General features: G+C 34.7%; 3 protein-coding genes across 6 annotated transcripts; all 3 read left to right on the top strand.

Annotated features, from left to right (window-relative positions):
• The first annotated feature begins 13,511 nt into the window (after nt 1-13,511).
• LOC112797485 (uncharacterized) lies at nt 13,512-20,401 on the top strand. 3 transcript variants are annotated; one of them, XM_025840456.3, is made up of 14 exons: nt 13,512-13,938; nt 14,518-14,576; nt 14,815-14,932; nt 15,321-15,394; nt 16,022-16,090; nt 16,222-16,812; nt 17,008-17,543; nt 17,696-17,760; nt 17,855-17,934; nt 18,227-18,331; nt 18,658-18,797; nt 18,902-19,030; nt 19,281-19,433; nt 19,684-20,401. In XM_025840456.3, the coding sequence occupies exons 1-14, from the start codon at nt 13,752-13,754 to the stop codon at nt 19,811-19,813; spliced, it is 2,436 nt and encodes an 811-aa protein (XP_025696241.1). In that variant the 5' UTR covers nt 13,512-13,751; the 3' UTR covers nt 19,814-20,401. The 3 variants fall into 3 exon arrangements, with proteins under 3 accessions (XP_025696241.1, XP_025696240.1, XP_072092203.1); XM_025840455.3 differs by having other exon boundaries at nt 17,696-17,778; XM_072236102.1 differs by lacking the exons at nt 13,512-13,938; nt 14,518-14,576; nt 14,815-14,932 and having other exon boundaries at nt 15,326-15,394; nt 16,032-16,090; nt 17,696-17,778.
• Nucleotides 20,402-23,296: 2,895 nt separating this feature from the next.
• On the top strand, nt 23,297-27,466 carry LOC112797488 (probable E3 ubiquitin-protein ligase RHB1A). Of its 2 annotated transcripts, none has more exons than XM_025840461.3 (5): nt 23,297-23,605; nt 24,427-24,609; nt 25,420-25,798; nt 25,978-26,087; nt 26,982-27,466. In XM_025840461.3, exons 2-5 carry the CDS (start codon nt 24,547-24,549, stop codon nt 26,994-26,996), a joined length of 567 nt encoding a protein of 188 aa, XP_025696246.1. In that variant the 5' UTR covers nt 23,297-23,605; nt 24,427-24,546; the 3' UTR covers nt 26,997-27,466. The 2 variants fall into 2 exon arrangements, with proteins under 2 accessions (XP_025696246.1, XP_025696245.1); XM_025840460.3 differs by having other exon boundaries at nt 23,387-23,605; nt 24,489-24,609.
• Nucleotides 27,467-29,670: 2,204 nt separating this feature from the next.
• LOC112797486 (protein DETOXIFICATION 34) lies at nt 29,671-33,254 on the top strand. The gene is made up of 7 exons (XM_025840458.3): nt 29,671-30,096; nt 30,469-31,094; nt 31,669-31,725; nt 31,824-32,062; nt 32,511-32,629; nt 32,874-32,960; nt 33,044-33,254. The coding sequence occupies exons 1-7, from the start codon at nt 29,704-29,706 to the stop codon at nt 33,110-33,112; spliced, it is 1,590 nt and encodes a 529-aa protein (XP_025696243.1). The 5' UTR covers nt 29,671-29,703; the 3' UTR covers nt 33,113-33,254.
• Nucleotides 33,255-72,089: the final 38,835 nt, after the last annotated feature.

Here is a 72,089-nt window from a genome sequence, read left to right as displayed (position 1 = left end):
CATGGAAGGATCAACAGAGACCTCAACAAGGTTTCAACAATAATAATGGTAGAAGAAACAGGTTTAGCAATAGCAAGCCTTTTCCATCATCTTCTCAGCAACAGACAGAGAGTCCTAAGCAGAATACCTCTGACTTAGCAACCATGGCCTCTGATCTAATCAAAACCACTCAAAGTTTCATGACTGAAACAAGGTCCTCCATTAGGAACTTGGAGGCACAAGTGGGACAGATGAGCAAGAAAGTTACTGAACTCCCTCCAAGTACTCTTCCAAGCAATATAGAAGAAAATCCAAAAGGAGAGTGCAAGGCCATCAACATGGCCGAATTTGGAGAGGAAAGAGAAGAAGTGAACGCCACTGAGGAACACCTCAATGGGCGTGCACTGACCTCCAATGAGTTCCCCAATGAGGAACCATGGGAATCTGAGGCTCAAAATGAGACCATAGAGATTCCATTGGACTTACTTCTGCCATTCATGAGCTCTGATGAGTATTCTTCCTCTGAAGAGGATGAGTATGTCACTGAAGAGCAAGTTGCTAAATACCTTGGAGCAATCATGAAGCTAAATGACAAGTTATTTGGAAATGAGACTTGGGAGGATGAACCCCCTTCGCTCACCAAGGAACTGGATGACTTGTCTAGGCAGAAACTGCCTCAAAAGAGACAGGATCCTGGGAAGTTTTCAATACCTTGTACCATAGGCACCATGACCTTCAAGAAGGCCTTGTGTGACTTAGGGTCAAGTGTAAACCTCATGCCCCTCTCTGTAATGGAGAAGTTAGGGATCTCTGAGGTGCAAGCTGCAAAAATCTCACTAGAGATGGCAGACAATTCACGAAAACAAGCCCATGGACTTGTAGAGGATGTTCTGGTTAAAGTTGAAGACCATTACATCTCTACTGATTTCATAGTCCTAGAGACTAGGAAGTGCATGGATGAGTCCATCATCCTTGGCAGACCCTTCCTAGCCACTGCAAAGGCTGTGATTGATGTTGATAGAGGAGAGTTGATCATTCAAGTGAATGAAGAATCCTTGGTGTTTAAGGCTCAAGGATATCCCTCTGTCACTATGGAGAGGAAGCATGAAGAGCTTCTCTCAAAACAGAGCCAAACAGAGCCCCCACAGTCAAACTCTAAGTTTGGTGTTGGGAGGCCACAACCAAACTCTAAGTTTGGTATTGAACCCCCACATTCAAACTCTAAGTTTGGTGTTGGGAGGTTCCAACATGGCTCTGAGTATCTGTGAGGCTCCATGAGAGCCCTCTGTCAAGCTACTGACATTAAAGAAGCGCTTGTTGGGAGGCAACCCAATGATTATATTTTATCTATTTTCCTTTGTTATTTTATGTTTTTGTAGGTTGATGATCATAAGAAGTCACAAAATCAATTGAAAAAGCAAAAACAGAATGAAAAACAGGAAGAAAAATAGCACACCCTGGAGGAAGAACTCACTGGCGTTTAAACGCCAGTGAGGCTAGCAGTTGGGCGTTTAACGCCCAGTCTGGCACCATTCTGGGCGTTTAACGCCAGAAAGGGGCACCAGACTGGCGTTAAACGCCAGAAAAGGGCAAGAACCTGGCGTTAAATGCCAGAAAGGGGCACCAGCCCGGCGTTTAACGCCAGAATTGGCTCAAAACGTGTTTTTGAATGCCATTTGGTGCAGGGATGACTTTTCCTTGACACCTAAGGATCTGTGGACCCCACAGGATCCCCACCAAACCCACCACCCTCTCTCTTCTTCACCCATTCACCAATCACCTCAATACCTCTTCCCCAAAAACCCCCCACCTATCAAATCCCACTATCATCTTCACTCTTTCATTTTCACACACCCTAAACACTACTTCTTCTCCTTTTGGCCGAACCACAAAGCCATCTCCCTCTCCTCTATTTCTCCTTCTTCTACTCTCTTCTTTCTTCTTTTGCTCGAGGACGAGCAAACCTTTTAAGTTTGGTGTGGTAAAAGCATTGCTTTTTGTTTTTCCATAACCATTTATGGCATCCAAGGCCGGAGAAACCTCTAGAAAGAGGAAAGGGAAGGCAAAAGCTTTCACCTCCGAGTCATGGGAGATGGAGAGATTTATCTCAAGGATGCATCAAGACCACTTCTATGAAGTTGTGGCCATGAAGAAGGGTCAACTTTAATCAAAGGTTGGACCAAATCCTCATAAACATTTGTGAAGAGGACGCTCAATGGAAGAGAAACTCAAGAGGAAAGCCGGTTCAACTGAGAAGGCATGACCTCAAGCCCATCACTAAGAAAAGGATGGAGCAAACAAGAGACCCCTCTCATCAAGAGATCCCTGAGATGCCTCGAGGATGCACTTTCCTCCACAAGACTATTGGGAGCAACTAAACACCTCCCTAGGAGAATTGAGTTCCAACATGGGACAACTAAGGGTGGAGCACCAAGAACATTCCATCCTCCTCCATGAAATTAGAGAAGATCAAAGAATCATGAGAGAGGAGCAACAAAGACAAGGAAGAGACATTGAGGAGCTCAAGCACTCCATAAGGCCTTCAAGAGGAAGAACAAGCCGCCATCACTAAGGTGGACCCGTTCTTTAATCTCCTTGTTCTTTACTTTCTTGTTTTTCGAATTTTATGCTTATGGTTATCTATGTTTGTGTCTTATGATCATTAATGTCTTAGTGTCTATGCCTTAAAGTTATGAATGTCCTATGAATCCATCACCTTTCTTAAAAGAAAACTGTTTTTAATCACAAAAGAACAAGAAGTACAGGATTTCGAATTCATCTTTAAAACTAGCTTAATTGTTTTGATGTGGTGGCAATACTTTTTGTTTTCTGAATGTATGCTTGAACAGTGCATATGTCTTTTGAATTTGTTGTTCATGAATGTTAAAATTGTTGGCTCTTGAAAGAATGATGAAAAAGGAGACATGTTACTGAGGATCTGAAAAATCATCAAAATGATTCTTGAAGCAAGAAAAAGCATTTCTATTCAAAAAAAAAGAGAAAAACGAAAAAAAAAAGAGAGAAGGAAATAAAGTTGTGATCCAAGGCAATAGGAGTGTGCTTAAGAACCCTGGACACCTCTAATTGGGGACTTTAGCAAAGCTGAGTCACAATCTGAAAAGGTTCACCCAATTATGTGTCTGTGGCATGTATGTATCCGGTGGTAATACTGGAAGACAGAGTGCTTTGGGCCACAGCCAAGACTCAATAAGTAGCTATGTTCAAGAATCATCATACTTAACTAGGAGAATCAATGACACTATCTAGATTCTGAGTTCCTAAAGAAGCCAATCATTCTGAATTTCAAAGGATAAAGTGAGATGCCAAAACTGTTCGGAGGCAAAAAGCTACTAGTCCCGCTCATCTAATTTGGAGCTAAGTTTCATTGATAATTTGGAGTCTATAGTATATTCTCTTCTTTTTATCTTGTTTGATTTTCAGTTGCTTGGGGACAAGCAACAATTTAAGTTTGGTGTTGTGATGAGCGGATAATTTGTATGCTTTTTGGCATTGTTTTTAGTATGTTTTTAGTATGATCTAGTTAGTTTTTAGTATATTTTTATTAGTTTTTAGTTAAAATTCACTTTTCTGGACTTTACTATGAGTTTGTGTGTTTTTCTGTGATTTAATGGTATTTTCTGGCTGAAATTGAGGGACCTGAGCAAAAATCTGATTCAGAGACTAAAAAGGACTGCAGATGCTGTTGGATTCTGACCTCCCTGCACTCGAAGTAGATTTTCTGGAGCTACAGAAGCCCAATTTGCGCGCTCTTAACGGCTTTGGAAAGTAGACATCCTGGGCTTTCTAGCAATATATGATAGTCCATACTTTGCCCAAGATTTGATGGCCCAAACCGGCGTTCAAAGTCACCCTCAGAAATTCCAGCGTTAAACGCCGGAACTGGCACCTAAATGGGAGTTAAACGCCCAAACTGGCATAAAAGCTGGCGTTTAACTCCAAGAAGAGTCTCTACACGAAAATGCTTCATTGCTCAGCCCAAGCACACACCAAGTGGGCCCGGAAGTGGATTTTTATGTCATTTACTCATCTCTGTACACCCTAGGCTACTAGTTCTCTATATATAGGACCTTTTACTATTGTATTTTCATCTTGGTTCTTCTGGTTCCCTCTCTGGGGCCGAAACCAATGATCACTTTTGTTCTTATGTATTTTCAACGGTGGAGTTTCTACACACCATAGATTAAGGTGTGGAGCTCTGCTGTACCTCGAGTATTAATGCAATTACTATTGTTCTTCTATTCAATTCTGCTTGTTCTTTGTCCAAGGTATCACTTGTTCTTCAACTTGATGAATGTGATGATCCGTGACACTCATCATCATTCTCACTCATGAACAGAGTGACTGACAACCACTTCTGTTCTACAAGCAAACAAGGCTCTAATGTTTATCTCTTGGATTCTTTAACCGGAATCTTCGTGGTATAGGCAAGAACTGATGGCGGCATTCAAGAGAATCCGGAAGGTCTAACCTTGTCTGTGGTATTCTGAGTAGGATTCAATGATTGAATGACTGTGACGTGCTTCAAACTCCTAGCAGGTGGGGCGTTAGTGACAGACGCAAAGGAATCGATGGATTCTATTCCGGCCTGACCGAGAACCGACAGCTGAATTCCGCGTGCTGTGACAGAGCATATGCAATCGTTTTCACTGAGAGGATGGGAGGTAGCCATTGACAACGGTGAAACCCTACACAAGCTTGCCATGGAAAGGAGTAAGAAGGATTGGATGAAGACAGTAGGAAAGCAGAGAGACGGAAGGGAAGGCATCTTCATGCGCTTATCTGAAGTTCCTACCAATGAATTACATAAGTACCTCTATCTTTATCTTTATGTTTATTTTCGTTCATCACCATATCCATTTGAGTTTGCCTGACTAAGATTTACAAGATGACCATAGCTTGCTTCAATACTAACAATCTCCGTGGGATCGACCCTTATTCGCGTAAGGTTTATTACTTAGACGACCCAGTGCACTTGCTGGTTAGTTGTGCGAAGTTGTGTAATGCCATGGTACTGAGCTACCAAGTTTTTGGGGTTCATGACCGGGGATTATGAGAGTTGTGAAAAGTATTGTTCACAATTTCGCGCACCACGGCACAAGTAGGTTTGAGCTACAACCCCCTTGCTACTACCCGTTCAACCCAGAGCCAGTGGAATAACCACTACTTCGGCTACTACCCAGGCGGGTGTTTAAAAGCTCAACCTGGAGCGAGTGGATTCACCACTACTGCCGCTACTACCCAGGCATCACAATCTCTGACTTGGAGCAAGTGGGACGAACCACAACCCTTGCTACTGCCCAGGATCTCAAAACATACATTCGCTTAGTTTGAAAGCAATCATCATTGTTATCAAATCTCAACATTAACCTGGAGCAAGTGGGACGAACCACAACCCTTACTACTATCCAGGTATCACAAATACATTCATTCAAAACTCCATAATTAAACTCATTTATCATAAACATCCTTTTCCGTCTCATACTCGGAGCAAGTGGACAACGCCACTGCCTACTACCCGGGGTTATACATCACATTTCAACATTTTCCATTATTATCCATTTAACACATTCATTCATTAATCATATATGCATTTATACTCAGCCATAATCAATAATGGCTTTGCCGTAACCCAGCAATAACTCAGCCATCCGGCTCATGGTTCAATCAAGAACCAGCCATTTATCAATAAATATAGCCCTTCGGCTCATGGCATACACGGTACTTCTACCGTCATCCTCCATATCTCACATAATCATCTTTGATCATCATTGATCACAATTTCTCCCCTTGCTTCATTCGCAAGTTACCACATCCCCTAGCTCCTTCCTCTTTGCTAGGCATATCATAATGATTTAATACATAAGGGGTGAGATCGGAGGCTTAGAAATATGAGATTTAGTTTTTAAAACTCAAAAATAACCTTTGGGATGAAAACAGGGCCACGCGCACGCGTACTCCACGCGCACGCGTGGATGGCCACAAAGCTCATAGACACGTATGCGTCACACACGCGGATGCGCGGATTGAAACACAGCCAGACGATGCATACGCGTCAGCCACGCGTACGCGTTGGTGCATTTGCACCCCAAGCACAAAACTGACACAACTCTAGCTCAACTCTCGGGAAAATGGCTGGGCATTGGGTGCAGCGCATCGACGCGCACGCGCACACCACGCGCACGCGTGGATGGTGCCTTCTTGAAAAACGACGCGTACGCGCCAAGTGCGCCTACGCGTGGAGGGTTATTCTGCTAAAATTTTTCTAAGTTAAAAGCTGCAGAATTCACAGATTCAACCCCCAATCTTTCGACGGACATAACTTTCTCATTTTAAATCGTTTTTCGCCTATTCTTCGAACGGCATGGACATCCCGGATCCAATTTCACTTCTAAACAAGTTTGGCACAAAATGGGGATCTAGAGTCCAAGTTATGTCCCATCAAAGTATGCCCAAAAACCATGTTTTCATACAAAACCACAAGGTGCCCTTTTCAAAACAAGCCATTTTCAACCCTTTTCAAAATCAACCAAAACATGCTAGTTTCAACCCTTTTTGAAATCAATCAAAATATACCAAAATCAACATCAAACCTCCTCAACTCATACATTAACACTTTACCACGATTCACAAAACCGCCATATAACCATTTTTACCCATTTCAAACAAATGGCTAAATTACAAACACATCAACATGTCATACATCCTTCCTCATCCCAATTTCCAACAATACTATTTTCAATCAACCATCATTATACATAATCAATGCCATACTCACTATCATGTGGTTTCACCCACAAATCAACCTTAATCATTCCTCAAGCATATATCACAACATACATATCTCTCATGCATTATCATACCATCAAGACATCAATAATCATAATCATATATATGACCACATAATATTTCTCAACCATAACCAAACATACCTCATCTACATAATTTCACCCAAAATTACCAAATTCCACACTTCAACTCCTCAAACCTTATTATTCAATAACCAACCCAATCATTCACATATTCATTATTTGAAATTCATCCAATCACTTGTGTCATCATACAATGCACACATCAACTTACCTTCCTTACCTCTTTCCGGCCTCCGGCCCAAAATTTACGGCCTCCGGCCCAATTTCACAATTTAAATGCATAAACCACAAATCAATACTCATTACCCAATACATCAAATTTTCAATACACCAAGCATACAAGGCCACACAATTCTCAACCCAATCATTAATTCACATTACATACCAACTATGCATATTAGCACCAACCATCTACACAATCCAAACTTAATCCTAGGGGCATCTAGTCTAGGAATTCTCATCACACCACACGGTACTTAAATAAAACTTAAATTGTACCTCTTGTAGCCAAATTAATTGAGCCTCTTCTTTAGAAGTCTCCACCAACCTTAGCCCCAAGCCTTACCAAAGCTCCTCAAGCAACACCAATCTCTCAATTGTGCATCAAGATCATCAAATACACTAACATAACCAATATCACATACATACACCAACCTAGGCTCATAAAAATGACAAATCACAAGGGTTTGAGCACTTCTTACCTCAGCCCATATGAAGTAGGGATAGAACCCACTTGGAATCCATGTTGGAGTATCCCTAAACACCCAAAATCACAATATTTTAACACTAACTACCCAAAAACATATAACAGTAGGGAATTTTGAAAACTGGGCAGAGATGAATAGAATACTCACCACAAAACTTAGATAGAATTGTAGAGGATGAGAAGAGCGACGCGTGGCTACAAACGGCTCGTCAATCGGAGCTCCGTAACTCAAGTTATGGTAGTTTGAAGATCAAAGAGAGTTAGGTTTTCTCTCTTCTCTTCTCTCTTCTCAATTTCAGCGCCCCAACCCTTCCTTTTAGGGTAAAATGAGCTGAAATACTCATAACTAATGTTTATATATGTTGGGTCTTAGGCCCACTTAGGTCCGGTTCACTTATTTTTGTCTATTGGCCCAATTTTGGACCAAAACCTTTAAGATTAGCGCTCTAAATTGCACTTCAAATATTTCTACCTCCCCTAATTATAATTCCTCATTTATTAATCCTATTTACTCATAATCAATTTTCTCCACTGCAGTACCAGACAGGTCTCAGCCGGTACTGCCGGTCAAAATTTCACTGCGCGCTTTTACGCAAAAAACTATGTCTTCCGACTCGTAAAAATTCACCGAATCCAAATATCATATTTAAATCATCAAATTCCAATTGCCAAATATTCCAACCATATTCGCTCCTACTTAACTTATTATTTAATTAATTTCGGTTAGACCGGGTATTACATCAGCTCCCTCCTCCTCTGCCCTATCATTTCCATGACCACATTGTCCATCACTCCGATCGCTTCCTTCAGCTTCTTCTCCAAACCAATGTTCAGTAATCGCTTCAGTTTCCATATGAGCGGCAACGACGACATTGCTCATTGTACTGATAGCTTGGATGCGAGGTCGAAGCTGTCTGCCAACTTGGACTCTGGAAAAGAAGGAATGAAGCACTCGGTGTCTATTTCAAATGAAAATTTACATATGATGTCGAAGGAGAATCTTCTCATGATGTCCTAATGTCCAACAATCTATATTGCTTGCCAGAGAGTGGAGAAAGGCGTGCCCTTGGAGTACTTGTGAAACTTGATCTTGAGGATGTCGTGGACGTATCGGGGTTGGAGGTGATGTAATCGAAGACGTGAAAGTGGATGTTTTTAGTGGGTGAAGTGCATAGGAGGTGGATGTACCAGTCACAAAGATTTAGGAAGTGTGTGATCCATGACATATTGAGGTAAGCGCGACACGTGTGACAATTACACCATGACTTAATCTTGGAGTTAAAGAGGAGGAAGGAAAAGATGGAAAAAAAGACTGTGAAGGTGAAGAAGGAGAGTATAAATGTAAGGGTTATGCACGATATGATAAAAATTGGGGAAGAACAGTGTCGTTTTTGAATAAAGGGATCAGGGATAATTTTGTCCCTTGTTAGAGTTGTCAGGGACCATTTTGTCCGCTGTTAGAGTTGTCAGGGACTATATATTTTGTCCTCCGTTTAGAGTTAACGAAGTAAAGGACCTAAGTGACTGACAGAATTAATTGTTAGAGACCAATCGAGTAATTAATTTTAGTTGGAGACTAAAGTATCCAACTTAAAATTCTTTGAGAACCAAAATGGATATATACTCTTTTTATTTTTTAAGAAGCTGAAACTGTTTACATAATTATTCCTTTTTGGGTGCAAATTAACGAATCAATTAAATTGACATAATTAAACAAATAAAATTAATTTTGAACTAAGACAACTAAAATATCGATTTAACTTTTAGAATTTTTTTTAAAATTTGTTTACTTCTCAAAAAGATAAGACAAACAAAATAAAGGAAGGAAGAAAAAAACACAACAAATTAAAAAGAGAAGCTAAGCTTTAATTTGATCAATTTCCTTAACAAATAAAGCATTGCCTCTGAGGAGACTTTATGAAACAGAAGAAAGTACTTAAACAAACACTTAAAAGAATTGATTCCACCCGAGCAAACAAATTGAGCTTGATATGAAAAAAAAAATGAAAATGTTGATAATTAAGTTTTGTCTATGAAGCTTATGCCACAACAGTGGTTGTGAATACTACAGTTCTTTAAAAGAAAAAAGATGGATTATGATTTTGACCAAAAAAAAAAGCTTTTTGGTTGGAAATATCAGTGTTTATACCCGAATCATTGCATCATTATTGAAGTGCTTGCTTCTAAGATTTCCAGAAAATGACCATTAACTTTATTAATATGCCTTGGTGATCCCTTACTTCACATTTAATTTTCAACACTGATACATAATCGGATTTCATTTTCAAGATTGATTTTTATATGGCAACGGTGTATAATAATAATAATTTAATTTTATTGTTGATCTTGTCACTATAGTTCAAAGACTATAAGCTATAATTTTGAGATGGATAAAGATATTAAAAATGTCTTTTTAAAAAAAAAAAGTTTACTTATGTCATATTATTATTGGACATTTTTATTAGATCGGTTAATAATTTATTTTTTAAATTAGAATAAAATCGGTTTATTATAATAACAATAATAAATCCAATTGTCTGCATTATAATTATTAGATTCGGTTTGATCCGATCGAATTACACGATCTAAATCGAATATTTTTAAATTTTTTGATAAAAAGACAAATATATCTCTGAAAAAATACAATTAGATCCCTAAAAAAATTGGGTTTATTGTTATTGTTATAAAAAGAATCGGTTTTATTCTAATTTGTTAAGAAATTAAAAAAATAACCAGTTCATTAATACGTCCATTAATGCAGCACATAAGCGTCTTTACAGAAAGACGGTTTACGCATCTTTATAGAAACATCCTCCTTTGGAGATTAGGTAAAAAAATATTTCATAATTCATAAATTACCAACACATAATTCGGTCGTTAGATTTATAACTCGACCGTTTCCGTATTACTCGATAACTGTCACTTATTACTCGACCAATAAAATTATACTTTGACCCAAAAAAGTTATAATCCGACACAATTATATCTATAAATTAGAATTCGAGTAAAATAAATAGAATGTGATCTATTTTAATTAGAGAGAATCTCGGCTATAACAGAATTATTTTTTACTAACATTATATCCATTTTTTAATAATATTATACCCATTTCTTATTTTTGTCAACGTTTTTCTTAAAGTTGACATATACCTCATTCATTCTAAATGAAGACAAACTCAATTCTGAACAAGACAAACTATACATCAAGCCAAACTTACCACAAAAGAATAATAGTAAATTTGAATTTTCTTTATATTCATCGTAACACAAAATTATATTAATATCTAAATTAAATATTACTATGTAGATAAAAAATTCATTTTCATATTTTAATCTTTAAAAGAAATTCGCTTTTATCACGTAATAGTATTTAATTAGATGTTAACAGAAAATGAATAATAATTAATCAATCTCGCCATGTTTATATATATTTCTTTGATAATCAATTCATATATTTTTTATTTCATTAATTAAAAAATAATTTAGATACATAATTAATTAATAATAACTATATTTTTATTTTGTATTAGGAGTGTTTGCTATATAAATAATTTATTTTAATTATATTCTCGTAATATAGTCAGTTTGTTAATTATTGTTAGAATTTAATTTTGATAAATTAATAATTATAAAAAAAATTTACACGAATATCTAACTAAGCATTTTTATGTCAAAAAAAGATAATTATTTTTACAATTAATGTTTAAATTATTATCCAAAAAATAAATATAATTGAACAATTTTATACTATTAATATATTAAAATTAAATTCTTATTATTATATTTTTATAAAAATTTAATTTTGGTGTACTATGTTAGGTAAATTTATTTTACACATGTATCTAATTACATAATGCTACATTAGCAAAAATAATCATATTTTACATTGATCACGTAAATGGTCATCCAAAAGAACTGTTCCGTCCGTGATGGTCTTGCCGAGTTATGACAGCTTAGCAAATTGCTCTCATCGAAAGGGCTATAAGTCAGCTTGATTCAACATCGCGGATGAAATACCTACAAAAGATACTCCGACACTCAAATAAAAAATGAATAATAATAAAGAAAAGATGAACTAATTAAGTAGATAAAGAGTGTTGATGAATAAGTTTCGTGCGATGTCTTTTGTTTCTTATATAGGATAAGAGTATGTTGTGCTAATTTCAAGTTTTACGAGATTCTCGGTTGGTCCAAGCATATCAAGCTTGGAAATGATACTGTTTTTCTGAGCACATTTAACTTGTGTGGTATGTGTCCGAGTTTTTAGTATTTGGCTGCTGAGGTATTAAATACGCATTAAGAACGGTTGTGATTATACTATTGTATAAAATATTTTATATTGTCAAGACATTAAAATTAAACTTTTTTTTATAAAGATATATTTTATTTAAATGATATTTAACAGGTTAAGTTACACGGTTGTTCTCTATATTTTTACTGAAATTGTAAATTGGTCCCTACACTTTAAAAGTTTGTAATTAAATTCCTGTACAAAATATAATTTTATAATTAGGTTCTCAATAACGTTTACCATAAAAAATACACATTTACCATAATGTCATCATCATCTTCTTCTTCTTCTTCTTTCTTCTTCTCCTTCTTCCTCCTCCTCTCTTCAGCATTTCTATTCTTCTTCCCCTCGTCCCCTCCCTTCTTCCATTTCCTCCACAAATTAACTAAAATAGTAGCTCAATTTATCACAATAATATAAAAACAGCAACCCAGTTACAACCATTGCAACCCAATTCATCGTCTTCGTTGCCCCTCTTTTGCTGTGCTCCATGACTGCTGCTTGTGAGGTGCCATATTCTTTAGGTTGCAAAGCAATTCATTAGTGGTTTCTTAGTTGGATTAAATCTCTTGAAGAATTTGACGAACGAGATGACGAAGATAGAAAAGGATAGTGGACGTTCTCTCAGAAAACAAAAATTCCTAACATCATGTGTTTTTCAAAAGAGTTCTTGTTCCATGACGAGGCCTGTGAAGCCGCAAGTATCTTCGGACGAAGTCATTTGCAGTTGTTCGAGCTCTGAGAAGGAGGAGTAGGTCAACCAGCAGATCAATGAAGAGAAGGAGGAGAAGCTTGAGGTGGTGGCTCGTCAAGCTAGATCCGACGACGACGAGGAAGCCGAAAACGATAATCGGCATGATGACGATGAAGATTCCGCCGCCACCAAAGATGCTGTGAGCAGTTGAGAGTTGTTGTGTTTAGGATTGGGGTTGGGGGTGGACGGTGGATGGTGGAGGGGTGGAAGGTTGGGTTCGGTGATAATGTAAAAGTAGAACACATAGGACGGTGGACAGTGGGGTGAGATGTTTTGGAAAGTGAAAAAGTGAGAGTGAGAGAATTGGAGAGGGTGGGATGGGTTCAGATAGTCTAGGAAGTTTTTAGTCATTTTCAAATGGTTGAATTATACAATTAGTCTCTATATTTTCACTAAAATTACAAATTAATCTTTATTATCAAACATGTGTAACTCAAACATGTGTAACTCACATGTTTAAAATAGCGAATATGCTGATGAATATTCTATTAAATTAAAAATTGTTTGAATAGTGAAGACTAAATTAAAAAATTTAATTTTATTTAAAAATTCAATTACAAATTTTTAAAGTGTAAAAATTAAAAACTAATTTATTATTTCAGTAAAAATACAAGGGCTAATTGTCTAATTTAACCTATTTCATATTTGGTAAATTAAAAAAACACTTGCATTCCACTCTCCTTGTAGCGCGTAACCATGGTCATGTCTTAGCGGTCTCTAACCAATAACCACCTTAGATTCAATCATTCAAGACTTCAAGTCAACACAAACAAGACTTAACTTAACTGAGTCTCTCACAAAAAAAAAAAAAAAAAAAGAAAAAGAAAAAGAAAAAAAAGAAACAAAAACATCGGTGTATATCAGACAACATAGATCTTCCGTTCTCTGTTTAATACTCTTTTAATTATTTTAATTTTTAAGTTTGCTAAATGACACATAATTCTCATTCTCCAACTTGTAGTTTACCACATATACTCTCACTCTCACTCTCACTAACAAAGATTTTTCGCTAATATTTTATTTATTAATCCTCTAATACCCTTTTCCATCACTCTCACTTCCCACCATCTCTAATTCCATGATCTGAGAAATAATTGCCTCAAAATTGCACAACTATATGAAGTTAAAAACATGGCTTTCAATTTGATTCTATGGTATCATCCCAATTTGGTTCTTATTGTTTTTGTGCTCTTTTCATGCTCCTTTTGTGTGTTCTCTTCAACTGATGAAGCTGGTGGCAGTGGCGAAACCTTTACTGTTTCGAGCTTCAGCTACCCTGAGACTAGGCTCAGACCCTTTGATTTGCGTTATATCAGAGGTGAGTGAGTCAATTAGCATTTACCCTTTTGTTTATATGATCATAATTTTACTTTTTTTTTCTTCTTCTTGTTCGTTTTGCAGTTTGAATTTTAGTGGGTCAGAATTGAAATGTAATATAAAGTTGAATTTGCAACTGTAGGAACCCAATTTTCCTCTATTTTCTCTTTCTGTTAGTTGATTCATCATGATCATTCTTCAGTGATCCCTTTTGTCTTCAATTTACCTATTCTGAAGAGTCTTATGCAATTCTCTGATTGAATTTAATCATATTAAGCATGCCTGTTTTTCCATATTACTGGACTAAGACAGTTAAGAATTATGGAGTTTAGCCTTTACTCATGAAAGTATTTTATCAGTTTAGCCTTAACTGTTGACCAAAATAAATTTTGAAAAATAGGATGCAATATTATTTGATTTGGAAGAATTAGTATTTCTCATTTGATCTCTAATTTGTGGTGCATTGAAATGTATGTTTCAGATAGTATTATTTGAGAGTTTAAAGATTGAGGAGTAACCTTTATTTTTTCTTCAATCCTTCTGATTTGGTGATTTAATTGGTATGTGATACATGCTGCAGTTGACTTGCCGCCATGGTTCTCTGTGCTGTCTATAGCATTGAACTCAAACGTAGACCTTGTAAGTATATTCAGTTCATACTTCTTTGTTGGTAGGAATGATGACTGTTAATTGAATTCATTTCATGTTATTCTATTTTGATGTCTTGTCTTATGATGCCTCATATTGTATCGGTTAAAAGTTAAAATGAAATAGCTCTCTGATTATCGTAGCTCTCTAAATATCATCTTACTGTGTGATCGGTGGGCTCGCGCATATTTTTTGCCGCTTTCATTTGTTCGTATGCACACTGTTTCAGGATATCTCAAGAATTGAAACGGCTCCACAGAGTATGTTGCCGATCATATGCTTTAGAGATGGAAGTCCTCCACTGCCAGATGCCTTAAACATATCAATGACGAATTCAGCAATCTCAGGTAGGCAACAAAATTGGTTACAGTTTCTTAAAACCAGACTTCTAGAATGCAAATTCCATCTTAATTTCTCTCTACTCTGAACTTGTATACTTATTTTTAATAATTTTATGAGAAACTGAGAATTTCGCCTTTAGTGTATGGCTATTTCTTTGTTATTAAGTAAGGAATGAATGATGAACTAGAAATGTATACTGTTTACTTTTTGGCCTATTGTGGCACACTTGCACATTGCTTTCAAATACTTTGACAGTAGTCCAGCACTTTTTGTATCTCAATCTGTGTTTACCTTCTTGAGCAAAAAGAAAACTAATGAACGACATCTCTTACCTGAACTTTGTGGCGTCAACGTTCCATTATGGTAACGTTTTTTTGTCCCTTTTTCCTTCAGGGATAAATGGTCTTGATGTAGAGCAGTGTTTTCCAATGCAGAAAAATATCACTATGACATTGACAAACAATCAGGTATTTTTGTAGCTCCATTTTACTTTATAGCAATATCTTTGATCATAGTCATAGATACTTATGATGATATCATATTCCAATTGCTGAGGGGTTGCACTCCTAAAAGCTTAAGTTATTAAGGCACATCATTAGTTTTAAATCAAGTTTCCTGCATGCTCCTCAAACTTGACCTTGTTTGGCTTGAGGAATGGATAATTTGACTTTCATAAGGAAGTGGAGTAGGAATACCTAGCCTCCGAATTGCAGTCATATAGACACTTTAACTGTTAGGTGAATGCGTAAGATTAATTTTATATCCGTAACACCATTTTATTAGTGGATAAGGGTTAGTTTGTAGGATTACTAGGTGTTCGTAACACTCAGCAGAAACAATAAAGTAAATCCATAATGATCTAAATGAAACTTCAATATATGTAGACCAAGTAAGCGGACAAGGTTCTTGTGGCGAAGAGAATTGATGATGGTGAGCTCGTCCAAGAAATTGTGTGCTATAGATCTTGTCCTTAGGAAGTGTTCCTTTGTAAACAGCTATGGATAAGGATTAGTTTGCAAGGGAGTTACACTTTTCTTTTCATAATATTGATATATCATATGTCATATAATCATGCATGACAAATTATATTTCAGATATCTCCAGGTGTTTGGTACATTGGCCTTTTCAATGGCATTGGACCTACAAGGACACAGTCAAAGATGGTATGATTTATTTTCTAAGTGTCCCCTTACTACAATAAATTCTTTACATATTTTAATTCGATTCATTCTATTTCCCTTAGCTGGGGTCTCGATGCATTCCTTATGTAGAATTATGATCTCTGTGTCCGTAGATTATCCGAGGTCCGGCATACTCCTTCATTGCTAATATCAGCGTGGAAGCATGCGCAAATTCAATGATGAGGGGGAATTTCTGTAACAGTACAGTATATCCACTCTCATGCACATCTTCCGGTAACTATAATGCTTTGGCGGTTATGGCGAACACGGCAGTAATGGAGAATGTTGTGACCTGCAGGAGTAGTTTTAAAATGTTTTGTGGTCATGAAGGTGTACCAAACTTCTTCTCCTTGGATATAATGAATGTGGCAGAAGAACTTACCTTTACAGTTAAAGATGTCAGATTCAACACTACCTCTTTGAATAGCAGTTCTGCTGCAAATGATGTTCATTTAATGTGTTTTATTCGACACGGTGCAATGCCTTCGGCAACTTTGTATGATTATACCAGTGATTTAAATAAAGTTCCATTGGTTATACATTCTCCACTAATTGGTCGTTGGTACATTAGTATAGTACCTGTCAATCTTACGACAACTCGGGACAGCAATGCTGGAGTTTGCTATTCAATGGTGTCGCATCTGCTTCAATGCCCTTTTGGGAAAGGTGGGCCAAATTGTACAATGAATAGCTACATGCTCCAGGTAGAGTTTGCAAGATGTCTCTCTTTGCCTCTGTTTTTGTTTTTGAGCTGTGTCACCTTGATTGTTATCTTTTGAAACGATAATAATAAACTTTTAGAACTCCTTGTGCTATACAATCAGTTCTATATCTTGATGCTTGAAGATAATTACACGCAGGAATGAGTTAATTGATGAGATGAGAATGGTTCTCTGCAGACATTTGTAAGGAGAGGTCCAACCCCGTTTGAATCGTACTACTTACCGGTCAGTGGCGGAGCATCACATGATTCGGCAAACTTTCCTCTCGAGCCACTTTTAAGCAACTCATCATACAATGGACAACCAGATAACATTTGGACTTTCTTTCTTTTGGACATACCTCGCGGTGGAGCCGGAGGAAATATTCATGTTCAGCTTTCCTCGGATGTCAAGATCAATTATGAAATATATGCTCGATTTGGTGGATTGCCGTCGCTTGTTAGCTGGGATTATTATTATGTGAACAAGACAAGGAGAAGTGATCCATCCATGTTTTTCAAGCTCTATGATTCAAGGGATGACAAGGCTGATTTTTATATTATGTATGCTAGAGAAGGAACTTGGGGATTTGGTCTAAGACATGTTAATACCAGCAATGATTCTTTAAAGGGGCCAACTATCATGTCAATTGCGCTTGAACGGTGCCCAAAACGTTGTTCCTCCCACGGCGAATGTAAATTTTCTTTCGATGCTAGCGGATTGACATCATACAGGTTTATTTAAGCCCTTCTCAATCTGTTTTTCATTAAATTGCTAAACTGAAACAATAAAATTCCTTGTAATGACTGAGACATTGTATCTTATGCATTTGTTCTCCAACTTACTAAGGAATTTACCATTCTACTTGTTTATTTTCTTGACTCAGCTTCTGCTCTTGTGATCGAAACCATGGAGGCTTTGACTGTAGCATTGAAATTGTAACTCATCAAGGTGCTTGCTTGTATCAAGGTTCAACTATTTGCATTTCCCTTTCCTTTCGTTGTAATGTTATTTTTATCTGATTCCATGGCTACCGTTTCTGTAGGACATGTTCGACAATCAATTTTTCTCATTGTATCGAATGCTGCAGCCATACTTCCTGCCTATTGGGCCCTTAGGAAGAAGGTTGTTCTTTAACTTACTGTTGTCTTCTCTTTATTTTCTCCTTCTAGTTTAGATTAACGCACAGTTCATAAAAAAAAAATATTAAAGGTTTGACGACTTTGTTCAGTTAGCAATGCTAAAGAACGTCATCAAATCTTTTTGTTCAGTTACATGTTGAGGACAAAGCACTCCTTTTATTTGTGTTAACATGGTGATTTTCTTTTAATTTGAGGATGATTTAAATAAGCAACAAAACAGGTTATTCATTATATAGACTTCTGTGTGTTATGAAATCAATAACTTGTTTATGCAGGCATTAGCAGAATGGGTTTTATTCACATCCAGTGGAATTTCAAGTGGACTATATCATGCATGTGATGTTGGTACCTGGTGTGCATTAAGCTATAATGTCCTACAGGTTAGGACTCTGCTGCCAATATTCCTTTGATTCTTTCCGAAAATATATAGAAAGAGAAGCTTTTGAAAATGATACTGGTGCACCACTCGCATTATTGGTACAAGCATCAATAAACCTCTTAATTTTCTTAGAAATTTAGTTGTTTTAAGCAATCTGTGTCTCGTTTGGTCTTGAGCCGTTGGAGTCACTTGTAGTTTCCAAATAGGTAATGAATTACCTGGCTTCTGGCCTTTACCTCAATGATGTTATCCGTAGATCAAATTTTTTTTTTCCGAATGGATTTGAACTAATCCTTGATGGACTAACTTTCGCTTTACTCGTGTCAGTTCATGGACTTTTGGCTCTCCTTCATGGCTGTGATTAGCACTTTTCTTTATCTTGCTACCATTGATGAAGTATTTAAGAGAGCAATCCACACAGTTATTGCTATCCTTACAGCCCTATTGGCAGCAACAAAAGCAACCAGGTATTTGAACTAGTGGAATAAGAACATGAGAACACGTGCACACAAAACCCGCTCCCGTTAAAGATGCTTTGTCTTTTTTGTGCTTACTATGTGGAATGATGCAGGTCTTCCAATATTCTTCTTGTTATTGTGATTGGTGCTCTTGGTCTTCTTATTGGATGGTTGATAGAGATCTCAACAAAATATAGATCCCTTTCAATTCCAGTTAGATTCCCATTGAATTTACATCTCAGGTGAGTTCTCCATACTTTGGATAGTAGATTTGTTTCGCGTGCAATTGCTTGGTGCTCAAGGCATGTTTCCCATTAACAAATAATATATCCCATTGCTTCTATTCGGCTTTGTATTCATGAGCGATCACAGATTTGCATTTAACTGTTCACCTTGTGTGTGCTTTAAGATTAACATGTGAACATCTTGTGCCGACCGCTGATGAGATTTACTTGTGACTAAAAGAGTACTAATGATGAATTTTCACTGCAGTTTTCAAACAATAAAGACATGGATCATTAGTCTTGTCAGGACACTTCTGAGACGGTACAATTTGGCGTATGCTATGGCCGGTTTTGCTGCATTGGCCATGGCAGCAGTAAGCTGGACACTCGAAACTAGTGAAAACTACTGGTTCTGGCATAGGTATATCAGACTTCAATTTTTATGTACTGTCAATGTAAAACTCTTTTATGCTAACATCCAATCAAGTACTATCACATAGATAAAATTTTCTTTTTTAGATAGTTGGCGTAGAAACAATTAATCAGATGTCAGTGTAAAAGAGTTTTATACTAACAGTGCATAGTAACTACAACAATAATCTCAACATGTGTTCTTTCTTTCTTTCTATGTTCTCGATCTCATGTGTTTCACTCTTTTGAAATGTTTACAGCTTTTGGCATATTACAATATATACATCTTCTTTCTTCTTCCTTTGTTCAAAGGCAAATATTGAGAATCATCTACCAGCAAATGGAAACTATGAACTGACTCATCAGAATTCGCTTCCAAGAAGTGGTTAGAATAACGTATAATCCCTCCGTCCATGAATAATTGTCCACATTGATAAATTATACATCGAAAAGTTAATATATCTGGTGGTACCTGGAGTCCAGATACATTAACATTTCAATGTACCAAATTTATCAATATAACAGTTATTCTTAAACGGAGAGAGTATGGGATAGTTGTGTAGAAAAGAGAATAAGGTGGATCTTTTAAGATCTTAGTATTTTTGTGTTAAGGTGAGTTGGTGGCACAAAAATTTGTGGCTGCCTCTATTAGATAAGAGAATATATATATATATATATATATATATATATATAGCTGCTGACTTGAAATCATTCTAGGAGTGTGACTGTGAGTTCTGAGGCCAATAACAGTGATTAAAGCAAAGAACAGTGTCATGTAAATTCTCTTCAGCATAAGGTTTGTTTTCTATCATTCTTTTATAGGATATAATAGGAATCAAGCAAGGGATAATTTTTTGTAAAATGGGATTTGTTCATATGATGTGATTATTATTCAGGACATAAATTGTCTTTGAATTGTATAAGATTAAAGTAATTGTGTAAGAGGTGTAGTATGAAACTTCATGCCAAGTGTCTCAATCAACTAGTGTTCTCTGTGTTCTATTTAACTATGCAATAAATGTTTATAATAACGTTATTATATCTCAGCTTAGTTAGAATGTAAGGCTCTCAAATATGAAATATCCAACTTGATATTAAGATGTGCGCAATCAGTTGGATAATTTTCAAAAGAAGTATTAGATTACTATTAATGTCAAATTTAATTGAGATAGGGAGGGAAATTGTTTTTGTAAATTATAAATTAGTTTTAATAAAGGCAATTCTATATAACCAGTAAATATTATCATTTTTAACTAGTAATAATTTGCATTCATATTTACAGTTGCACAGAAGAAGTATAGTTTGCATTTGTATTCATCAGACTTTGTGACACACATGAGCATATTTTTCAAAATTTGTACGCAGGAATCAGTAAACTTTATTTATTAAAGATAATTTAGTATTTGTATAAAAGATAATTTAGTATTTGTTCTCGAGAAAATATGTAAAATTTGAGAAAATATTAATTTTATCTCAATTATTTGGAATAAACATCAATGTTGTTGTTAACTTTTTTTTTCTTTCTTCGTCTAATTTCAAATTATTTGAAACCTGACTTAATATTATCCTTACAGTTAATTCTATACAAAATAATTACCAATGGAAGTGAACAAATTTTGTGAACAAACTTTGATGATATAAGTACTAGTGTATTAACAGGTACAAATTTGACTATTAATTTATTTTTATTTATTAAATATATATAAGATAATAAATGTGAGATTACTATAGATAAGATGTTTTATCACTTTATGTTCAAATTTTAGAAATTATAAGAATTTTTTTTTGGAATATATATGTCAAAGAATATTTTAGAAACAAAACTATATGCACCAAAACCTTCTCAATTCCCATAATATATGGTAAATATAATTGTTGTGAACAAATTAAAAAAAATTAATTTAAATTTAGTTTAAAAAAAAGTAAAGTAAAAGAAATTTAAATGATAAAAATTGAGAATATTATAGATTTCTTCTCCTCTTTTCATCGTGTTACTATGTTATTAGGAAAAATTTAGGTTGTTCCATGGATTACAACGTGTTCACTACAATGTTATAGTCTTTAAAAAACTCTAATTAGAAATAGAAACAGACCAACCAAATCCATGGGGGTTGAACAACTTTCTTATCAACCAATTATATTGCTCACCCTCCAAATTCCAAATCAAAAAGCTGCCTAATAAATTCTTTAACAGTAAAATATTTGCTTAAATATTATATTACTTAGTGAAAAATGATACTAAATTTGATTCTAACTTGTGACAAAATTATATGCTTCCTCAAATATTTAAATACAGCCAAAAGCAACAAAATACATTTCATATTTATGAATGAATGAGTTTATTATCGTTAATATTATAAGAAATTAAATGAACTTAATTTATCCTAAAAATTAGCTCAAAAAATAAGAGTTATTTTATATTTATAAAGATTATTAAGTTTTTAATTTTAGATAATGTGAGACTTAATAAATATAATATGTGATATAAGAATATTTTCTAGAAAAGTTGTCAAACAAATAAAATGAATTAATAAGAAAAGTATATTCATGACAAGGACAAATCTTATTACTCTACCAAATAAAATATGTTTTTCAATTTATTTGAATTCTATATTCACATTTTTATTAATGTTTGGCCAGCAGCTAAAAATGTTGAAATATTAAAAGAGTTGACTTTAATGATAACTCCTTCATTTGCAAAGAAATGGAAAAATCATGGCCGCATAAGAGATGCACCTATACAACAAGAAGAGTGCTTTTAACAAAAAGTAGCCATAAACGGAATTAGAATGTTATTTAATATTTAATTTGAAAATGATAGACACAAAAGTCTTATGGAAAATTACACCATGGCATAAATAAGTGGTTGAGAGTTTTGTGTCGAGTGTAATATATTCGATACAGAGGCCAGACCTTACTGAAATTTGTAGATTCTACGAGAAGCATTTTTTAAAGATTTATTTGGTCAGCTCAGCTATGTACTCAAAATAATAATAACAATAATAATAATAATAATAATAATAATAATAATAATAATAATATTTGCACATTCATTAATTGTTATATTTAATATGATAAAACGCGTAAAATAATGATATAGAATAATGAGGGGGAAAACAGAGAAATGATTAGGACATCATATTGAAAGTTACATTCATTGTTACTAGTTAATTAAACAATAACATATTATTCTTTTTTTTAAAAAAAAAGAAAAACTAATAGGTGAATGCTATGGTGCCTAAGTTATGGTGTCTAATTTACTAAAAAAGGTAAAGAAATAATATTTAATAAATTTTAACTATTTTACTTTTATTTTATATATTTTATTTTTTATTTATAAAAGCAAGTTAGGCAAATTAGGCACAATAATAAAAGACACCATAGAATCCACCAAACTAATATTATTAAAATGGCATGTTTAAAAATGACAAATTTTGTGGTGTCTATAATTTTGGTGTCGAAATTGCCGAACTTGCCTTTTATGGTAAGTTTTAAAAATTAAAAATTTATTTACTTTTATATTTTTTAATTTAAATAGTTATTTTTATCTCTTTTTAGTAAGTTAGGCAAATGTAAATAGGCACCATAGCATGCACCGTTTAAAAATAGTGTGTAATAAAAGGATAAAACACTATTTATTTTGCTTATGTAAAGATAGATAATTGAATTTTTATGTAAAATTTCAATTATTAAGTTGTTATTTTTTTTTGGCAAAACTAATAAGACTATTACTGTTAAGGGGTACTGAAAAAGGCAGATGAAAAATTGAACATAAGATTATAAATTCAAACAAGATGTTTAGAAGATTAACCACCACAAATTGCAGGCTCAATGGGAATTTATTTATTTTATTGATGAATGATGATTAAAGACACTCCACTTTGTGAATTTCTTACAGTTTTATATGAAGTACATAATCCATTTATTATTTATTTATTCATGTATTCATAGTATGTGACAATTATGTAACTCAATCTGATACAATGTTAATGTACTTTACCTTGTAACTATGTACTGAGTGAATGTGAAGAGAACAAAACAAACAAGTGTATACAAAGAGAAGAAAGATACACAGAAAAAAAGCCACCTTTCTCAACCTTCCAACCTCAACCCTTTTTTTCCTGCTACCCAATTCCTCTCACCTTTCTCTCCTTCCCTTCCCTTCCCTTCCCTTCCAAAAGGGTAAGCTTCTTTTCTTTTGGTGCCTTCCATATCAATTTTTTTGGCCACCCTTTTTCACTTTTGACAGTTTTTTTTATTCATGGAGTGTGTGTAACTGCTGGCTACACACCACTTGTTTGTTTGCTTCTTTTACTTTTTGGTGTGTAAATGGGGTTTCATTCTTGAATTGATTGTGGTGGTTCATGGATTCTAACCTATTTCTTGCTCTGTGAAAAGGGGTGGTTTTTTTGGGGGTTTGTGTGGTGTTTTGCTCTGTTTTATCTTTGTCTGAAGGTGAATTTTGGGTGCTGCTATTCTTTGATTGCTTCTATGTACTCTTTTTCTTTTCATGCTATTTGGTTTAATACTTTAATTCACCCTGTGAGTTGTTTTGTTGTTTCTAAAGTTTTAGTTTTGGTTGGAATTTACATGCCAATCATAGGAATCTGTAACTGGGATGAGGATTGAAGCTGTTGGATAAGGAATTTGTATCCCTAGCAACTCTGTGATGATGTGTATATGTATGAATGAATAATTTCTATGGAAGTCCTCTGATTAGTTTAAGTGTCACAGATTTTGAAGAAACCACTCATCTGAAACTGCTGATTAAAATTCTGTCTTGTTAAATTTGAGGTCATTGATTTTCTTGTCAACAGTTCAGATGCTGCACTTTACTCTCTAAAGAATAATCTGTTCTTTAAAGGAGCCAAAACCGAAATGATTACACCGTGTTTGTTTCTGCAGTGTTCATGCTTACCATTGATGTTATTGTGTCTTTATGAAAAGTATGAGTTCATTTCTGTTGTTAATTCACCTTGAATACCATTTTTGGATTGTTATAGCAAAACATTATGTATAAAGTTTGGTGAACTCTGATCGATCTCCGTTTGATGCGACATAGCAGAAGAGAATGAGGCAATCAAAAGTAGTTTTGATAAAATATTAGAAACAAGGACTGGAAAATGGGAGGTTGCTGTTGTTCTGCCAGAAAACCTCATCTGCATGGAACACCAGTTTATTACTATGTTAGTAATTTTCGCCCTTTTCTTACCCGATTCGTAGTGTATGTAGCTCATATGGTATCTGATCTAGTAATGTTGCTTTTAGCATGCAGCTTATTTCCTTTTACCCTTTTGGCCGATTACGGAAGTAAATTTATGATGACAAATAGTGTTTACATTGATAGTTTGATACTACTCATCTAGATTACACTTTCCTTTAAGTTTTCTGTTCTTTCTCTTAGTTATTTGTCCCCTTTTTAAAAATAAAACATAAAAAATCCTCTTAAGCAACCAACATGTAGTCATGAAAGGAATTCCGAACTTAATCATGCTTACCTTCATTGTTGTTTTGATCAGTAAGCTTTTTCCAAGGGAACTGATTGGCATGCTATAGCTGCACCCTTGCATCAAATAATGTACGGTTCTGCTATTAAGTTATTCTTCGCTTGCAGTTTCAACTCCAAAATTCAGTTATTGCACAAGTTAGTCCATGAATTTATAAAACTCTATTAACTCAATTCTTTCTATATCTCAATTTAGTCCCTTAGAGCGACCGAGTTGATACGAGTTTTGTCAATTCATGGACTAACTCGTACAATGATTAATTTCAAGGTGTAAATTGTAAGTAGAGAATAAATTTTAGGGGCTAATACCCATACAAGAATCATTATTTTCACTAGCTATTGATGTATTTTGTTAGATTAGTGGGTTGGTTTGAGTTTATGATTTGAAACTATTGTATTTAAAAGAATCACTAATTTGTTCTTTCTATATCTCTATTCTAGTATTTGCTTGGAGTTTATGATTTGAAACTGAAAAAACTACCATTTGCAGTGCCCACCAACTTTGGAGGAGCGCGAGTTGTTAACCTCTAATGATGCTTCTGCTGCTTCACTCACTGCTGGGTTGCTGATTGGCTTAAACCTGGATGCGTCCACACCTGATACTTTCCAGCCGCCTCCTGCGCCTCTGCCTTATGATGTGGTCTTTGGAGGCTCTGCATCAACAGATTCTGAGTCTGGTAGAGAAACTGTTAGTGGTAGTAGTTTCGAGACTTTAATTGCACGAGAAGATCTCGAAGAAGCTGAAAGTAAAGTTAAAGCTCAAGAAAATTCTGAGCCTATATCTCCAAAGAAGGCAGAGCTATTAAAATCAAATCAGACTCAAGTATTACTGACAGAAGAAGAGGATGTTTGTCCAATTTGTCTCGAAGGTATGGTCGGAAACTTGATTGGAAGTTAATCATTCTAAGCTATATTTTCCTTGTTTAGGCCATGAAATCAGAAGGAAAAGTTCTCTTGCTTTGACAATGACACAAGCACACGCGAGCGCACCCGCATAAACCAATAATTTGCTTGTCTTTTTTTCCCTTTTCTGGCACTTCTAATGCAGAATATGATGTTGAGAATCCCAAAAATCTGACGAAATGCGAGCACCACTTTCACCTGTCTTGCATTCTTGAGTGGATGGAAAGAAGTGACTCCTGCCCAATATGTGATCAGGTTAGTTTTTTGTGTCAATTTCATATGTTCATGACAAGGAATGTTTCCAGGCTGATTTCCCACAAATGCAATAATCATGCTAAGTGCCCTTTAAGGTAGTGTTTGTTTTGAGGTACTGGAACGGAGATTGGGAGACTGAAAATTTTAGTATTTTAGTACCTTCAAAAAGTGGAGACACAGGATACAGAAATTTTTAAAAACAAAAACTGAAACTTTAATAACATTTTATATCTAAAATATCCTCATTTCAATTAATTAATTTTAACTTTACTCTTTGTGCAAATTAAATTAGAGCTTCATTCTTATTTCAATCTCTGTCTCCCACTTTACACCAAACATAATATTGAGATTTATTTCGGTCCCGGTCTCTCCGTCTCAATCTCTCACTCTGTCTCTCTTCCAATGCTACTTAGTTTTGTCTTACAGAATATATGGTTTCAAAGAATGAAGAAATGAAGTAGTTCTGCAACACTCTATCTCCAACTAGTTGCTATTGTTTGTTGTGTTGATCGTAAAATAGTTATCCCTCCTTTCCACAAAGAAAAAGTATTTGAAATCAACTTTTAGTTAGCCAATTTTAGAATTTAGGGTTTATAATTTAGGATGCAGGGTTAAAGATTTATGATTTAGTGTCTCGAATTCAAGATAACTAAAATATTTTTAAAAATTTGGCTAATATTGGCCAAAAAAGGTTAGTTACCTAACATTACTCTTCCACAAAATGGCACTTTGGAAATTTAGGTACAGATTGTATTTAGATATTGTATCCGAACACATTAATTTACAAATGTACCTAATTTTCAAAGTGACAGGTATTGGAAACGAAGAGGGTATACTTTTGTCATCAATCAGTTATGATTTGGTGCGAAATGATCATAGTCTTCCATGTTACAGGAAATGATATTTTGATGAGACGCACATGGCGATTAATTGTTTCAATTTTAAAGATCAAAACTTGCTAAATCCGAGGAAGATTGAAGGAGTTCATGGCTAGGTGATGGTAGATACAGATTCAATTTCAATTTACCATGCTTTGACAGAAGACATTACTTTAGTTAGTAGGCCATCATGAGAAAAATGAGGTTCAGAAAGAATTAAAAGCAATTCCTTTAGGTATGGAAGTTGCATATTATTATTATTATTAGGTAGTGAAAGAATGAAGCAGTGTTCAAGATTCCAAGGTAAATGTTTAAGTGATGGCTGCTTTTTGTGTTTAAGAATGCATAAGTATTTATTTATTTTCTCTTTGGTGTTTTATTTTTGGGGAAAAAATATGCATGTTAGTTTTGTAAACCTGTCTCCTTACATTTACATTTTCGTGTATATATCTTGGTGGATATTGAATATTTTCTTGTATACATGAGTCCCTTTTCCCTTAATTAAGAGAGTAAGAATGAACTTCTCTCTCTCTTTCTCATTATTATTATTATTATTATTATTATTATTATTATTATTATTATTATTATTATTATTATTATTATTATTATTATGCAGTTTTTGTTTTTGCGCTCCAATAGCCAAAAAAACGATGTCCAATCACTTGTTTTGAGAGGAAACGTTTTAATTAATATCACATTTTTGGACTATTTCAGTGCCAAAACCAAAACGACATTTTATAGAGTAAATAGCATCTGGCTGTCCACATCAGCATTTCTTTAGGCTTCAATTGGTTGTGTATATGATAAGACATAGACACAAAGACACAAGCACTAAAAACATGGACATAAAATATTTGTGTGTATATATTGTGTTTGACAAAAATAAGGAACAAGGCACGTATCTTTAAAAAATGACTGAATTACCTTTCATTCAACTACAAATTTTGACTGAATTACCTTTCATTCAACTACAAATTTTACTTCTATCACTCTATACCCATTATTGCAAACACTGCATATCATTATCATTGAATTTTTATTTCTTCTAATATTTTTTATTTCTTCTAATATCATTTTAAATTATCATTCAAATATTAAATATATAATTTTTTTGAAAAATAGAAAACTAAAGTTCAGAATTTATCATAAATTAATCAAAATTTAAATAAGTAAAAAAATTAAAATACAATTTTTTTCTTGAAGAAAATAGAAAGATAAATTTGGTTGTAGAATTTAAAAGAGAAAGAAAAAAAATAAGGGTAAAAGTAAAAAATTAGTGTCTCACTAAATTTGAGGTACACAAATTTAGTGTTTTTGTGTCCTTCAAAAATTTGTGTCTCATCAAACCAAACAGCAGATATGTCTGTGTCGTCATGTCCATGTCTCAATAAGACGTGGACATCAACTAAACACCGCCTTAACGTCTAAATTTAACGTTTTGTGCGTCGAAAATTATTTTAGGACTAACATAAATCACGTTCGCAAAATTTAAAAATTAAATAGGAGTAATTCAAATTTTAGAGACTAAATTAAGGGACTAATCTTTTGTGTGACTTATTTTGTTTACAAAGATCTTTAAGGTTGATTAATTGTGGTTTTCGATAGATGGATATTGGAGGATTTACTCCTATTGATCTGAACAAAAGCTATTAAAGTATAAGGATTAATTTATATTTCAATAGTAACGTAATAAATAAATAAAAATTAAGCAAAACAAATAATATTTAATTATATTATACCAAAAATTAAGAAATAAGATAATATTTATCATTAATAATGGAGAGTTCGAGTGAGTTTCTTTTTAAGATCATTTTACTTCTAATGTTAAAACATACATAAATGTATGGAGTTACAAGACATTACTACTTGGATCAGATATGATATTTGTATTTTTTAGTGTTAAGTTCGATCCGATCTGATTTGCATATTTGCGGATCGGATCAGATATCGGGTATATCCGCGTAATTGAACCTTTTTTAATCATATTTTTATGTAAAAAATTCAATAAAAGGGTGCAGATCTATCCGATCCGATCAATCTACAGATCGAATCATATCCGCAATTTTTGGATTGGATGCGGATATTTACCGCGGATCTGCGAATACAATCCAATCCATGAACACCCTACCTATAAAACAACGGCATTCAAATTTAATTTATTTATTACTTACCACGAGAGTTAATTATTTACCACTGAAGAATTTTGTGTAAACTCTGTCTATAAAATACGAATAAATATAAGTAATTGTTGTTATTTACTAACTTAAGTTTTTAAGATATTTGGAAAAGTGTTAAATTTTGAACTAATAAAATATCCAAAAGATTAAGCTCTACCTAATTAGATATTAGTATCCACTTATATAGGGGCCATAATCTATTAGATGCAAGAATGTTGGAGTAATCTTTAACCGTAAAAACATAATAAATGTTACACTGATTTTGCGCAATGTTATTCTATCTATGGCCAATGAAAATACACTAAGATATGATTCTCAACGTTGATTCTTGAACACAAAGTAACTATGGTGAATGGATGAAACTCCTTCACCTTTTTCTTGGTCGTAAATTCGTTCATCCCTAAGGCCACACCTAAATTATAGCTACCTTTTCACCAAACAAAAATTAGATTCAAGTTTGTTCATAGAAACAAATGAAAATAATCAAGTTCTAGAGTATATGATTTTGTGTGAATGTGTGTGCACAACTGCTACATTCAAGAAAAATAGGTACTAAAAAAAATGATGAAGAGTTATTCAGAGGAGAGCAATAATGGCTCATCCTCTGGTAAATTATCCTCTAAGGTTGGTGTTAATATATCAAAGGGTGAGACACCATTGTTTGTTTCTTCTTCTTTGGAAGCTGCAGAGCTTCATCATGCACCTGATGGATTAGTGGAGATAAATTTAGGTGACTATGAACATGGAATAAATGGCTTAAAAGATTTTATTCATGTGTTTATTTTGGAGTCTATTAAGCTTTGGGCCATTGCAGGACCTATTGCTTTCAATATACTATGCAATTATGCTGTTAATTCCTTCACAAATATATTTGTTGGCCATCTTGGTAATTTGGAGCTTTCTGCAGTTGCTATCTCCCTCTCTGTCATCTCAAATTTATCATTTGGATTCTTGGTAAGGGTTCTAAAATTAGCATATTCATTGTAAATATCTGCTTGATTATTATGACATTTTCATTTGCACAGGAAAAAATCATAGGAAAAATTTTCTAAATATAGTTAAAAATGATATATAGCTACCTATGAATATTTCACTTCCAATTTTTACTAATGAACTCTTTGAACTCATTAGCAAATAGTTGTATTAGATGTTAGATATTATAACCCTTTTCTCCATTAATCCGAATTGAATTTATTTCTCAATTTTTTTCTATCTTTATGTAGTATTTAGAATACAAATAAAGTTACTTATTCTGTTACATATTGAGAATGTATAACAGAGAGAAAGAAAATAAAGAGTTGTTAAGTTGTTACACAAATTTTGCAGCTAGGTATGGCTAGTGCACTAGAGACTCTATGTGGTCAAGCATATGGTGCTGGACAAGTAGAAATGCTTGGAATATATATGCAAAGATCTTGGATAATCTTATTTGGTGCATGCATATTGCTCTTACCAATTTACATTTATTCTGAACCAATCCTAATACTTCTTGGTCAAGATCATGAAATTGCTGAGCTTGCTGGAACATTCACAATCCAAAGCATCCCTCAAATGTTCTCCTTAGCCATCAATTTCACTACACAAAAGTTCTTGCAAGCACAAAGTAGAGTTGCAATTCTAGCATGGCTAGGTTTTGTATCCCTCATTGTCCACATTGGCATTCTTGCACTTTTCATCAAGTTGCTTGGTTGGGGAACAGCAGGTGCTGCTGCAGCATATAATATAACTGCTTGGGGGATTTCTTTGTCACAATTGGTTTATGTTGTTAATTGGTGCACTGAAGGGTGGAAGGGTTTGTCATGGTTAGCATTTAAGGATCTTTGGAATTTTACCAAGTTGTCTTTTGCTTCAGCTGTCATGCTTTGCCTTGAGATTTGGTATTTCATGATTTTGATTGTTCTCACTGGACACCTTGACAACCCAGTTATTGCTGTTGGCTCACTTTCAATATGGTAAGACAAATTTTGTTTCTTGAGAAATATAGTCATCATTGTATTCTGAACTAACATATATAACGGTTGATGTGTACTTGAATGGGGTGTGAGTCTCAATATAAGTGGGACTATACACATTTTAATAGTGTATATATACATATTAACGTACTGGTTTGATCAGTTAACTAATTTTTTTATCTTTTTTTATTTGTTTATCGATTCTCTAACAGTCGATTTTTTATCTAAACCGAATCGATATGGTGATCGATTTCGATTAACTTAGTTGAAATGACTGATTCGGTCTTATTCTTAAAATCATATTTTTTGGATAAGTATTTTTTTTTTAAAGAAAAAATGATCTTATTTTATTTGGATGTTATAACCATATCTAAGCAATCACATAAACTTCAAAAGTCAAAACACCATTTTGTTATAAAAATAAAGTAGTAATCTCCTTTTGTATAAAAGGCACAATCAAATGCACTTAACAAGATACATTTCTAAGTTTTAAAACAGATACACCACAAAAGCTTCCTGGTTTTTTTTCTTGAATTATTAATTTGATATTAGCTTCTTTCTTTTCCTGTTTCAGCATGAATATAGATGGTTGGGAAGGCATGCTATTCATAGGGATCAATGCAGCTATTAGGTAAGACTTGTCGATCCTAGTTTCTCATCTCAGTGTAGAGGATTTTTGTGTTTTCTTATAACTACTTATGAACAAATTTTTTTTTTTCTCCTCCTCAGTGTGAGGGTTTCCAATGAGCTTGGATCAGGGCACCCGAAAGCAGCAAAGTATTCAGTAATTGTGACAGTTACTCAGTCCCTCATCTTTGGAATACTTTCTGCTGTCATTATTATGGTTGCAAAAGATCATATTGCTGTCATTTTCACTGAGAGTGTAGAGATGCAAAGGGCAGTTTCTAAGTTAGCATCACTTCTTGGCATTACCATGATACTCAATAGTGTTCAACCAGTTATATCAGGTTAGATCCGAAGATCATCCCAATAATCAGTTACAAATTCATGTATTGTTTAACTCATTTTCAATGTGTATTCAACATGTATTCGATTCAGATAGCTGATTTTTAGTATACATCTTGAAAAGAATGTTCTAAACACAAATTTAAGAGCAATGCTACATGACTAGCAAATATTATCATTTTTTGCTAACATTTAGCTAGCAATAATTTGCACCTATATCTATAGACATTTTACACGCAAGAAGTCTATAATTTGCATCTATATTTATCAAGAGTTTTGCACACATAAATTAATACAGCTTACATCTACGTTTTCTAAAATCTGTACACATAAATTAGTAAAATTTATTTGTTAAAAATAATTTAATATTTGTTAAAAAAATACTAAAAGTTGCTGTTCTCAAGAGTTTCACTAAATTTAAATGTAATGGTTAAAGTGTTGATGATGCAGGTGTAGCGGTTGGAGGAGGTTGGCAAGCATTGGTAGCTTACATCAACCTTTTTTGTTACTACATTTTTGGACTCCCTCTTGGATTTCTTCTTGGTTACAAGATGGGATTAAGAGTGGAGGTAAGGAACCCTTTTAACTACTCAATTATGATAACTACTACCTCCACTTTTAAGCACAAAATAATTCTTGAAATAGATGAATATAGTATCTAAGTATATATCTATTGATTTTATGTTTATTAGTTTGATATTAGGTTGATTTCGTCGTTATGATTAAGTTGTATATATCTTTAATCTATAAATAGGCAAATTTCTTATTATCATGGATTCTAACATTACTCTTCGTCGCATACGGAAATTGTAGGGTATCTGGATTGGAATGATATGTGGGACCATATTACAGACAATGATCTTGCTGTATATTATCTATACTACCAATTGGAATAGAGAGGTACAATTAACAACCAAAGTTAAAATTTTGTGACATTCGAATGGAAGGGGAAAAATCATACCCTCTCTCTATGTGTTTCTCAGGTTGAAGAAGCATCAAAACGAATGCGGAAATGGACAGGTCAAGAATTGGAGCTTCATTCCATGAGCTAGTAACTAGCTAGTATACCACATAGAAATTAAATCAGGAATTTCGATCATAGTATATTTAGCTTTTTTTAATTATTATTATTATACTTGTAATGTAACAAATGATATTAGAAAAAGAGTAAAGAAAAATTCATAATTCTACTTTCATATGCTCTTTCGTACACATTAAGGTAGTGGTTGTTTTCAGGAATAAGAATGAAAGAATAAAATTTAATATTGTGTTTGGTAGTTAAAAAACTAAAACTAAAATTTTAGTTTTAAACACAAAATTTTATCACTTCCAACAAATTTAAAAATACAGGAATTGAAATTTTTAAAAATAAAATTAAAATTTTAAATTTATCTTTCAATCTCTATATTTATTTTAAACTAAACATAATAATAAAATATAACTTAGTTAATATATTTTATACAAAATATAATATAAAAACTAAATTTTTATCTCTCCATCTCATATCTTTAGTTTCTAGTTCTTCTTTACAAACGCAGCCTAAATTACTTACACAACACACATATAAATCATCTTTTCTTTAGTAGGCAACAAATTAAACACAAAAACTAAAAGATTGTTTCTTAACACATACGATGTACGCCAAGAGGTCTTCCATCACGAAGAAGGCACGGAGACACAACACCTATTTTGGCCAATCTATCCGCGAGGACCGACATAAGGGAGCGAATAGAGGCCTTTATTCCAATTTTTTTAAATAATAATAATAAATATAATTTAATTTTTTTAAAAATTATTTAATATTTATTTTAATATAAATAAAAATTTAATTTAATTTAAATATTAATGAAATAAAAAATTATAATTTATTTAAAATTATTTATATAAAAGTTTTTGAAAGAGGCTGATTTATTTATTAAATAAAAAAATTATAAATTAATTTAGTAATTAAATTAGTTGAGAATCAAAATATATGATATTTTTTTAAAAAAATAAATAATAATAAATTTAGTTAATATATGTCTTAAAAATATATAATAAATTTATTATTAATAAAAATTTTATTTTTTATATTTTTAATAAAAAATTTTAATTTATAAACTTAACTTATTTTTTTAAAATATAAGATAGATAAACTCTAATGACATGAATAAGATTCTCCACCAAATAACAACATTTTTAGGACATCAAGATTCAAGAGGAGAGAAGGAGGAAATCACATACATGCAAGTATGCAACCAAGGAGTGGGGAAGAGAGCGCATGCACCAATGTGTTTTAATGAGTTTTAATGAGATTGCAGGTAGTTTTTCTAATTTTGATGCATTGTAGGACGAGTTTTTTATATATATAAATAAAATAAATATTTTAATTAAAAATATACGTTAATTTAAAAATATTTATAAATTTTTATTAAATACCGTGTAAACAAGATAAGTATAGTCATATTTTTTTATATTGTAAACGAGGCATGAACATGTATTAATGTCTTATATTTACAAATGTAATATGATACGAGCCTTATATTATCTCATTTATCGTATAAATAAGATATGTTTATATTTATTTCGTTTAAACCGTAAATGAGATAAGTCTAGAGAGTGACTAAAATGGAAGACATTCACAGTACTCCTAATTCTATCTTTTTTTCACATTTCTCTCTTTCTTGCACCATTTGTTGATATTTATTAGTTCTTCGGACGATATAACACGCAACGACGCATGTACAGACGCACGGAACCTGACATCAACCGCTTCAATGCTAGTTGGCACACTGTGAGAACTATCGACATTGAGGTTAGTATTATCTTTATTGTTTAAACTTTAAATTAAGTGATTGTTTGGGTGTCATTATTTTGATAAAAAAATACTATTTTTCAACGAAAATTTTTTTTTTTTATTTTTTAGTATGTTTGGCAAATTTCTAGTAGTTAAAAGTAAAAATACTAGAAAAATAAAAAAATTGTCCAAAAATTATTGTTTATTTCTAATAGTTTATTTTTTTAATATTTTTTTTTTGTTTAAGAGTAAAATTATCTAAAAAATATTGTTTATGAAAAATGGATGATTTTATAACGTTTTATAACGTTAGGGATGATTTTAATAACAAAAAAGGTCAAAGACAAATTTGATTTTCAACCAAATCTTAGAAACAAAAAAAAACTTAACCCTTATTATTATTTGCTTTCTTTGCATATTGTTTCCGTCTTCAATTTGCTTTCTTTTATTTTTTTTACCTTTTCTTTTTCATATTGTTATTATTATTTGCTTTCTTATCATGTTGTTTCTTTCTTCGTATTACTTTATGTTATTATTATTTGCTTTTTTTTAATTTTTTTGTTATTTTTTTTCATATTGTTTTCATATATATGGTTTCCGTCTTTATATTAGTTTTTTATCTTATTTTTTTATTATTTCAGTATTATTAATTTGTTATCATTTACGTTATTATTATTTATTTTACGTTATTATTATTTAATTTTTTTTATCATAATACTTTATTTTTATTTAGTGTATTATTATATTCACTGTTATTGTTTGGTTTTATTAACGTTATATATTATAAAATTTGATATAATTTATTATAATTTATATAGTATGACTCCAAAACTAAATCCAAAAATTCTAGTCAAATGAATATTAAAAACGAGGATGCAACAATTGAAAGAGAAGTAAAAACAATAAAAGTAAAATGAAATGATTGAAATACTGAAATATTTTTTATTATCTGTGTGAAAGAGATAAAAGATGGTAATAGGCCTAATAAACATTTTAAAAAAATTGGATGGAAAAATCTACAAAAAAAATTGAGAGAGAACATGACTCCCATATATGCATAAACAACTAAAAAATAGATGAAATGCTCTTAAATCTTATTTTTAATTATAGGCTAAATTAGTTGGACAAGAGACTGATTTTGATTGGAATGACAAAAAAACAGTGTTAGCTTATGTATCTTGGTGGACTGATAAAATTAATGTATATTAATTTTGCATTATAAAATAATACATAAGTAAATTTTATTTTTAAAATTTAATTATTAAATATTTTTTATATTTATTCTTTTGCGTATTTTAAACAGATTAATTCAGAATTTGCTAAATTTAAGAATAAAGGTCCTAAATCTTTAGATAGGCTTGAACGGTGTTTCAAGAACATCGTAGCTAATGGCTATGATGCTTGGACGCCATCGGAAGATCCAAAACTTGAAGAATTTAATCATCAGAACAATGTGGATTTCGAGAATGGAGGTGACATTAATTATACAAATAAAAAACTAAAAAAGGCAATACAATAAATTTGTAACCTACAAATATATTGAATTCATATTCCTATATTTATTATATTTTACCGTTATAAATAATACAATAAATTTATAACCCCAATAATTAATTTATTAATTTTTATAAATAACTCACTAAAGGTAATAAACATCCATATTACAAATGTCATAATAATATTATTAATTATAATAAATTTTATGTTATAAATATTCAAATTTCATACTATTTAAACTACTTATATAAGTCTTTTATCACTATTCCTTCAAATAACATCACATTTAGCATAAGAAATTTATTTCCAAACTACACATCTCAAACTTACTTAATAAAGCATCATTCTTTCAGAGTTGAATGATTAGAAATTGAATATAATAAAGCATCAAAGATCTAATGGCCATGCAATGAGAATCTGATGATTAGGTATGACAAAAAAAAACTCACAACATGTATCATACCTTCATACTTACTCAAATACCATATACCTAATGATAACATAAATTGAATATTGGAATAGAAAAATATCTTCATAATTTTAGCAACTATAAACGAAATTGATGACAAATTTAGATGGAACTATGTTGAATGTAAAAAGTGTCAGAAGAAAGCATATAAAAAAGAAAACAACTACATTTGTGGCACATGTAATCAAATACCACAATATCCAACAATAATGTAACTCTATATACTTTTCATAATCTCATTTATCAAATTATTAGTTACGAACCCAATACTTATTTTAGGTTTATAATTCAATTGAAGGTTTTAGATCAAAGTGGTACAACAACTTTTGTATTATTTGATGGTGAAGCAAAAAACTTATTAGGCACAATTTCTTCAAATCTAATGACATTCCAGAAAAATAATGACATTGAAGCACCACTCCGTCAAGAGATTAAGGAGAAAGAAAACCAAACAAATTTAAGACACATCTTCAGAAGAAGAATATACATACAAAGATGTAACAAACAACACAATAAAAAGTGCATCAAACTCAACAATTCATAAAGAACATGCCTTCACAAGAATCTACAACAGAAAAAAGAAAGCAACAACTCTAACAACAACCAATAAAAAAAGGAGGACGAGCGCCACATAAGAAGACTAAATCCATCAACTAAAACAAATGTAAAAATCAAACCACCAAATAAAAATGTCACTTTGTATAACTCCAACATTCAAATCTTTTGTACTGCAAATTATTTTAAATAAAATATCTTTTAAATTAATAATTTATTTCTACAAAACATAACAATTTTTAATATTTATTATATATTATCATTAATTTACCGCCCGCGCATCGCACAGGTCTCATTCTAGTTATGACTAATTATTGAAAATGATATTGGGATTGGTTGTAGTTGTATTTTGGGTTTAAACTATTTTGAGAAAGTAAAAATAAATTTTGATTGTGGACTAACCTATTGATTCCAATATTTTTATGTCCTATTGAATTTTGAACGTGTGTTTTTGTGAGTTGTTACTGGTTAAGTCATATGCCTCTTAATATACTGCATCCGGATTTAAATTTTGGTGAGTGAACTAAGTGTTGAATATGAACCTTTAAGTATTGTGTGGGTGAGTATGTAGTGTGAGTGTGTTGTGATATCTAGAATTGGGAGTTGTCCAATCCACTTGACCAAAAAAATAAAAAAACTTGCAAAAGGACTATATATACTGTAACACCCTACCATACAGAGTCTTATGTTTAAGTCATAATTCAGAGATGTAAAGGTATTACGACCTCTAAAATAAAAATTTAGTATGTATAGTAGTATGAATGATTGATGATAACTAGGAGCCTTTGTAGAAAAAGGGGTAAACAAAAATCGCGACTCGAAAGCGCAACACTCCGATCGGTAACGTAACGAACAAGGATAACCAACGCGAGATTATATATATATACAAAGGAATGTCAAAAACAGGAATATCAAGACTCAAAATCCGGCTGCGAAAATAACCGGTCCGAGCATATCAATATATACATATGATAAAATAAGGAAAACCCCAAAGGAAACCCAAAGGGACACAAATACAGAAACCTAATCTCCAAAATCTCCCATAAGAGGAGTCATCACAGTTTGTATTATTTAATGGAGATAAAAGTATCTAAGCAAAACATATAAACTAAAATAGAGTCCCCAAGAACAAAGGATCTTCGCTAATCCAGAAGTCTCCAGCAGGCCTCAGCGAGAAACCTCATGTCCTGCATCTGAAAACCACAAAATCCGCATGGGTGAGAACCAGAGGTCCCCAGCATGGTAACAGCTTCCACATATATAATACATAATAATAGAGGAAAGCCAAAGGCAATCCTAGAACTTCCTCTAGATAATATCAAAGCTTATAAACAAGCTAAACCATAAAGGGCATCTGACTAAAGATCCTTCAGTCTAACTAATACTTCCATTTCCAATTCTTTCAGACCTCCCAACCACCAGCAGGAGTATAATATAGCAAACACAGTTATATCAAGAAAGAAATATACAAATAGGAACAAATAAGGCATTTAGACAATTAGCAAGTAATATGCAGTCAAATAGGCAATCTCAAACAATTCATATAGTATGCATATGATGAATGCCTGTCCCTAGTGGCTGATGATATCATCTGTCGGTTATAGAGCCAACCCGACAAGTCCTGGTAGCTAACCATTGGACTGTCCCTCTGTCGCGCATCCCCAACTCGAGTTATACTCATCATAAACTTGATCATAATCATGATCTATATCCATCACCTTCACTGGTGAATATTTACGGGGGCGAGCTCATCCGGGGCTTTCACAGTGCCCGGCCACACTTACGACATAGGGTCAGAAGAGCATCGAGTCTCAACCTGGAGCACATGGTGGCTAGCCACTGCTTCCTTCCAGGAAAACTCTCATCTCCAACAGTGGAAGTGCAACATTCACAATTCATTCAACAGCATATATGCATTATACTTGGCCATAATCATGGCTCCGCCGTAACACGACAATAATCTAGCCATCCGGCGCACGGTTAAATCCATAACCAGCCATTCAGCTCATGGTTAAATCCATAACCAGCCATTTCATTAACAATTACGGCCCTTCGGCCCATGGCATAACAAGCACTTCCACCACCATCCTCTGCATCTCACATAATAATCTTTGATCCTCATTGATTATTCATTTTTCCCTTGCTTCACTCGCAAGTTACCACATCCCCTGGCTCCTCTTCCCATTGCTAGGCATATCATAATGATTTAAGACATAAATGGTGAGATCGGAGGCTTAGAAGTATGAGATTTGGCTTTTAAAACTCAAAAATCAACTTTGGGATGAAAACAAGGCCACGCGTACGCGCACTCCACGCGCACGCGTGGATGGCCACCAAAACTCATCGACGCGTATGCGTCATGCACGCTAACGCGTGGATTGAAAATTTGTAAATTGACGCGCACGCGTCAACCATGCGTATGCGTGGGTGCTCTCGTGCCCCAGGCACAAAATTGACACAGTTCTGGCACAACTCTCTGGAAAATGGCTGGGCATTGGGTGCAGCACATTCGGCGCGCCCGCGCACATCACGCGCACGCGTGGGTGGCATTTTCTGGAAGAACGGCGCGTACGCGCCAAGTGCGCCTACGCGCGGGGGGTCATTTTGCTAAAAATTTTTCTAAGTTAAAAGCTGCAGAATTCATAGATTCAACTCCCAATCTTCCAACGGACATAACTTTCTCATTTTAAATCATTTTTCACCCGTTCTTCAAACGGCATGGACATCTCGGATCCAATTTCATTTCTAAATAGATTTGGTACAAAACGGAGATCCGTATTCCAAGTTATGTCCCACCAAAGTATGCCCAAAAACCATATTTTTCATAAAAACCACAAAGTGCCATTTTCAAAACAAGTCATTTTCAACTCTTTTCAAAATCAATCAAAACATGCCAATTTCATCCCTTTTCTTTGAAATCAATCAAAATATATCAAATTCAATATCAAGCCTCCTCAACTCACACATTGACACTTTAACACAATTCACCAAAATCACTATCCCATCATTTTAACCCACTTCACCCAAATGGCTCAAACTCAAACACATTGACATATCATATACTCTTCCTCATGCTAATTTTCAACAACACCAATTCCAATAAATCATCATTGTACACAATCAATGTCATACTCACCATCAACATGGTTCAATCCACAATTCAACCATAACCAATCATCAAGCATATATCACAACATGCATATGTCTCATACATCATACCATCAAGGCATCAATAATCATCATCACATATATGACCACATCATATATTTCAACCATTCAACAACATCAACATTTCAATGCCTATCTTAGGACCTCTAGCCTAAGTATTTCCTACCACATTACATATTAGATACGGGAAACCAAGACCATACCTTAGCCGATTTTCCAAGCTCAACCGGAGTACTTCCAAACCACTTTTCCTCAAGCTCTCAAGGCCTCAACACCTCCAAGAACAGATTTTTCACCACCAAACCCTTTTCAAGCTTTTCAATATCACCAATCAAGCTTCAATATTCACATATACACAACCTAAGCCACAACCATCATACCCATACACAACATCTCAAAACCCAAATATCATAGAACCACAAATTACACTAGGGTTGAGAATCTTACTACACCCAAGGTCCAAGGAGACAAGATTAACCTTCTCCTTCAAGAGAGTTGGGTCCTATAACATCAAAGAGCCCAAAATCTCAACGTTTTTGCTCATAAAACTCGAAAACAAGGTTGGAAATTCGAAGAGCAAAATGTGGCTTACCTCAAGATTGATTGTATGGATTTTGTAGAACTCTCCGCGGTAAACGCGTGGCCGCAAACGGTGGGGGTAATCGGAGCTCTAGATCAAAAGTTATGGTGGTTTGATGATCAAGTGAGAGATAGAAGTTTGAGAGAGTGTTCTTCCCCCATTTCCTCTCTTTTTCAGCGTGTGTGAGTGTTGTGTGAGGAGAGAGAGTGCTGAAAACTAGGGTTTTAGGATTTAGTTATGTTAGGCCAAGGGCCCACTTTGGGTCCGGTTGGCCCGGTTTGTCCCGTTCGGTCCAATCTTAGTCCGAATTCTATAAAATTGGTACCAAAATTCTCGTCTCAGTCTCCTCTATCACATTTAGCCATAAAAATCACATTTAAGGCTTTCTAGAATAAATTCTTATTTATGAGTTAATTAACCGTTAATTAACCGGATTTTACATATACTCATCAAAGTAATTCTACTAAACTCATATAGAATTCATATTCTCTTTTTCCTTTTTATCGGATGTCCCCGAAGGGACATATTCTCTTTTTTCTTGAATTAATTTCTTTTATTCACACATGAAAAATTAAACTAAACTCCCAAATATTTATTAATAACTACTTATTTTAATATGTATATATAGTTATATATCTATATATAAATATATATTCAATTATTTATATATAAATAAATTAATATCTTTTTCAAAGTATATACTACTAATTAAAATTTTTATTATTAAGTAATTATATTCTCACTGTATTTTTAATAAGTTTTAATAATTATTTCAAAAAAATATTTAAATTAGTACTTTAAATATTAAACACGTATAGCCTAAACCGTAGACATTTATTTATAAGTATTCAACGTTAAATCTTACACCATACATCCTAAATCTTAAATTATACCTTCTAAATTTTAATCTATAAATCTTAAACTTTAAACTTAAATTCTAAATTGTAAATTATAAATTTTAAATTCCTAAATTTTTAACTTTAAATTCTAAATCTTGTAGTTAAAGTCGAATTGTGACTCTAGAAGCTATACTTCAAAAAAGTCTAATTATTTTTATATATTTTCATGTGGAAAAATATTGTTTATACCATTAGTTATATCTATATAATGAAAAAAAATCTAAAAATCGATACTTTTATTAAAATTTAGCCAGACACTTAATCAATAAAAAAGTAAGTAATTCAATATCATTAAATATAATTTCACACTATTAAAAAATATTAATAATAGTCAATTGATAATTATAAATCACAAAATCTCCTACCCTTAGAACTCCTCTACAATAAAACCGTTTGATATATTCCATTGAAATTATATGTCATGATTGCCAAATTGGTATATTAAAGATTTGATATCATTATATTTTAATGAGGTATATAAGTATATTTCATTGACTTATTAATCAACTAGTCATCTTTCTTATATATGTCATTGTGTCACGTTAATAAAATTGGTATATGTAAAAATAATATACTACGAAAATATATCACATGAATTATAGTTAACCACCGAAAATACTCTTAAATTATTTAAACACCGACAAAAATATATCCAAATTTTACTATCAATAAAAATATCTTCAAATAATTTGAAAACGCGAAAAAAATGCCCAATAGAAAATATATATTTTCAAAAAATGTCTTAAAAATTGAATTTTGATGTAATTTTTTGCAAGAAAAATTATAAAAATGAGATATTATTATCCTTAAAATTTGGTGATTTTTTGTTAATTATTTATTTTTTTGTAATTTTTTTGTTAACAACCAATAATACTTTTAAAAAATTACAAAAAATATATGCTTAACAAAAAATTAACAAATTTTAAGAATAATAATATATTATCTTTTTAGTCATACTTGTAAAAAACCGCATCAAAATTCAACTTCTAATATATTTTTTGAGAAATATATATTTAATGTTAGATTTTTTGTAAGATTATCTATCATTAAATATCTATTTCACAAAAAATTATTAGAAATTAAATTTTAATGTAATTTTTTTGCAAGTATGATTAGAAAAATTAGATATTATTATCCTTAAAATTTGATAATTTTTTGTTAAGTATATATATTTTTTTTGTAATTTTTTTGTTAGCGACCAATAATATTTTTAAAAAATCACAAAAAATATATACTTAGCAAAAAAGTTACCAAATTTGAAGAATAATAATATCTTATTTCTTTAATCATTATTGCAAAAAATCGCATCTAAATTCAATCTTTAAGATATTTTTTGAAAATACATATTTTCTGTAGGACATTTTTATCAATAGTAAAATTTGGATACATTTTTGTCAATATTTGAATAATGTGAAAACGTTTTTGGTGGTTAACTATGATACACGTGATATGTTTTTATAGTACATCAATAACATTTAATAATAATAATAATATGACCGTAATATTTTTTCTTTCCAAAAAGTTATAAAAGAAGTTGAATGAATTTCAACTATTGATTAGTCACCAAAAAAAATTTCAACTATTGATTGAGCATATATAAAAAAGATGCCTAGTTGATTAATATGCCAATGAAATATACTTATATACCTCATTAAAATATAATGATATCAAACTTTTAATATACCAATTTGGCAATCATGACATGTAATTTGAATGGAATATATCAAACAGTTTCATTATAAATGAGTGTTAAAGGCAAGAGGTTTTATGTTTTGTATTTATCAATTAACTAATATTAGTATTTTTAATAGTGCGAGATTATATTTAATGGTATTGAATTACTTACTTTTTATTATTGGTTAAGTGCTTGATCAAATTTTAATAAAAATATTAGCCCTTAACTTTTTTTTATTGGTTAAGTGCTGATCAAATTTTAATAAAAATACTGATTTCCTAGACTTTTTTTATTACATAGATATAATTAATGGTATAAATAACATTTTTCCACATGAAAATACATGAAAATAATCAGACTTTTTCAAAGTATTGCTTCTAGAGTCACAATTTGACTTTAACTACAAGATTTAGAATTTAAGGTTTTTTTAATTTAGAGGTTTTAAATTTATGGTTTACAATTTAAAATTTAGGTTTAAGGTTTAAAATTTTTGGGTTAAGATTTAGAAGGTATAATTTAAGATTTAGGATGTATAGGATAAAATTTAATGTTGAATATTTATAAATGAATGTTTACAGTTTAAGCTATATGTGTTTAGTATTTAAAGTACTAATTCAAATAAATTTTTTGAAATAATTGTTGAAACTTATTAAAAATACAGTTAGAATATAATTACTTAACAATAAAAATTTTATTTAGTAGTATATACTTTGAAAAAAATATTAATTTATTTATATATGTTAATGTATGTATATAATTTAATTTATTTATATATAAATAATTGAATATATATTTCTATATGGATATATAATTATATATATATATATTAAAATAAGTAGTTATTAATAAATATTTGGGAGTTAAGTTTAATTTTTCATATGTGAATAAAAGAAATTAATTCATGAAAAAAGAGTGTTTGGATTCTATGTGAGTTTAGTGGAATTACTTTGATGAGTATATATAGTCCTTTTGCAACTTTAACAACTCACAAAAACACACGTTCAAAATTCGATAGGACATAAAAATATTGGGATCAATAGGTTAGTCCACAATCAAAATTTATTTTTACTTTCTCAAAATAGTTTAAACAAAAAATACAACTACAATCAAACTCAATATCATTTTCAATAATTAGTCATAATAAACACAATGAATCAGCTTACTCTCTATATACCACCATCACGTGATATTGATGTCAACATATGAAGCATGACAGTTAAAAATTGTCTTTAACCACACTCTCTCCGTATACATTTGTCTCACAATTTTTTTGACAACACAAATATATAGATGTAGAAAAAATCTTTCTTCTACACCATAGAATTCATCTCTTTTAAATTGGATGACATGAACTATCTCTAAACTTTATTTTTAAATTTTTCTTTCGAATTTTTATTATCGTTAGTGTTGAACTTTAATTTAGTGACAATGTTATAATTTGTATTTTAATTTTATATTTTGGAACTTTTATTTAATAATGACATTATAGATAGTATTTTTTGATTCGTTATCTTATTTTTTATGTTGATTTAAATTATACAGGATGAGTGATTATGAAATAGATAATGATACTTAATATAAAGAATATGAAAAAAAATACTACAACAAATGTAATGGTTGTGTGTAATTTTAATATATGTTTTACATTTATATGGGCTGGTTAGGAAGGCTTTGCATATGATACAAGAATTTTTATGGAGGCTCTTCGAATAAAAAAGCTAAATTTTTCACATTCACCAGAAGGTTAGTTATGTCATTTAAGTTTATTTTAAGGTTACATTCATTTTCATGCTAATATCTGACTTGATTTTTGTATATTTTTTTTATGTGTTTCAGGTAAATATTACTTAGTTGATGTTGGTTATCCAACTTTTAAGGGATTCTTAAGACCTTATTGTCATACAAGGTATCATATTCCACAATTTAGACTAGCATCAAATTTTAGATCAAACAATGAAAAGTTCAACTATTGTCATTCAAGTTTAAGGACAGTAATTGAAAGGACCTTTGGAATATGCAAAGCAAGATGGAAGATACTACAAAACATGCTATTAAGAGCCAAATTTGAAACCCAGCATGATATCATTGTGGCATGTTTCACCTTTTCATAATTTTATAAGAATGATGGATTCTGATGACATAAGTATTTTGCAAAAGTTTGAAGATATTATTTCGTTACAAGCCAATGAAGATGATGGTACTATTGTAAGAAATGGTTTAACAAATTCTGAAATTAATGAATGGGAGAACCAACACAAGAAGATGTTCGCGCAATAGAAGAAATAAGAAACAATATAAGAGATCAATTATCGGATCAAATGAATTAGTATAAGTAATTATTTTACTTTTATTATTATTAATAAACTCTTTTATGATTGAATATCCTTTTAAATAATTTTATTATTCCAAAAGTACTTTTATATTTTGTATCCAAACAACATCATCTTTTAAATAAAGTATCAAAACATAAAATTATTTTTATTTTTGTAAAAGATCCTTTAAAAAAAAGATCTTTTTGTTAATGGCACCTAAACAAGCCCTAAGTGTATACAATTTTATTTCGAGAAATTTTATAGAGTTAGTATTTTAACACATGAGTAGACTAGAATCTAGATGATATTGAAGTAACACAGTTTAGGTTAGTTAGCAAGTTAGTAACACGAGTTAGGTGTATAATTTACTCATAGTGAAAATTAGATAACTAATTACTTTGATTTGATTAGTTAATTAAATATTTTTGTTAGTTAATATTTTCTTTAAATTCGGAGAACATTTGTAAGTATTGGTTTTGTATCCTACTTATTATGGTGGGATGTTTATCTGAGTTGCATTTTAGATTTGTTAGAATAGATTTGGAGATGCTAGAGAACTTAGTTTAGAATCGAAACTTTATAAAAGTTTTTCTTTTAAACAGAGGCCTTGCTTGCCACTACCTAGGCGGGTTAGTCATACACTTGCACCCCCGGACGCCATTATCCTTTACCTGAGGGAGGCTGGGTTCAGCGACACAATGTAGCTCAGGGACTTTGTGTTTGACAACTCCCTGATCACTGCATTCGTGGAGCACTGGCATCCAGAGACCCACACTTTCCACCTGTCATGGGGTAAGTGCACTATCACTCTGTAGGACGTTGCGTACCACCTCGAGTTACACACACACACGGGAAGCCAGTAAGTGGGTACCTACGTGACTTCTAGACTTGATACCGTCGACCGACACGGGAGTACGTGGAGGGGCTATTGGGTGCCAGAACCCCACACGGTCCGCAGTAGGGTGTCCAAAGAAAGGAGTCGTTTAGCATCATGACATGGCTTCGGGACAGAGTCTGCCACCTGCCTCCGAGTACCACGGATCTAGCCACCCTTCGACAGTACACTAGGTGTTACATCATACTGCTGATTGGTGGTTATCTAATGACTGACAAGTCCAACAATTAGGTGCATATCAAATGGTTGCCACTATTGGCTGACTTAGGGAGGTGCAGTGGTTTGTCGTGGGGTCTACTGTACTTGCATGGACATACCACTCCTTCTGCCATGCAGCACATCGTGACACCACGGACATAGCCAGATGTACACCACTGCTAGTCTCGTGGATATACCACAAGATTCCACAGCGGTGTCCGCTGGAGAGGTAGATTCTGACTTTTTCCCTAGAAATGAGGTAATTGTTATCGTTTAATGTTCTTATCGATTTCTATTTATTGAATTCAAGTTTTACCTACACAGATTGACATAATTTGATTACTGCGTATATTAACAGGTTGATCAGGATGACCCAGCACACCAGGGTCTACCATGCACAGAAAGTCCTCTATTGGCGTACAACGCTAGATCAGTTGCATTTGGACGGGGTATACCTTTATATCTTACTTACTTGAATATGAAACATTTGAGTACGATTATCGTACCGACCCTAGACTGCATGACATTACTCTAGACTAGGTGAGATCTGGCAGGGAGTGGGGGACTTGGTTGTTTGTTGCCCCCTTAGTATGCTTCAATATTGTGGAGTTTCAGCAGGCCAATCGGGTGAAACTGCAGTTCAGAGGTGAGCAGCCAATTCCTGGCGATCCGATTAATGTCAAAAAGTTTTTTACCACTACTGGACAGGGAGAGGATGTGTGGTGGCCTACTCGCCTTCAGGAGTGGTATGATGGTTTCAGAGCCCAATTTGAGGAGGGCCACATGATCTCCATTCAGCCTACCTCTGATGACAGGTTGATGCAGGAGTACTGGGTCTAGTACCAGCAGACCTGCCAGGTCAGACATCTGTCCAGGGAGGATGTGCTTAATGACCCCAGACTTTCGACCTTCCATGACGATGTCCAGCCCATACCTAGTCAGCCCAGGGATATCCTCCACCTTCCACGAGATGTACCTGATCGCTGTAGGCATGCCAGGGTGGTGCGACCAGACACTCGTAGACTTGCTCAGAGGGAAAAGGGTGGGAGGAACCTTGGAGGAGCTATAATGTCTTGATGAGAGCGCGTCAGACCCCGCAAGGAGAGGCTGGATGTTGAGTCTGAGGAGGAGGCAGAGTATGCCCGATAGGAGGATGTTGGCGATATATCCTTTCACGCTGGGTGCCTCATCCAGCATTCAGAAGAGATCCATGATGGATGAGATACAGTTCGATGAGGTATTTCAGGTTCAGACAACTGACCAACAGACCATGCAGTGGATTGCAGAACAGTTCTGCATGGCGAGAGAGCATGGTGCTGCCTATGGTGTAACTTTCTTTGCCCCACTAGTGACTACCTCAGTTTGGGTGCCTCAGATATCCCCAGATGCCAGCTCCTTCTACGGACCAAATCTCTAGCCGGGGTCTCAGTATGCTACACCTCCTTCCGTTGACTACAGTCGACTGATGACTATCTCACATTGGTTACCTCCCCACCTCAGTATCTACCACTGCCACCACACTTTCAGACCCAAGCGACTCATCAAGCACACCGGTACCTTCCACAGCCTCCTCCACCACCGTCACATGCAATGGCCCTTGGAGCGGATTTTATAACCACAAACTAACCAGCAAGTGCACCAGGTCGTACCAAGTAATACCTTAGGTGAGTGAGGGTCGATCCCACAAGGATTGATAGACTAAGCAACAATGGTTAAGTGATTTACTTAGTTAGACAAACAGAAAATGGTGTTTGAGAGTTCAATTGAATTAAACAGTAAATTCAGTAAATCAGAAAGCAAGCAGTAAACATGTTGTGAATAATATATGGAGAAACAGTTAAGGCTTTAGAGATATCTGTTTTTTGGATTGACTTTTCTTACTAACTATTTTAATCATGCAAGATTTAATTCATGGCAAACTATATGTGACTAAATCCTAATTCCTTAGACCTTTTCAGTCTCCTCTAAAATTCATCAAGTGCCAATTCCTCGGTCACTTAATTCCAATTAGAGGGTGAAGTTTAATTCTAGTTTATATGCCATAAAAATCCTAATTATCCAAATATAAGAGGATTATCTGTCACGTATCCCATTAAGTCTATAATTAGAAATTTAGGAGGATATGTTTGCAAGTTGTTGTTCAAGTAAAGAGCTTTTCCAAGTTATACAAGTACTTAATTAGAACAAGGGTCATACTTCTGTTCCACCCAAATTCATAAGATAAAGAGCGAAAACAATTCTTGAATTATAAATCAGTACATGAATTAAAATAGAAAAATAATAGTATCAATCCATAAAATAGACAGAGCTCCTAACATTAACAGTGGTGGTTTAGTTGCTCATGGTTCAGAGAGAAAAACTAGGATTCGTAAAACTGTAAATTGCAGAATGAGGTCTCCGAAGAGATTCTCCTCTAATCCTCAATAAATGTAAAATATATTTCCTAAAACTAAATAATATCTTTTTCTAATTATAAATAAAATAAAGTTTTAAATCAAAACTAAATTTAATTGATCCGTGCAGGGCTTGAGGAGCGTGGGGACCATTGGACTCATTAAGATCCACGCTGAACTTGGAAATTCCCAAGTTTAGCGTGGAGGAGGCAGCAGCATTTTGTTTGTTTCCCTTTGAGTTCACGCATCCCACGCTGAACTTGGAGTTCCTCAAGTTCAACATGGAATTGTACGTATGAAATGGAAGAAAAGGGTATACTATTATATATCGTTGGAAAGCTCTGAAAGTTAGCTTTCCAATACCACTGAAATCACGTCAATTGAGCCTCTATAGCCCAAATTATTTTTGTTTGAGTGCAAGGAGGTCGGGGTTAACAGCGTCATTCACTTTCTTCCTTTTCTGCTACAAAACTCTGTCAAATCCATCCAAATGCTACCTGAAATAAACAAAAATTACAAAAAACTCAAAGTATCATTCATAGTGGCTAAAGGTAATTAAATATTGATTAAACTCAACAATTTGAATACAAATTCAGTAGGAAAAGATAAAGAAGATGCTCACGCATCAGCCCTTCTACCACCACTGGCTCCTCAGAACCCGCGAGGCCATAGACCACCTCACCAGACCCAGCCTCCCCCTTGAGGCACTGGGCGTCGCCTTCACTACCCTAGGGACCAGCATCCATGATCGGCAGTACGTGTTGTTAGATTAGTTTGTAGTTTATCTTTATTACTCCAGAGTACAGTATTTTGTACCAAAATTTTACATTATAGTAATGATGTACTCCTTTATTTTTGTCTGTTTTATGTACCTTATTTAATGAATTTTTTTAGTTACTATCCATGCCTTGATTAGGGTTATGTATGCAAATTATCGTAATAGACCATAAAACATAGGCAGTTCGATTGCTAAATAAAACAAAATAACAATGATACATAACATAACCTCAAATGAATAGCACGCTTCTAGTACATATGAAATGCATCACAAGTTATGCAATTGCTATGTATCCTCTATTGGTTGATTCGGACAACCCCTCTGAGTATGGCTCATTTGCCAGCACATCCCGTACCATTTCTCTTGGCGCTTCACTTCATCTATATCGTTATGAAACCTCGTAGAAACTGGCCTGTCGGTTGCCTTTCTACACATGGCTGGATTAGGCAAAAAATGTTTCCCGTGCCACTCTGGCTAAAGCTTTTTGTCAAGGATCGGAAAAAACTCTACCTTGTAAACCATGAACACAGACTCTTGAAGGTAGACTAGATGGACATATGGCCTCCACTCGACGCTGGTAAGTGGCACAAGCAGCAAGTGCATGACGACAGGAGAAATAAAGTGACTAAAAAAGCCCGCAGTCGCATGTCCCCGAGCTCAACCAAACACGGAATGAACCATTGCTCCAACCCTCAAATGGCTCTAATTCCTGTACCCAAAAAACTGAAACGTTCATGTCGTAATATGTAACATGATCTTCTTGAAATCCTCTCTATTCTTTTCAACTGCAGCCTACAACCATTGTAAATACCGATTACTCACTGTTATTAGAGCATGCGCCTCCCTACCCTTCTGGACAAACAACTGCTACAATATTTTGTACGTGCATCTAACAACAGCTAAAATGGGTAGATATATTGTACCCTTCAGAATTGCATTGATGCACTCGGATACATTAGTTGTCATGTGCCCAAACCAATGTCCACCATCACAACGTTGCAACCATATTTTCTTATTAAATCTATCGGCCCAGTCAGTCATCTCACGCGATAACGTTCTTAGAGCATCCACGTACCACTCGTACCCAGCATTGCCCTCAGCTGACTTGAACTGAGACATAAAGTTCGTCGCCATGTGCCTGATACAATACGCATGGAAAGCCCTAGTAGGCTACCAGAGGTTGTCATCGACTCTAAGTGCAGCCTTGCTTGCTTGGGATCTATCAGATATAATTAGTAGCCCTTCTTGTGGTGTCACATGGCATCTCAAATTGATAAGTGATAAACCCCATTTGTAGGGTTTATCTTGTGCTTGATTTAGGAGTTTTTATAACCTTTTACCCACATTTATCCATTGAAATAACATGGTTTTATAACTTCTCCTTTAATTGTGCTTAAGAGTGAAAACATGCTTTTTAGGACTTAAAATAGCTAAATCTAATTTTCCTTGATTCCATTAGATGCCTTGATATGTTTGATAAGTGATTTCAGATTTAGGAGGCAAGGATTGGACCAAGGGAATGAAGGAAAAGCATGTAGAAATGGAGAACTCATGAAGAAATAAAGGAAATGCAAAAGCTGTCAAGCCAACTTCTTCGCACTTAATCGACCATAACTTGAGTTACAGAGGTCCAAATGATGCGGTTCCAGTTGGGATAGAGAGCTAACATCCGGGGCTTCGAAACGATATAAGATTTGTCATAGTTGCTACACGTATGGTGACGTGTACGTGCACTGTACGCGCACACGTCGTTGCTGCCATATGATCCACTTAAAGCAATACGTGGCTAGCGATTTCTAGAGCCTTGTGGGCCCAATCTAACTCATTTTTGATACTATTTAAGCCAAGGATTGAAGGAGGAATCAACATACTTCACAACAATTAGAAGCTAGTTACCATTAGTTTAGTTTAGCTTAGTTTAGTAGTTAGAGTTAGTTTCTAGAGAGATAAGCTCTCACTTCTCTCTAGAATTAGGATTAGGATTAGGTTTAGTTCTTAGATCTAGATTTTAATTCATCTTCTTCTACTTCTATCTTCTCAATTCCTTGTAGTTACATTCATTCTTCTTCTATTCCTTTGTTGTAATTTCCTTTATGTTGTTCTTATAGTTTGTTGTAGATCTACTTTTGTTCCTTCCTTTCTCTTTCAATTCAATTCAAGGTAAATCATAATAATTGTGTTCCTTTTGATTTGTTGTTGTTAATTCTTTGCAATTCGTTGTTGTTAAATTTTGTTCTTGTTGTTGAATTACTATGTTTTTCTTTTGTGCCTTCCAAGTGTTTGATGAAATGCTTGGAAGGATTTTAGAGTAGAATTTTATACTCTTGGCTTGGAAAGGTAACTAGGGAACTCTTGAGTTGCTAATATCCAAGTAATTGATGATTGGGATCCATTGACTCTAGTTCTCACTAATTGAATTATTGAAGAGTTAGGACTTATGGACTAGGATTGATATATCTCATTTAACTTTCCTTTACTACTAGTTAGAGGATGACTTAATGAGATTAATCCTTGCCAATTCTCATATTGTGGTTAGTAATTAGGATAGAGATCCTTGACCACCAACCCTTGTCAAGACCTTTTTAGCCATTAGTTTACTTTTTAGCATTTAACTTCCATGTTTCTTATCAAAATCCCAAAAATAACTCACAACCAATAACAAGACACTTTATTGTAATTCCTAGGGAGAACGACCCGAGGTTTGAATACTTCGGTTATTAATTTTAGGGGTTTGTTACTTGTGACAAACAATATTTTGTAAGAAAGGATTATTGTTGGTTTAGAAACTATACTTGCAACGAGAATTCATTTGTGAAATTCTAAACCATCAAAAATCCGTTCATCAGTAAGAAAGAAGGATCATGACTCCGTACTCTCCGACTCAACAATGGTGAAGGCCACAAAGAGGATGTTACTGTTACCATCCTGTGCAACTATAATTAGTGATGCTCCACCATATTTGCCATACAAGTGCGTGCCATCTACGGAGATGAACGACTTACAATGCTTGAAAGCTTCAATGTAGGGAGGGTATGACCAAAACACCTTGTCAAACTGACCGCAATCGCGCACCATCAAGTGACCATCATAATACGACACCATACTGATGTCACATACCGTGCCAAGGAGACAACTCTAAAATGCTTGGAGCAACCGCAACACCTTGTTGTACGACTCCTCCCAATCACCATATATCTGCGCAAATGCCTTTTGTTCTGCCATCCAAACCTTCCTGTATGACGTCTTGAAGTGATAGCTTTGTCTCATTGTACTATGTAGAACAGGAATGGTCACTAATGAACTGGAATGTATGAGTGGTAGGATGATTCTGCATATGAGGTTGCTGTCCAGCTATCGACGATCTTGTGGCATGGTGGGGGCCAGATACGTATGTGGTCCACTGAATTTACACACTTCCCAAACCATTTTAAATATGGTTGAATTAAAATCTAACCAAAATAAGAACGATGAAGAAGATAACGAATTAAAATACAATAACACTCACCAATGATTCTATCAGAGGATAACACGGAGATTCCAAGGACAACCATCCATAAATTGCTGGTAACGTACATGTACTTTAACCAAACCAACTCGACTACTTGATAGTCGGCACTTCTCTGAATACTGTAATTCTTCACGCCTTGCAGCACTGCCTCTCTGCTCCTGAACCTATGACTAACTCGAAACTCCATACCACCATCGGTGTTGTAATCATTGGCCCCACATTCGAATATGAAATTTCCTCGTGCATTGCATCTAAATCCAATGTATGGTAGTAGCTGAGTACAGATTATAACTCTGGAAGTGGAAGCGGAGTAGGCAAAAGGTATCGAACTAATCCACAAAGAGGAGTCTTAGGTATGAACTTATCATCATTGTCATCGTTAGAGGAACCACTTTCGTGGCTATCGGCAACATACTCTTTGTTGAATTCTTCGTCCTCAATGTTCATGTCCTGTACTGGACTAGCACAATGCAATGGTCGTGGTGCGTGTGGAGGGTCATTCGGTACAAAGTTCGAGCCGCCAGCACCACCACCACCAACATCACGAACCTCCACAGAAAGCCCCATCACTTGTTCAACCATAATTCTGTCGTGCATGTCAAACATTAGGCGCACATGCTCATCACTATTGAGCCAAAATAGACGAAACCAAAATACACCATTCTCCATCGGTGCTAGTATCATATACTCAACTCTACCAACCTCTTTTCTCTCTCCACCACTGATGTGCGTCAATATCATACTCTTTAACTCGGATAACGAATTTTCTCTTTGAGTTCAGAACAATGCAGGACTCTCACACTCAAATATAACCTTGCGGTCACTGTTTCTCATCTGACAGTTGGATACACTATTACAACAAAGAAACCACTGTCACTAGACATTTTTGCTAAGTTTTTTGAAGAAAATCAGAAGAGAAAGAAGAACTGAGAGATTTTTGAAGAGTACCAACGTTTTTTTATCCTTTTATAAGGGGTTATTTTTGTCGTATTCTATCTCATTAACTGTGTAAACGTTTTTTAATCCCACGTATCTGTAAACAAGATATGACTAAACGTGATATGAGTAAACAACTATTTCCCATGTATCATGTTTGTAAACGTGATATGTTGCCACGTGTTCGTACCTTATCTCATTTAAACTGTAAATGAAATAAGTCACTTACGTCACTTAATGAAAATTGGTAAATATCCTCAAATTAACGTATATTTGTAATTAAAATATTTATTTTATTTATTTAAAAAATCCATTGTAGGACAACTCAGTATTTTTATTCAGAATTTAAGGGTGTACATGGACCGGATAAAATTGGATTTGTCTTAATTCAAACCCGGCCTTAAATATATACCGGGCCTATTTTCTAGACTCTAATCTGACCCTAGATCCGATGAAATCTATATCCATTCGAGCCACAATTATACTAGGTAAAAATCGGGTAAAAACCAGATCTTTAGTCATAATTTCATGCATCTTTGTTTCTCTATCCTAGTTTCACAATTATTTTTATTAAAAATAAATAGATTAATTTATAATTAATATTACACAATAGTTAGAAAACACAAATTCAAGACAAAACGTATTATCTTCTTGAATGCTAGTATGAGAGAAGCTCCAAATCTCCAACAATTATTTCGTATGATGAAATTCATTTAGAAAAAAAAATACTAATCAAATTCTAAAATTAAAGCATAATAATGAATCAATACTAATAACATCAAATATGTAAGTCACATATAAATAACACAAAATATTATGTATTAGTCTAAAAGTCTTATATCTCTTAAACACAAAATAATAATTTTGGAATATGCATCCTCACCGGGCGAGGTCGGGTGATCCGAGGTATGGCTCGGATTCGGATGAAGTATTCTTCCAAGTGTTGTTTTCTGTCTCCGAATCAAACTCGAGCCACTTCAGATCCGGGCCAACATGTGCATAAATGCTTCAGATATGGGCCGGGTACACCCTTTCAAATAGTTGATGGGAATCGATCATCTCTTTTTTTTTATTTTGTTAAATGTGATTGTTTAACATATATTTTTTAAGTCAGATTAAAATAAAACATATGAAAAAATATATTAAATAATAAAAGATTATATTTTAAAAATAATTGTAAACAAATTTAAAAGTCTATTCTCATAGTTAATTAATAATTGTATTAAGTTATATACATACCATATTGAGATTTTTATTATTAATAATAGAATAATTACTCAAATATGAGGTTTTTAGAATTAGACACTTTAGTCTCACAATTTTTAAAATACACAAAAAAATTTTCATTTTAACTTTGGCAAACAAATCAGTCTTTGGCCTTGTTTCTCCATCAATAACAAACGAAAAATGCTGACATAAAGACTTGGATTAGTACACGTGACAGTCAATTGTCCACGTGTGCAAACAAGACAAATTAGTCTCTAGGCCTTGTTACAAAATTACGTGGTTTTTGAAAACCCTCCATATTAAACTATTGACCAATTCACCATGAATGATCCAAGCGGCAACAACCCACCACCATTGTACATACTAGTGGTTATGTTCCCATCACAAGGCCACATGATACCCACAAGCTAGCCTTCACCATCACCATCACCATTTCCACCACCCCAAATAACCTCACCTTCCTCGACCCTCTCCTCTCTTCTTTCTCAGCCATCATCCACCTCCTTGGTCCTCCCTTTACCTTCACACTCATCTCTCTCTTCGGGCGTAGAAAACTCCAAAAACATGCCAACTTCCATGTCTTTCATCATGCTCTTTTTCTCCAATCTCTACAACCCTCTCTTCCAATGGTTCCACTCCTACCCTTCCCCTCATTACCTCATCATCTCCAATATGTTCTCTGACTGGACCCAAAATCTCGCCACCCACCTCAACATTTGCAAAAATGCCTTCTCCCATTTCGGATCCTTCGCTCTTTCCACATTGGCGGTAATGTAACTTTTTCTTTCCTTGAAATTCTCCCTCTGCAAGAATCTTACGCAAGGCTCTGGATTCGTCTCTTGTTCCTGTTGATAGCGTCGTTGCTCTTTTGGACATATTCCAGTGACGATAAGCATGTGAGGCACTGGATCTCACTGGAGATGTTACTGCTATAAGCGAAAAAGTCACTGAAAGCGTTTGAGAGGTCAAGAAGTTCCTTATTGGAGACTGGTGAAGTAGGCTTAATGACATTCCTGGAGGTGAGCTTGCTGAGGTGAATGTGTTGAATTGGTCAAGGGTTCAAAATGAAAGGTCTCCAAAGCGACATAGTTTTTGTAAAATGGTCCAGGGACTAATTTGTCTTATTTGGCCACATGGACAGCTGACTGTCATGCGTACTAGTTCAAGCTTCTATGTCAGCATTTTCTATTTGTTATTGGTGGAAAAACAAAGTCAGAGATTGATTTATCCGCCAGAGTTAAAAGTAGGAGAATTTTTTGTGTATTTCAAAAGATGGAAAACCAAAGTGTCCAATTCTAAAAATCGCAGGGACTGATTTAGGTAATTACTCTTAATAATACTATTAAGTATACTAGATTTACTTACAACAATTTTTACTAAGAAATTTATTAAAATAAAATTTTAGAACTAATTTCATATAAATATATCATCTTGTCTACTAATCTTAATTAAATCTATTAGAAAAGATATATAAATGAAAGTATTTAAAATACCTTTTGATGGGATTTCGCAGCAAATATGCAATGAGGCATCAATCAATATAAGGATTATAAATATATTTTCGGAGATCGTTGACATTTATATACATCTCTGAAAATTTTCTTTTTAAAGTAAATATCCTTTTTAATTTCTGACCATTTGCTCTTGGGATATCACACCCCTTAATCATCCTTAAATTTCATAATGATCCTCACTCACACATGATATAAGGGATTCAAGTGTTATTCCCCTAATAGAAAAATTTATATACCTCTCTATTTGAAATTCATAATCCACCTCATATATCATCAAGCTCCATTACTCCACACACTAGCACTCCATCATTTGCCCCTTATATTTCATCTGCATTGACACCTCACAATCCTATACCTTTGCATTCATCTCATGAGTTTTTCACTATTGCATCGTTAACTAATACCATTGCATAATCAAATTCTAATATTGGCATTTCTGGGGTTGACACTCACCCCCCACCTCTAGTTGATCCTGTCCTTCAATTAGCTTTTAATACACACCTATGGTCACTCGATCCAAATCTAGCAATAACAAACCAAAAGTTTACTATCAATGTTGCTTTGGACCTCGCTTTACACCCACCTGCCTCTATCCAATAGGCTTTGTCCAGTCCCTATTAGGCTAAAGCAATGGAGGACGAATATCAAGCCCTTTTAAAAAATTAGACTTGGGATTTATTGGATTATCCCTTTAATAAAACTATCATTGGTTTGCCTTTCAACTATTAGGCTTATTCTTTTCGTGGAATATTCCCAAGGGTGGTTTTTGAAGCAATATGACTTCAATAATGCATTCCTTAATGAGGAACTTTCTAAACCTGTTTTTACGAAAAGGTTTATTAGGACATATGTTAAGTTTACAAATTAAAATTTTTTTATTAACAATATAAAAAATTTAAATTTTCAATGCATTTGTTTTGTATTAATTAAATGAAAAAATTTAAATTTTTTCACTAATGGTAAGTTTATTGTGTCCCCTTAGGGCACATATTAGCTAAACTCTTTACGAATTACCACCTGGACTGCTATCTAGTAATTCAAATTAGGTTTTCAAACTCAAGAAATTCTTTTATGGCCTCAACCAGGCATTGCGAGCTTGGTACACAAAATTGAGCTCCAGGTTAGCTAAATTTGGTTTCAAACCTACTAAGTCTGACACATCTTTGTTCACCCGATTCACTCACAATTCAATTACTTTTATTCTTGTCTATGTGGATGATATGGTCATCACTGGTAACAATTCTAATCAAATTGATTTTGTAATATCTCAACTCAAAAGTATCTTCTCTTTAAAGAAACTTGGCCCTTTGAACTATTTTCTAGGTTTGGAAATTAATGAAACACTATAGTGATTTTCATGTGTCTCATAATAAGTACATTCGAAACTTACTAACTCGAGCTGGACTAGACAGACTCCAATGTTGTCTACATCAAAATTGACATATTCGGACTCCAACCTGTTTGATCACTTACCTTATATCCCTCTATTGTTGGTGGACTGCAATATGCTATTCTCACCCACCCTGAGACCTCTTTCTCAGTGAATCATGTGAACCAGTGTATGCAACAACCTTTGAGGCATCATCAGGTGGTAGTTAAGCGTATCTTATGATATCAATCAGATTATAATATTGTTGCCTTTTCATATTCGGACTGGGCCATTGACCTCGAACATTGGCATTTAACTTGTGGTTATTGCATCTATGTGGGGAGTAATGTTGTTAGCTAGTCCAGCAAAAAGCATGATACTGTAAGCCATTCCTTTACTGAAGTAGAGTTTCAGACGCTTGCAGCAATTGCTTTTGAAGTTAGTCTCCAAAATTTACTCCAGGAGCTGCATGTGCCATCCCCAACGACTTCTATTATTTATTGTGATAACTTGAGTGCGTGTTTGTTGGCTGCAAATCCTATTCTCCACAGTCTCACCAGGCAATTTGTCTGTGAACGGGTCACTAGGAAACAACTTATAGTCACTCACATTCCCTCTACCTTGCAAGTAGTAGACATCATAACTAAAGCTTTACCTACCACCAGCTTCGAAAGATTCAAATCCAAACTCATGGTGTCTGACCTTCTACCCATGAGTTTGAGAGAGAATATGGAGAATAATAGTAGTCATGTGTACAAGAATGTAAATACTATTGAGATAAATACCTTTGTTAGTAATAGCTTGTCAAACTCTGTGACTTAGCATTAGGATGTGATTAGTTTTGTATATATAGTATATATATTATTGTATAAGACTCAACAGAGTATACTTTTTAATTTTGATCCAAATACAATATTTTTTTCTACATCTCTCTCTCTCTCTCTCTCTCTCTCTCTCTCTCTCATATTATCTCATTATTGTTGAAAATTTTGACTGGGTGTAATTGTTCATGTTGTTAAGGTGTACCATGTGTCCATGCTATGACAGCCATATTAAAGGTGAGGGTAAAAGCTACAAAGGACTTTGTGTCTCCATTCTTCATCACGGAGGCTATCAAAACTTATGAAATGTGCATAAACCATGTTAATAGTGAAGAATATTAACAACCATCTGATTCCATCAAATATCTTCCATCGAGAATTGTGAGGCCAGCTGGTTACCCAAAGGAGAAGATAACTGAAACTGCTCAACCTCCTCTGCCAACAAACCTAGACAAAGTCAAAAAAACCTTTTAAGTTACCTGTAACTACTATTGTGGAAAGAGGGGTCATTACTTCAAAAGAAAAAAAAAGAACAGAAAAGAAGGAAAAGAAGGCCCATTTTTGGCTATTGTACCAAGTACTGCACCTCTAGCTCCTACCCCTCATGGAAACCAACTATCTCTGGTACCTATTTTTGTTGAAGTTACGAAGATGTTCATATATATTTTAAGTGATCGTAAGGTAGTCAATTTGTAATTATTTTCAAGATGGTGCCATTGTTCAAAATTAGAACATTATTGCAGCTAAAAAACCTATAAAAAGGGAAATTATGGTAAGCTTTAAATGAGTTGTCATTCTAGTAGCATTTGAATTTAGTTTCAAGCAATTCTTAAATTTATTGGGACTAAAATAGGCTAAGTTGAAAAATAATGAGAAAAAATGCCAAAGAAGCCTAATGTGGCACATGATTTACAAGAAGAAATTTCTGTCTCTCAATCTACACCTAACACAATGGTAAATTGTTCTTTAAATTTGACCTCAATGCACCTTTTGTTGTAGTACGACTATGCCTTAGTTTGAGTGTATTTTGGGCTTCTTTTTTGGTCTAGGGATAGGAAATGAAGCTGCACCACCAACCGCATCCTCCACCATGGTTTAGCCCAAACAAAGGATCTTCAAGCCACTAGCGCAGCCTGTACCAACACACCTTACACTAGCCCAACCTGCAATAACTCACCATGTATCAAGTTAGTATGTACAAAAAGAAAATTAGCCATGATGCCATTTCCAAAGAGACAATGAAAGCAGCTAATGGAACAACTTTCCCAGGACTCTACTCTTCAAGTTCATTTCAGCTCCAAAAATTCAAGTCTCCTAGGTAGAATTAAATTGTTAAGGATAGTTAGTACCTTTTGAGAAGTTATGGATTTGGTATTTCTGTTTGACACTTTTGTGGTTTTGGTGTGCTATTGTGAAGTTTGGACAAAAGTTATGTTTGACATTTTCTAATGTAGTCTGCTATTGTCATGTTTGGACAAATTCTAATGTAGGTCTCACTACAAGAAAAACGTCGAGTACCGTTGATGAGCGGATAATTTGTACGCTTTTTGGCATTGTTTTTAGTATGTTTTTAGTATGATCTAGTTAGTTTTTAGTATATTTTTATTAGTTTTTAGTTAAAAATTCACTTTTCAGGACTTTACTATGAGTTTGTGTGTTTTTCTGTGATTTCAGGTATTTTCTGGCTGAAATTGAGGGACCTGAGCAAAAATCTGATTCAGAGACTGAAAAGGACTGCAGATGCTGTTGGATTCTGACCTCCCTGCACTCGAAGTGGATTTTCTGGAGCTACAGAAGCCCAATTGGCGCGCTCTCAACGGCGTTGGAAAGTAGACATCCTGGGCTTTCCAGAAATATATGGTAGTCCATACTTTGCCCAAGATTTGATGGCCCAAATTGGCGTTCAAAGTCACCCTCAGAATTCCCAGCGTTAAACGCCGGAACTGGCACCAAAATGGGAGTTAAACGCCCAAACTGGCACTAAAGCTGGCGTTTAACTCCAAGAGGAGTCTCTACATGAAAATGCTTCAATGCTCAGCCCAAGCACACACCAAGTGGGCCCGGAAGTGGATTTTTATGTCATTTACTCATCTCTGTACACCCTAGGCTCCTAGTTTTCTATAAGTAGGACCTTTTACTATTGTATTGAGACATCTGGGTAGCTATCCTTGTTTTGATGCTATCTTAGATCATTGGGAGGCTGGCCATTCGGCCATGCCTAGACCTTGTTCTTATGTATTTTCAACGGTGGAGTTTCTACACACCATAGATTAAGGTGTGGAGCTCTGCTGTACCTCGAGTATTAATGCAATTACTATTGTTCTTCTATTCAATTCCACTTGTTCTTGTTCTAAGATATCACTTGTTCTTCAACTTGATGAATGTGATGATCCGTGACACTCATCATCATTCTCACCTATGAACGTGTGACTGACAACCACCTCCGTTCTACCTTCGATTGGGTGAATATCTCTTGGATTCCTGATACACGATGCATGGTTGATCGCCTGACAACCGAGTGCTCGCCTGACAAACGAGCCAGCCATTTCGTGAGATCAGAGTCTTCGTGGTATAGGCTAGAACTGATGGCGGCATTCAAGAGAATCCGGAAGGTCTAACCTTGTCTGTGGTATTCTGAGTAGGATTCAATGATTGAATGACTGTGACGTGCTTCAAACTCCTGAGGGCGGGGCGTTAGTGACAGACACAAAAGAATCACTGGATTCTATTCCGGCCTGATCGAGAACCGACAGATGGATAGCCGTGCCGTGACAGGGTGCGTTGAACATTTCCACTGAGAGGATGGGAGGTAGCCACTGACAACGGTGAAACCCTTGCTTAAGCTTGCCATGGAAAGGAGTAAGAAGGATTGGATGAAGACAGTAGGAAAGCAGAGAGACGGAAGGGAAGGCATCTTCATACGCTTATCTGAAGTTCCTACCAATGAACTACATAAGTATCTCTATCTTTATCTTTATGTTTTATGCGTTCATCACCATACCCATTTGAGTTTGCCTGACTAAGATTTACAAGGTGACCATAGCTTGCTTCATACCAACAATCTCTGTGGGATCGACCCTTACTCGCGTAAGGTTTATTACTTGGACGACCCAGTACACTTGCTGGTTAGTTGTGCGAAGTTGTGTTTATGCCATGGTATTGAACACCAAGTTTTTGGTTTCATTACCGGGGATTATTTGAGTTGTGAAAAGTATTGATCACAATTTCGTGCACCAAGTTTTTGGCGCCGTTGCCGGGGATTGTTGAGTTTGGACAACTGACGGTTCATCTTGTTGCTTAGATTAGGTATTTTTTTTCGGAATTCTTGAAGATGAATTCTAGAGTTTCATGATGATTTGTTGAAATCTGGCTGGCTGTGAAGCCATGTCTAATTCCATTGGACCGAGGTTTCAACTTATCATCACAAGAGCTTGTTGATTTCTATCAATCTTACTTTTGGAGTAGTGATCTGCTAAGGCTTGGCTGGCCATTGGCCATGTCTAGTGTTTTGGACCGAAGCTTTCTTTGAAAGATTGGCTTGCTGTGAAGCCATGTCTAATTCCTGGACCGGAGTCTTAGACTAAACATTGCATGATTCCTGGAATTCTCATTAAGAATTTTGATACCTTTTTCCACTTAATTTTCGAAAAACACAAAAAAAAATTTTTTGCAAAATCATAAAATCCAAAAATATTTCTTGTTTGAGTCTAGTGCTTCATTTTAAGTTTGGTGTCAATTGCATGCATTCATTCATGTGTCTTAAGGATCTTCAAGTTGTTCTTGATGATTTCCTACTCTGATCTTTGAATTCTCTTGACTTGAGTGTTTATGTGTCTCATATAGTGTCAGTAGTATACAAACTGCTAAGTTTGGTGTCTTGCATGCATTGTCATTTGATTTTAGTTGCATTTTGATTATTCCTCATTATTAAAAATCCAAAAATATTTTTAATTTGTGTATTTTCAAGTCAATAATACAGAAAATTGAAGATTCAGAACATACTGCAGAGGAATTATACAGAAAAAGCTGGGCGTTCAAAACGCCCAGTGAAGAAGGACAGACTGGCATTTAAACGCCAGCCAGGGTACCTGGTTGGGCGTTTAACGCCCAAAAAGGCATAGTTTTGGGCGTTAAACGCCAGAATGTGCACCATTCTGGGCGTTTAACGCCAGGATGGCACAAGAGGGAAGATTCTGTTTTTCAATGCAATATTTTTTCAGGTTTTCAAAGTTTTTCAAAATCAAATCTTTTTCAAATCAAATCTTTTCAATCAAATGTTTTCAAAATCAATTTCTTTCTATTTTCAAAGATACTTGCTATCAATTAATGATTTGATTCAACATATCAAGTATGTTGCCTTTTCTGTTGAGAGAGGTTTAATGTCTGAATCATATCTTTTCTTGATACCCAAGTCATTAATTTTTAAAATCAAATCTTTTTAAAAATGTTTTTCAAATCATATCTTCTCAATCACATTTTTTAAAAAAAAAACTAATCATATCTTCTTAACCACATCTTTTTCAAAATAGTTTTCAATCAAATCTTTTTGAGTTCTAAAATCTTTTTCAAAAATCACCTTACTTCTTTCCCACTTTTATTTTCGAAAATCAAGTAGTGTTTTTCAAAATGTTTTCAAAATCTTTTACTTAATTTTCAAAAATTGCTTCCCTTCTTCTCACATCCTTTTATTTTTGGACTAACACTATCCCTTAATGCAAAATTCAAACTCCATCTTCTTTGATAAAGTTCGAATTTTCTACTTCTGCCTTTCATTTTTCTTTTCCTCTGACACCTAAAGGAATCTCTATACTGTGACATAGAGGATTCCACATTTTCTTGTTCTCTTCTCTTTCTTATGAGCAGGAGCAAGGACAAAAGCATTCTTGTTGAGGCTGATCCTGAACCTGAAAGGACCTTGAAGAGAAAGCTAAGAGAAGCCAAAGCACAACTCTCTGTAGAGGACCTAAACGAATTCTTCAAAGAAGAAGAACACATGGCAGCCGAAAACAACAACAATGCCAACAATGCAAAGAAGGTGCTGGGTGACTTTACTGCACCTACTCCCGACTTTTATGGGAGAAGCATCTCTATCCCTGCCATTGGAGCAAACAACTTTGAGCTTAAGCCTCAATTAGTTTCTCTAATGCAACAGAATTGCAAGTTCCATGGACTTCCATTGGAAGATCCTCATCAGTTTTTAGTTGAGTTCTTGCAAATCTGTGACACTGTCAAGACTAATGGGGTTGACCCTGAGGTCTACAGACTGATGCTATTCCCTTTTGCTGTAAGAGATAGAGCTAGGACATGGTTGGACTCTCAACCTAAAGAAAGCCTGGACTCTTGGGAAAAGCTAGTCAATGCCTTCTTGGCAAAGTTCTTTCCACCTCAAAAATTGAGTAAGCTTAGAGTGGAAGTCCAAACCTTCAGACAGAAGGAAGGAGAATCCCTCTATGAAGCTTGGGAAAGATACAAACAATTAATTAGGAAGTGTTCTTCTGATATGCTTTCTGAATGGAGCATCATAGGTATTTTCTATGATGGTCTCTCTGAACTATCCAAAATGTCTTTGGATAGCTCTGCTGGAGGCTCTCTTCATCTGAAGAAGACGCCTACAGAAGCTCAAGAGCTGATTGAAATGGTTGCAAATAACCAATTCATGTACACTTCTGAAAGAAATCCTGTGAACAATGGGACTAGTCAGAAGAAAGGAGTTCTTGAGATTAACACTCTGAATGCCATATTGGCTCAGAACAAAATATTGACCCAACAAGTCAATATGATTTCTCAAAGTCTGTCTGGAATGCAAAATGCACCAAGCAGTACTAAGGAAGCTTCATCTGAGGAAGAAGCTTATGATCCTGAGAACCCTTCAATGGAAGAGGTGAATTACATGGGAGAACCCTATGGAAACACCTATAATCCTTCATGGAGAAATCATCCAAATTTTTCATGGAAGGATCAGCAGAGACCTCAACAAGGTTTCAACAATAATAATGGTGGAAGAAACAGGTTTAGCAATAGCAAGCCTTTTCCATTATCTTCTCAGCAACAGACAGAGAGTTCTAAGCAGAATAACTCTGACTTAGCAACCATGGTCTCTGATCTGATCAAAACCACTCAAAGTTTCATGACTGAAACAAGGTCCTCCATTAGAAATTTGGAGGGACAAGTGGGTCAGCTGAGCAAGAAAATTACTGAACTCCCTCCTAGTACTCTCCCAAGCAATACAGAAGAAAATCCAAAAGGAGAGTGCAAAGCCATCAACATGGCCGAATTTTGGGAGGAAGGAGAGGCAGTGAACGCCACTGAGGAAGACCTCAGTGGACATCCACTAGCTTCCAATGAGTTCCCCAATGAGGAACCATGGGAATCTGAGGATCAAAATGAGACCATAGAGATTCCATTGGACTTACTTCTGCCATTCATGAACTCTGATGAGTATTCTTCCTCTGAAGAGGATGAGTATGTCACTGAAGAGAAAGTTGCTAAATACATTGGAGCAATCATGAAGCTAAATGACAAGTTATTTGGAAATGAGACTTGGGAGGATGAACCCCCTTTGCTCACCAAAGAACTGGATGACTTGTCTAGGCAGAAACTGCCTCAAAAGAGACAGGATCCTGGGAAGTTTTCAATACCTTGTACCATAGGTACCATGACCTTCAAGAGGGCCTTCTGTGACTTAGGGTCAAGTGTAAACCTCATGCCTCTCTCTGTAATAGAGAAGCTAGGGATCTTTGAGGTGCAAGCTGCAAAAATCTCACTAGAGATGGCAGACAATTCAAGAAAACAAGCCTATGGACTTGTAGAGGATGTTCTGGTAAAAGTTGAAAACCATTACATCCCTACTGATTTCATAGTCCTAGAGACTGGGAAGTGCATGGATGAATCCATCATCCTTGGCAGACCCTTCCTAGCCACAGCAAAGGCTGTGATTGATGTTGATAGAGGAGAGTTGATCATTCAAGTGAATGAAGAATCCTTGATGTTTAAGGCTCAAGGATATCCCTCTGTCATCATGGAGAGGAAGCATGAAGAGCTTCCCTCAAAACAGAGCCAAACAGAGCCCCCACAGTCAAACTCTAAGTTTGGTGTTGGGAGGCCACAACCAAACTCTAAGTTTGGTGTTGAACCCCCACATTCAAACTCTAAGTTAGGTGTTGGGAGGTTCCAACATAGCTCTGAGCATTTCTGAGGCTCCATGAGAGTCCTCTGTCAAGCTACTGACATTAAAGAAGCGCTTGTTGGGAGGCAACCCAATATTATATTTTAACTATTTTCTTTTGTTATTTTATGTTTTTTTTGTAGGTTGATGATCATGAGAAGTCACAAAATCAATGAAAAAAGCAAAAACAGAATGAAAAACAGAAAGAAAAACAGCACACCCTGGAGGACGCACCTACTGGCGTTTAAACGCCAGTAAGGTTAGCTGTTGGGCGTTTAACGCTCAGTCTGGCACCATTCTGGGCGTTTAACGCCAGAAAGGGGCACCAGACTGGCGTTAAACGCCATAAAAGGGCAAAAAGCTGGCGTTAAACGCCAGAAATGGGCACCAGCCCGGCGTTTAACGCCAGAATTGGCACAAAACGAGATTTTGCTTGACATTTGGTGCAGGGATGACTTTTCCTTGACACCTCAGGATCTGTGGACCCCACAGGATCCCTACCTACCCCACCACTCTCTCTCTTCTTCACCCATTTACCAATCACCTCAACACCTCTTCCCCAAAAACCCTTCACCTATCAAATCCCATCTTTCTCTTCACCACTCACATCCATCCTTCATAAAACCCCACCTACCTCACCATTCAAATTCAAACCACTTTCCCACCGAAACCCACCCTTAATTGACCGAACCCTACCCTTCCCCCACTCCTATATAAACCCTCCTTCACTCCTTCATTTTCACACAACATACACACCACTTCTCCCCTTCTTGGCCAAAAACAAAAGCCATTCCTCTCTCCTTCATTTCTTCTTCTTCTACTCTCTCCTTTCTTATTTTGCTCGAGGACGAGCAAACCTTTTAAGTTTGGTGTGGTAAAAGCATTGCTTTTTGTTTTTCCATAACCATTTATGGCATCCAAGGCCGGAGAAACCTCTAGAAAGAGGAAAGGGAAGGCAAAAGCTTCCACCTCCGAGTCATGGGAGATGGAGAGATTCATCTCAAGGGTGCATCAAGACCACTTCTATGAAGTTGTGGCCTTGAAGAAGGTGATCCCCGAGGTCCCTTTTTCACTCAAAAAGAGTGAATATCCGGAGATCCGACATGAGATCCGAAGAAGAGGTTGGGAACTCCTTACCAACCCCATTCAACAAGTCGGAATCTTGATGGTTCAAGAGTTCTATGCCAATGCATGGATCACCAAGAACCATGATCAAAGTGTGAACCCGGACCCAAAGAATTATCTTACTATGGTTCGGGGGAAATACTTGGATTTTAGTCCGGAAAGTGTAAGGTTGGCATTCAATTTGCCCATGATGCAAGGAGATGAACACCCTTACACTAGAAGGGTCAACTTTGATCAAAGGTTGGACCAAGTCCTCACAGTCATATGTGAAGAGGGCGCCCAATGGAAGAGAGATTCAAGAGGGAAGCCGGTTCAATTGAGAAGGCATGACCTCAAACCCGTGGCTAGAGGATGGTTGGAGTTTATCCAACGCTCAATCATCCCCACTAGCAACCGGTCCGAAGTTACCATAGACCGGGCTATCATGATTCATAGCATCATGATTGGAGAAGAAATAGAAGTTCATGAGGTTATAGCTCAAGAACTCTATAAGATGGCGGACAAGTCCTCTACCTTGGCAAGGTTAGCCTTCCCTCATCTCATTTGTCACCTCTGTTATTCAGTTGGAGTTGACATAGAGGGAGACATCCCTATTGATGAGGACAAACCCATCACTAAGAAGAGGATGGAGCACACAAGAGACCCCACTCATCATGAGATCCCTGAGATACCTCAAGGGATGTACTTTCCTCCACAAAACTATTGGGAGCAACTAAACACCTCCCTAGGAGAATTGAGTTCCAACATGGGACAACTAAGGGTGGAGCATCAAGAACACTCCATCATCCTCCATGAAATTAGAGAAGATCAAAGAATCATGAGAGAGGAGCAACAAAGACAAGGAAGAGACATTGAGGAGCTCAAGCACTCCATAGGATCTTCAAGAGGAAGAAAGAGCCGCCATCACTAAGGTGGACCCGTTCCTTAATTTCCTTGTTCTTTATTTTCCTGTTTTTCGAATTTTAATGCTTATGTTTGTCCATGTTTGTGTCTTGTGATCATTAGTGTCTTAGTGTCTATGCCTTAAAGTTATGAATGTCCTATGAATCCATCACCTTTCTTAAATAAAATATGTTCTTAATTGAAAAAGAGAAGAATTGCATGAATTTTGAATTTTATAACAGTTTAATTATTTTGATGTGGTGGCAATACTTTTGTTCTCTGAATGTATGCTTAAACAGTGCATATGTCTTTTGAATTTGTGGTTCATGAATGTTGGCTCTTAAAAGAATGATGAAAAAGGAGACATGTTACTGAGGATCTGAAAAATCATAAAAATGATTCTTGAAGCAAGAAAAAGCAGTGAATACAAAAAAAATCCGAAAAAAAAAGAAAACGAAAAAAAAGAGAAAAATAAAGAAATAAAGTTGTGATCCAAGGCAAAAAGAGTGTGCTTAAGAACCCTGGACACCTCTAATTGGGGACTCTAGCAAAGCTGAGTCACAATCTGAAAAAGGTTCACCCAATTATGTGTCTGTGGCATGTATGTATCCGGTGGTAATACTGGAAGACAGAGTGCTTTGGGCCACGGCCAAGACTCAATAAGTAGCTGTGTTCAAGAATCATCATACTTAACTAGGAGAATCAATAACACTATCTGGATTCTGAGTTCCTAAAGAAGCCAACCATTCTGAATTTCAAAGGATAGAGTGAGATGCCAAAACTGTTCAGAGGCAAAAAGCTAAAAGCCCCGCTCATCTAATTGATACTGATCTTCATAGATGTTTTTGGAATTCATTGCATATTCTCTTCTTTTTATCTTATTTGATTTTCAGTTGCTTGAGGACAAGCAACAATTTAAGTTTGGTGTTGTGATGAGCGGATAATTTGTACGCTTTTTGGCATTGTTTTTAGTATGTTTTTAGTATGATCTAGTTAGTTTTTAGTATATTTTTATTAGTTTTTAGTTAAAAATTCACTTTTCTGGACTTTACTATGAGTTTGTGTGTTTTTCTGTGATTTCAGGTATTTTCTGGCTGAAATTGAGGGACCTGAGCAAAAATCTGATTCAGAGACTGAAAAGGACTGCAGATGCTGTTGGATTCTGACCTCCCTACACTCGAAGTGGATTTTCTGGAGCTACAGAAGCCCAATTGGCGCGCTCTCAATGGCGTTGGAAAGTAGACATCCTGGGCTTTCCAGCAATATATGATAGTCCATACTTTGCCCAAGATTTGATGGCCCAAATCGGTGTTCAATGTCACCCTCAGAATTCCCAGCGTTAAACGCCGGAACTGGCACCAAAATGGGAGTTAAACGCCCAAACTGGCACTAAAGCTGGCGTTTAACTCCAAGAGGAGTCTCTACACGAAAATGCTTCAATGCTCAGCCCAAGCACACACCAAGTGGGCCCGGAAGTGGATTTTTATGTCATTTACTCATCTCTGTACACCCTAGGCTACTAGTTTTCTATAAGTAGGACCTTTTACTATTGTATTGAGACATCTGGGTAGCTATCCTTGTTTTGATGCTATCTTAGATCATTGGGAGGCTGGCCATTCGGCCATGCCTAGACCTTGTTCTTATGTATTTTCAACGGTGGAGTTTCTACACACCATAGATTAAGGTGTGGAGCTCTGCTGTACCTCGAGTATTAATGCAATTACTATTGTTCTTCTATTCAATTCCGCTTGTTCTTGTTCTAAGATATCACTTGTTCTTCAACTTGATGAATGTGATGATCCGTGACACTCATCATCATTCTCACCTATGAACGTGTGACTGACAACCACCTCCGTTCTACCTTCGATTGGGTGAATATCTCTTGGATTCCTGATACACGATGCATGGTTGATCGCCTGACAACCGAGTGCTCGCCTGACAAATGAGCCGGCCATTCCGTGAGATCAGAGTCTTCATGGTATAGGCTAGAACTGATGGCGGCATTCAAGAGAATCCGAAAGGTCTAACCTTGTCTGTGGTATTCTGAGTAGGATTCAATGATTGAATGACTGTGACGTGCTTCAAACTCCTGAGGGCGGGGCGTTAGTGACAGACGCAAAAGAATCACTGGATTCTATTCCGGCATGATCGAGAACCGACAGATGGATAGCCGTGCCGTGACAGGGTGCGTTGAACATTTCCACTGAGAGGATGGGAGGTAGCCACTGACAACGGCGAAACCCTTGCTTAAGCTTGCCATGGAAAGGAGTAAGAAGGATTGGATGAAGACAGTAGGAAAGCAGAGAGACGGAAGGGAAGGCACCTTCATACGCTTATCTGAAGTTCCTACCAATGAATTACATAAGTATCTCTATCTTTATCTTTATGTTTTATGCGTTCATCACCATACCCATTTGAGTTTGCCTGACTAAGATTTACAAGGTGACCATAGCTTGCTTCATACCAACAATCTCTGTGGGATCGACCCTTACTCGCGTAAGGTTTATTACTTGGACGACCCAGTACACTTGCTGGTTAGTTGTGCGAAGTTGTGTTTATGCCATGGTATTGAACACCAAGTTTTTGGTTTCATTACCGGGGATTATTTGAGTTGTGAAAAGTATTGATCACAATTTCGTGCACCAACCGTCGAATTTTCCATCAGAAAATCGAATAAAATCTTACAGTAAATCTTTTACCATCAGATTTTGCACCAGTATTTATTCGACGGAATAATTCTCGCCGGTAACATAATACTGGCGGGTTCTTTTTGTCCAACGGTAATTTCTGTCGGATTTAAAGATGGAATATAGATGGTAAGAAAACAAAATCTATTGAACGTTACCGTCAAATATTTTATGATGGTAACATTGGCGTCATATAATACGTCTCTGCGCCATCTTATCGGTGGATTAATCCAACGGTAATGCTGACCAAAATGTTTTTAATTCTTTTTACAAAAATTAACTGTGCTATTATCATTGGTATATTCTGACGATAATTTCGACGGTAGTCTTCATTATTTTTTTTAGTAATCTTTTTTCATCCATTTATAATGTACCTTGATAATTAACAATTGAAACAATACTTTAAAACTGGTGTGAAATATAAAAAATATAAACTAAAAATACGAAATAATGGTAATTAAAATATCTAAACAATGCAAATTGTATTACATTCTTCTCAAAGTTTGGTAAAGAAATACATATCATAGAACTATATATACATCAATTCTATTCAGATTTATCATCTTCTTTCTCTGGTTCGCCATCCTCCTCTGCCGAGGT

Source organism: Arachis hypogaea, chromosome 4, assembly GCF_003086295.3.
Source record: "Arachis hypogaea cultivar Tifrunner chromosome 4, arahy.Tifrunner.gnm2.J5K5, whole genome shotgun sequence".
Taxonomy (NCBI): Eukaryota; Viridiplantae; Streptophyta; class Magnoliopsida; order Fabales; family Fabaceae; genus Arachis; species Arachis hypogaea.
The sequence above is the reverse complement of the archived record's forward strand: the minus strand, read 5'-3'. Positions and strand labels throughout refer to the sequence as shown.

Coding starts and splice junctions, on each gene's coding strand:
- LOC112797488 (XM_025840461.3), top strand. CDS start 24,547: ATGGGAGGTTGCTGTTGTTCTGCCAGAAAACCTCATCTGCATGGAACA. Junction 24,610..25,419: donor GAACACCAGTTTATTACTAT/GTTAGTAATTTT, acceptor TACCATTTGCAG/TGCCCACCAACTTTGGAGGA. Junction 25,799..25,977: donor TTGTCCAATTTGTCTCGAAG/GTATGGTCGGAA, acceptor CTTCTAATGCAG/AATATGATGTTGAGAATCCC.
- LOC112797486 (XM_025840458.3), top strand. CDS start 29,704: ATGATGAAGAGTTATTCAGAGGAGAGCAATAATGGCTCATCCTCTGGT. Junction 30,097..30,468: donor ATTTATCATTTGGATTCTTG/GTAAGGGTTCTA, acceptor CAAATTTTGCAG/CTAGGTATGGCTAGTGCACT. Junction 32,063..32,510: donor TGTTCAACCAGTTATATCAG/GTTAGATCCGAA, acceptor TTGATGATGCAG/GTGTAGCGGTTGGAGGAGGT.
- LOC112797485 (XM_025840455.3), top strand. CDS start 13,752: ATGGCTTTCAATTTGATTCTATGGTATCATCCCAATTTGGTTCTTATT. Junction 16,091..16,221: donor CAAGGACACAGTCAAAGATG/GTATGATTTATT, acceptor CTGTGTCCGTAG/ATTATCCGAGGTCCGGCATA. Junction 17,779..17,854: donor AGGTGCTTGCTTGTATCAAG/GTTCAACTATTT, acceptor CCGTTTCTGTAG/GACATGTTCGACAATCAATT.